At 36.3% G+C, this 72,089-nt stretch overlaps 4 protein-coding genes and 2 pseudogenes across 4 annotated transcripts; 2 read left to right on the forward strand and 4 right to left on the reverse strand.

Moving 5' to 3' along the window:
- Positions 1-16,940: 16,940 nt before the first annotated feature.
- Positions 16,941-22,562, reverse strand: LOC126582615 (uncharacterized; annotated as a pseudogene).
- Positions 22,563-23,019: 457 nt separating this feature from the next.
- LOC126634632 (uncharacterized) lies at positions 23,020-23,760 on the reverse strand. Its single transcript, XM_050305166.1, has 3 exons — positions 23,628-23,760; positions 23,372-23,538; positions 23,020-23,280 (listed from the first exon to the last, which is right to left on the reverse strand). Exons 2-3 carry the CDS (start codon positions 23,525-23,527, stop codon positions 23,059-23,061), a joined length of 378 nt encoding a protein of 125 aa, XP_050161123.1. The 5' UTR covers positions 23,528-23,538; positions 23,628-23,760; the 3' UTR covers positions 23,020-23,058.
- Positions 23,761-27,443: 3,683 nt separating this feature from the next.
- On the forward strand, positions 27,444-29,348 carry LOC126634629 (uncharacterized). The gene is made up of 2 exons (XM_050305164.1): positions 27,444-28,730; positions 28,904-29,348. Exons 1-2 carry the CDS (start codon positions 27,719-27,721, stop codon positions 28,942-28,944), a joined length of 1,053 nt encoding a protein of 350 aa, XP_050161121.1. The 5' UTR covers positions 27,444-27,718; the 3' UTR covers positions 28,945-29,348.
- A 2,932-nt stretch (positions 29,349-32,280) lies between these two features.
- On the forward strand, positions 32,281-33,284 carry LOC126634631 (uncharacterized). The gene has a single exon (XM_050305165.1). The coding sequence runs from the start codon at positions 32,314-32,316 to the stop codon at positions 32,998-33,000; it is 687 nt and encodes a 228-aa protein (XP_050161122.1). The 5' UTR covers positions 32,281-32,313; the 3' UTR covers positions 33,001-33,284.
- Positions 33,285-40,223: 6,939 nt separating this feature from the next.
- On the reverse strand, positions 40,224-44,745 carry LOC126582616 (uncharacterized; annotated as a pseudogene).
- Positions 44,746-47,841: 3,096 nt separating this feature from the next.
- On the reverse strand, positions 47,842-52,893 carry LOC126634633 (uncharacterized). Its single transcript, XM_050305167.1, has 6 exons — positions 52,751-52,893; positions 52,593-52,679; positions 52,138-52,177; positions 51,993-52,046; positions 51,857-51,913; positions 47,842-47,889 (listed from the first exon to the last, which is right to left on the reverse strand). Exons 1-6 carry the CDS (start codon positions 52,891-52,893, stop codon positions 47,842-47,844), a joined length of 429 nt encoding a protein of 142 aa, XP_050161124.1.
- Positions 52,894-72,089: the final 19,196 nt, after the last annotated feature.

Raw genomic sequence — 72,089 nt, forward strand, 5'->3', positions numbered from 1 at the left:
ACTATTCACTCTGAACAATAATAGTCTTTGTGCAAGTTCACCATTTTGAGAAGACGAACGGCAACGTCAGTGAAATTGCACTTACTATTCACTCTAAACAGTAATTGCCTTTGTGCAAGTCCACCTGTTTGAGAAGACGAAGGGCAAGGATAAAGGCGATTACCATTCACAAATATACATTTTTTTTTATGCCTTGTAAGTGTGTACTTAGTTTGTTTTTCTGAAAATAAAACTCTCTATTCAATTCTGATAATTTAATTTTAAATACAGAGACACATAGCATTACAAACAAGCATAATTAATTAAAAAATTGTTTATTTATTTAAGTATGTTTAATGTTAAGTGTGGTGGTAGTTTTTTCTATGTTTTTACCTTTGGATTAATCTTGACTGTTGAGTTCCAAACTATTTTAAATCAAATGCACAAGATTGTGCCCCGTGGTCCAACCTAAAATTTTCATTTTTTTAACGTAGAAAATCTAACGGTCGGGATGAAGGGGTCGTTGGAAGTCCAACAACATAGGGTTGTTGTTTTGTTCTCGGTGGGCTGCACGTGGTGGAGCCGAAGCTCTGCACTAATGTTAGCGAGCACAACCCACAAGCACTTGCCCGGGCATGAATAGGCAGGGTAGAGAAAGGGCACCAGCCCTTGGCGTAATTGCCTCCCCAATTTTGCACCGGTGGACCACTATTTTTGGACCAAAGACAATTTAATCCAATTGCCTTATCAATTGGGCATTGGGCGGAGAATATTGTATTTTTTTTTACTGTTATTGCTGATGTGAACTTTTTAGCATCTCCTTTCTAAAACTTAAAGTTGCCACATCAACTATCAATTATAGTTTGACTTTTATGTTTTGACATTTTCATTGGAGATGTTCTAATACTGCATTAAATTCCCACTTGATGTTCACTGTGCGTATTCAATAATGGGAGAGTTCTATCTCTAATTTCAACCATACAACAGTACTGTTTGTCTTCAATCATTAATACAATTAACACTCTTAGGCCTTGTTTGGTATTGTTTTTTTTTTTCCCACCAAAACTGCTTTAAAGTTAAGAAATAAAAGTGTTAGGTAAAAATATAATATCAAGCTTATTTTAAAATGAATAGCTTTCAAACAACAACTTTACTACTTTCATAAAAAGTAGAGCTTAGATTCTTTAATAAATATTTTCAAATCAGGTAATACCGTTATTAGTTTTTTAAAATGACGTTGTTTATCCTTTTGCACACACATTTTCTTTCTTAGAAAACAAAGTGAGCACGACCACCTAACATTGCAACCACCAACCTTACACCACCACTGCCATTACCACCGCAACCACAATCGTCGTTGTCTTTGTCCTACCACCATTGATACCTTTACACCTCCAACCACCATACCCCACATTGGCACCACCATCATACTCTCATCATTGTCGCTACCATCAACACTACCACCATCACTGCAACCACCACACCATACTATTGGTACCACCGCTATTCCTCCATTTTTGGCACCGTCACCAGCACTGCTATCCCCAGCGATGTCATCGCAACCACCCCCCAATACCAAGTCCATTTATGTCTTTATACATAATCATAACACTTTTAGATTAATATTTACCAAACACTTTTATACTCCCTTTCACACTCACAACACTTTTAAAATACAAAAATTCACCAAACAAGAAGAATCATAAATATGAAGTGAGGTTGGATTTTTTTTGTAAGATCGAAGCGCATACATTATTGAAAAAAAAACACACACACACACACAAACATACACTGGCTTTATAATATCTACAATCATGCTTTGTTTTCAAATCAAATGTTAGCTAAAAATACTATCACGTTATCTTATGAGCTTCCTATAAAAATCTACTCCAACCAATGCTCTTTAATTTAGGAAATCAAGTGACTATGAATTAACAGAAATGAATTTTTTATTTGTCGATGTAGAATATCACAAATAAAATAAAAGTAATTAAAGATAGAAGCCCCTCTCACTATCCAAATGTTGAAGCTCCTCCCACTCTACATACGTAGAAGCGATTTTGTTAATCAGAACAAGTGCATGATAAAGTTCACGCTGACGGGGAGTGATTAGAGAGAGATATTCCCAAATTCATTGGCCAAACCTAATTATTCCCACGTGAAAGATTAGAGAGAGATTTTCCCAATTCCATAGTCCAAACCTAAATAATATCCCACGTGAACTAGCTTGGTGGTATATTTTAGGTAAAAGCTTTGATCTGTACGAGAAACACTTAGCTCCCAGGTCCCACGGCTCCACCTTCTTGGTAAAACGCACTACGCAATACATGAACAGTCCACATCAGACACGATATTTTTTGACACACTCCCTCGTCTCCACTACTATAATTCTCCACAACAGAGATCCTTTGATCGACCGGAAGAAAAAAACACACGATTCTTTTGAACACGCTCTCTAGTCACCACTACTAGAAGTCTCTACCCTACTTAATAATGGTACGTTCTTTGATCCCCACAAAAGAACGGACGTCCGTTTCTGAAGGAATGAGTGGTATCTGGAGTGCATATAGCATGATTCACAATTCATATACCATTCAGAAATGCAGAGTATACTGTGCATATTTAGCGTCGAGAGTGATTGATGACTTTCTTTTAAACTGGGTATTAGGGCCTCTGTTGAAAATTTTATGCCGCTTGTTCTCATCCATAATTAAGTTAAATTTTGAAGATTGTAATTAAATGACGAACATAGATCATAGCTAGTAAGGTATTTTCAACGAGCTAGTGGCCAAGCAGCCGTAATTTGTTGGGGGCTCAGCTTCAATCCCGCACCCTAGCTAGGATTCCGAAACGAAAGCATATACAGCTCAGAGAAATGGAAGTAAAAAGGAAGCCTTTAGAGCATTTTCACCAATTTTGAAGGATTTGAGTCTAGGAATAGAGAACTGCTTTAGCCTCTCAAAAACCACTCTTCATGCACCCATTTTGAATAGTAAGCAGTTACTATTGACAATGTAATTTTTTTTTCAAGTATGATTCAATAATTTAACAATTATTCAACGAAAAAGATTATTGTAGAACAAGTTGATATGATTGTGTCACATGTTCATATTTTATTTTTGCTAAATAATATTCTTTGTGATGAATAGTGGTTTGGAGTATGTTTCAAGATTTAGTCTTTTTGGAAAGAGAACAATGAGATGGATCAACCTCATCATATTGCCACGACTGAAGATGAATATGGCTTTTTAACTTCGTTTAGAGGGTTGAAAACAATTTTTAATTTTATTTTATGCATATTTCGTGTACTTTTATTACTTACAACGTTGTTTTCTTATAAGATTGGAAAGTTGAAAACAAAGATACATAAAACCGTAATTTTGGCGTGAGGAGTGAAGAAGATCATTTACTACTTACAAAAAAAAAATCTTTTAAAATTAATTTTCTTCACCTTTTTATTTTAAAAGATTGTGAACGTCAAGATTTAAGCGTGAAGACTTTATGGGACAAAAATGTTCCTCACCCTTGCTGTCTAAATCATAAAATCTACATTTGTGGGACAAAACCTAAATGGTTTGTCGCTCAAAGGATGCCATATAACAAGCCAAGTTTTTTCCTTGGCATGAAAACTTTACCCGACAAAATTAGCCTGTAGAACTACTTTTGTCGGGCAAAATCCTTTGAAGAAACCAAAATGTTGACCCTTTTTGCCCGACCAACATTTGTATTCTGTTGGGTAAATGATTATTTGCCAAACGAAAGTCTGTTCGTCAGGCAAATAGTAATTTTTGGTAGTGTTAAATTTTCTGCATCTTTTCCTATTTCTTTGTGGTTTTCCGTAAATACTTTTCGTGATATCATATTATCTAATATTTATAGATTCACAATACTTGGGATTTGCAATGCTCTCAATCTCTTGCATTTGGCGACAAAAGATTTTTACGGATATCACTATGAAATCCTTATCTCTTCATTTTAAACCTTGAACATTTGGTCTTTTGAGACACCACATAACCCAAAATCATTAATTAAGCTACATAGGATGATATTATATTATAACCCTAAGTAGGAAATATGGAATAAAGAAAACATGTTAAAACTAAAGAAGGAGTCTTAGCATCAATCGCCATATCATTTTGTGCAATTAAATATGGAATAAAGAAAACATTTTATAACCCTAAATAGATGACATGCTCTGATGCAACTGACGCAGGAGGAACCAAGGAGTCTTAGGGAGGCAAGGATAGATGGTCTGGGAATCGCTCAATCAGGGACAACGGAATCGCTCGACGTCACTAATCGTGGATTCACTCGTACTACCAAGCCAAATGCTTGATTTTATAAGGAGGAAACAATCACACTCACTCACTTCAATTGCATAAAGCAAATATATGTTCAATTCATTCAAGTCTATCTAAACCTACATATGGGGCCCTTTAAATAGGGAAATACATTTAATTGATACAAGAGATAATTAAAACTAAAGAAAGTATATTATAGGTGTAATGCAATCTAATAAAAAGCATGGCTTTTATAAATAAGAATCCACCAACATGCACATTTGATATAGGAAATGGACTGCATCAAAATGGGATGCCTTTATTTCTCTTTTTGGTTTGAGAGAGGCCTTTGGTTTTCTTTTTTGTTTGAGAGATGCCTTTGGTCATTCAGATCACTTTCAGGTTTATGAACATTTACACGACTATCATTAATGGGAGGAAGAGGTTTTGTGCACTCGATCATTAATTCAAAGCAATATTCTTCTGAAACAAGATTTGTATATATATTTTTTTTAAATACTACCAATGAGCCCACACATTATGTGTGCGAGAAATTAACAGAGTGGGAAGTTAAAAATATAAATAAAAAAAAAGGTGAAATTAGGTTTTCATCATTCCTTTTACTACTTCATTGATTAAAATCCTATTACTTTTTAATTTTTGGTCAAGGTCTTTGGGTATTAGTAACATCATTAATTATTTCAATAATAAAATATTTTTTTTATTTCTAAATATATTCATTTAATGTTAAAAATGTTACAATTAGTATATTTATATTTATGACTAAATTTTTTATCATATATTTTTAGTTTAGTTTGTACCCATTTTTAATTTGTAATTCTTTTTTAATTTGTACCAATTTTCTTTTCAGTTTTAATTTGTACCCATATATTAATTTCTTTTTGCACCCATATTTTTTAAAGTTTATTTGTATTTGTACCCTTATATTTTTTTATTTGTACTTTTTATTTTGCTAAATATACCCATGATAATTATATGTACCCATTCATGTAAAACTTTTTAATCTTAAAATGTACTCATTCTTAAATATACCAATTTGTTATATGTAAATGTACCATTTTTTTTTTATATAAAATCTATTCAATTTTTTTCTAGTCCATTTTTAAACTTATATGGGTACATTCTTTTTTCTTTGATTTTAAATTGTATCCATGTCAAGTTTAATCGAAGAAATTTACTGATGTTATTAAGCCTAATATCTTTTTTTTTTTTGTGATTTTGAAGAATGTACCCATGTATTGATACAATAAATTTTTTGGTTAATTTTGATGAATGTACCCATGTTTATACACACACACACACACACACAATAGTATATTTATATTTTAATATTTTTAATCCCACAAATTAGGGTTTTTTTATTTAAAATCTCATTTATATAAACAACTAAAATTTCTAATTTTTAATTTAAAAAAATATAGTAACGTACATAGAAATAAATTATCACATTAATTTCAGGGACCTCGATCAAAAATAAAAAACCAACAAGATTTTAATCAAAGAATATTCATAAATAAGGACCGTATCCAAATTATTCCATAAAAAAAATGGTGGATGTTATAAACTTCTTATTTAAGTGTGATTGTTTAAATCCTAGATTAAATTTGATTCTAGTTATTCTTCCCTATTAGGACTTGTATTCATTGGAGAAGAAGGATTTCTTCTCTTTCTTATTACTATAAATAAAGGCACTGCGTAGGGGGAATAACACATCATCTACACAACCCTACAAACACATCTCTCTCTCTATATATATATTTTCTATGTGCCGCCAGCCCACTCTCCTATGTCAGTTAAATATAGGACACAACATGTTATCAACACGCTCCTATCACTGCGCTTAGGAATCTGACGTGGAAGTTTTCTGCATCAAACCGGTTCATCAATAAAATCACGCAATCAGGTTCTTTCAAAACAACGATTTTTATCTCGATATTTTTGCAGCCCTGATAGCATGAACATTCACCATAATGCATGACCCAACTTTACGTTTTTTGAATTTTAGATTCTACATAAATTGTGTATGCATTATATCCATAATTGTTGAATTATGTGAATTGATATTGCCATGAATTGCATCAAATATCTGATCATGCATTAAATTATATATTGAATATGCATTGAATTAATCTAGAAATTGAAAAAATTATTAAAATATGCATTAGGGTTTCGTTCTAAACCCTTCCACAGTGCGAGTAGTGGCTGGCGAGCCGCCAAGCCGTCGAGCCATTAGCACCAGGCATGTAGCCTGTGTGGTTAAGCCGAGCCACGAGACCACGAAGCCAGAGCCATAGGCTATTGGTCTGAAACCAAAAAAAAAAACTCGACGCATTCCATGGTTTCTTTTCCCTCACAAGTGGGTCTGCAGCCTAATCTTGAAGGGTTTTTTATCGAGATTCGTTCAAATCACATCAGTTTTTGTTTGAAATTATGAGTTAATTTTTCTAGGGTTTCTACAAACGTTAAGAGTCTTTACTCTCCGTTTACCTTTATGGGTCGCCGTAGAACACATGGTCTTTTTGCCGTGATTTTTGCACCACCACACGACCTCCTGAAGTGGTGGCGCCAGTCTCTGTCTCCGACAAGTTCACCCAGCTAGCGTTGAGGTGTCTGGTCCAAATTCTAAGCCCACTTGGGCTTGGCCCGTTCTCGGTGAACACCAACCCTTTGGGCTTTGGAGTTCTTCTCGGCCCAACATCGGCTCTCCTTGGCCACGGTGTTCCTGTGTTTTACACCACAGAGGATCACAGCCTGCGTGGCTGTTACAATTTCCATGCACCGCGTTGCACAGAATCCCAGCTTATGCGCTGGTGCATCTATGTCCACTAAACACCATATCAGAGCCCGTTTAGGCTTGCACATGCATCCCATTTTCTGTGATGCTAGGCCTGCTTGCATACTAGGCATGTGCCTACCCCAGCCCAGTTTTAGGCTTGGACCTCACGACATTAATTCACTCAGCCCACCCGTGGGCTTTGGTCCAAATTTTTGAGCCCCGAGTTTTAATTGCCTATTTTTTTAGGCACTTTTGGGTTTTATAATTTTTCACCCACACTTTAAATTTGGCCCGAAGTCCAAATAATTAATTCAATCATAATTGTAGACCTGAAGTTCTATTTGCATATTTTATTGTTGCATATTTTTGTAATTTGTGTTTGTCTGCAAGAACATATGAACCTGAAGTTCATAATTATTTTGAAACCTGAAGTTTCTAGAAACATGTCTTGTTTGAAAACCTAAAGTTTTCCTTAAAAACATCACCCATGAAAACCCGAAGTTTATTCATGAAAATTTAAACCAATACATGTCTATTAGAACCTGAATGTTCTACTTCTATGTGAATGGATTGATTTTTTCTCCATTACACTAACCACATCTTGTCCATTTATTTTGTGATAGGAACATGTTGAATTTGAACAAACTTGACTTTACCGCTATGGAGGTCTGTGGAAGAAACTACCTCAAGTGGGTCCAAGATGTGAAGCTTCACCTCACTGCAAAGAATTTGCGTCCCGCCATTGAAGATGAGACAGACAACCTAGTTGGTAAAGTTGAGAAATCCAATGCCATGATCTTCATCAGAAGACATATCCATGACGCACTGCAAATTGAGTACCTTGCTGAAGAGGATCCATGTGCATTTTGGGTCGTTTTGGCTGATCGTTTTGATCACCAAAAGGACATCTTATTGCCTGAAGCAAGACATGACTAGTAGCATTTGCACTTCCAAGACTTTAAGTCCGTGAATGAATATAATTCTGAAGTTTATCGAATCTGATCACTTTTCAAATTCTGTAACAAGACTTTGATCGAAAAGGATCTCTTGGAGAAGACTTATTCGAACTTCTTTGTTACTAATATTGTTCTGCAGCAACAATATAGGGCTCAAAAGTTCACTAAGTTTTTTAATTTGATCTTTGTTTTACTTCTAACTGAAAAACAAAATTAGCTGTTGATGAAAAATCAGCAAGCTTGACCTACTGGGGCGATTGCTGTGCCGGAAGCACATTATAGCACAAATAAAGGCCCAAAACGCCAAAATAGGCTTGGTAGGGGTGGCTTCTGGCCATCTAAAGGAGGAAACCAAGCCCATAAGCTCCCTAATCTTGCTCCTAAGGCCCTAAACTTCAAGAATAAGGGCAAAGAACCTGAAACCATTGATGCGGACATGTGCTATTGTTGTGGTTCAAATGCCCATTGGTCTCATGTTTGCCGAGTTCCCCAAAAGGTTGTAGCTGAATATCATTATCGTCGTAAAAAGTTTGAATCAAACTTTGTGCAAATGGATGAACTGGACAGTACCAAGATGGAGGTTTTTGATTTTCAGGAGGATACCACACCTATGGAAGATTAGAATCTTAGACATAAACTATTTTCTAGTTGAAATTTAGACAATAGGGCAGAATTCGACCTAGTGGCCGAACCCCCCCCCCTTGTTTTTTGGTTTAATTTTGAACAATTTTCCTTTATGTTTGGATTATTTGTTGGTGATTTGTTTTTGGATATTAAGTTTTTATTAATTACCATCCTTGAATACTTCAATTATTTTGAATAGATATTTGTTTTTAGAACTTTTATGCATGTGACCGATTCAAATTAATTTTTATTTCTAGGTATGACTAGTGGGAAAGTTAGTTGTCTGGCATATAGTGCAACCACGCACACCGTTTTGCATGAACGCATCTATTTCACTAACTTCATACATAAGAATACACATCTGACAACCTTCTCAGGCTCATCCTACCTGATCGAAGGATACGGTAAGGCACATATAATGTTGTCCAATGGTACAATTTTGACCATTGATGAGACACTCTATTCTCCGTGTCCCAGAAAAACGTTGTTGAATTTATGTGCATAACTTCCTACAAATATGGCCAGAAACTTATTTTAAAGAAGATGGAGCGTATCCTAAGTGGTCTATATACTACGACCATACGTCCTATTAAAAGCCACTATATGGCCGGCCTTACCTCTGGGACCGCACACGAAATTACACTTTGGCATGATCATTTGAGACACCCTAGACGAATAGCGAGACGTCGTATCTTCAAATCATTACACGAACATCCACTAACCTGAAGTTTAGGTTCAATTCAAAGAATCACATGTCAAACCTGCTCCATGAGAAAACTTATTATTAAGCCTTCTTATGACAAGATTCATTCGAATCCTCATATTTTTCTACAAAGGATTCAGGGGGATATTTATAGATCGATTCACCCTCCCTACAGACCATTTAGATATTTTATGGTTTTGGTTGATGCTTCCACATGTTGGTCACACGTGTGTTTATTATCCACAAGGAACACTATATTCTCCAAATTGTTGGCTTAGGTTATTAAGCTTAGGGCTCACCACCCTAATTATTTGATCAAATCTATTTGATTGGATAATGATGGAGAATTCACGTCTAAGACTTTTGATAACTATTATATGTCAGTTGGGGTTGAAGTTGAACATCTAGTACCCCATGTTCACACCCAGAACGGCCTGGCAGAAGCATTCATTAAGTGTTTACAAATGATTGCTCGATCGTTGGTCATACATACCAAGCTCCCAATCGCTGTTTGGGGCTATGCAATATTGGACACAGTTATGTTGGTCCGCATGAGGCCTGTTGTGACCCAACCATATAGCGCCCTTCAGTTGGTTACCGGATATGAACCCGACATATCGCATTTGCACATTTTTGGTTGTGCGGTCTATTTGCCGATTTTGCCGCCCTTACGTACAAAATAGAGCCTCATCAAAGGATGAAACTCTATGTCGGATATGATTCTCCTTCAATTATTCGTTAATTAGAACCTTTGACAGACGATCTATTTACTGCTCATTTCGCAGATTGTCACTTTTATGAGACAATCTTCCCGTTGTTAAGGGAGATAAGAACGTCAATGTTCCTGAAGAACGACGCATATTAGATCTTCAGAGCATGCCAGATGCTTTCATCGATATAACGCGAGTGACAAGATCACATATTCCAGCTGCAAATGTGCCTGCAAAGATGGATGTACCAAATGTACGATAAACTTCCCTCTTGGAGGCCTGGGGTGCCACTTTGGCTGATCCACGTACATTAGTAGCTAGCCAATCATCTGACCTTACACAAAAGCATGGCATACCACTTGGTTCAAAGGATTCACACCCCTGGAAGTGGAAACCCATGGCACATGCACTTGAAGAGCCTACCGTGAATCTGACTGTCGCTTATTCATTCTATCCAACTTATGAAGAAATTCTAAGTTACGGAAGCGTCATTGAAAAGACGAATTCACCTCCGAGAATCGTGAGATTTCGGTCTATTATGGTAGCTTGGATGATGTTTGGTGTAGAAATGAGATGATCGTCGAAGATGCATTAACATATGCAGTAGCTACTGAGATCATGTTGAGTGATGACATTGAACCCCATTCTATTGATGAATGTTGACATAAAACTGATTGATTAAATTGGAAACAAGCAATCCAAGTCGAACTCTATTCGTTTGCGAAACGTAAGGTGTTTGGACATGTAGCTCATACTCCTCCACATGTGAAGCTTGTTGGCTACAAGTCGATTTTCATTCAGAAACATAATGAGAAGAATGAAATTGTGCATTACAAAGTTCGTCTTGTTGCGCAAGGCTTCTCACAACGCCTCAGGATTGACTATGACAAAACTTGTTCCCTCGTTATGGATGTGATTGCTTTTTGCTATCTTATCAGTTTGGTAGTTTCCGAAAAATTGAGTATGCAGCTAATGGACGTAGTAACTGCTTATCTCTATGGGGATCTTGATACGGAAATTTATATGAAAGTTCCCAAATGACTTACATTGACTAAATCAAATATTTTCAAACCCCAGAACACGTTCTCTAGTCAGCTGAGGCATTCACTCTACGATTTGAAGCAATTCGGAAGAATGTGATATAACCATCTGAGTGAGTATTTCACTAGTTAGGGATATGTGAACAACGAACTATGCCCTTGTATGTTCATTAAGAAGTCACATTCCGGTTTTGCGATTGTTGCAGTTTATGTTGACGACATGAATCTCATCAGAACTCCTGAAGAGCTCGCAAGAACTATCACTCACCTGAAGTCGGAATTTGAAATGAAATATCTAGGAAAAACTCGATACTATCTCGGTCTCAAGATAGAGCACCGTTCGGATGTAATCTTAGTATATCAATCGAACTACACCTAGAAGGTCTTGCGCCACTTTAATGAAGATAAAGCGAAGCCTTCAAGTACTCCTATGGTCTTTCGATCGCTAGATGTAAAACGAGATCCTTTATGTTTGAAGAAGGATGATGAAGAGATTTTGGAGCTTGAAGTTCCTTATCTAATTGCGATAGGCGCTTTATTGTACTTAGCTTAATGCACTAGACCCGACATTTATTTCGCTGCTAATCTTTTGGCAAGATACAGTAATGCACCAACACGCAGACATTGGACTGGTGTTAAAGACATTTTTTGTTACCTTAAGAGTACTACAAATTTGGGCTTGTTCTATCCCTACGTATCCTTGAGTGATGCCACACCCCCTTATCTCGAGTCAGTTCTCGCCTTATTGGTTATGCCAACGCAAGATACTTATCTAATCTGCACAAGGCGCGCTCTTAAACGGTTTATGTCTTTATTATTCGAGGCATCGCGATCTCTTGGAGATTAACTAAACAGACCTTAGTTACCACTTCATCTAACCATGCTGAAATTCTCGCCCTACACGAAGCAACTCGGGAATGCTTTTGGCTGAGAGCAGTTGTGGGCCATATTCAAAGCTCCTGTAATCTTTACCCTGTCGTTGATGTCCTAACGACGATCTATGAAGACAACGCAGCATGCATCGAACAACTCAAGAAGGATTACATCAAAGGAGACAACACCAATCACATTGCGTCAAAGTTCTTCTTCTCACATCAACAACAAAAGTATCAGAAGATTGAAGTCACACAAATCTGTTCACAAGACAATCTAGCCGACCTTTTCTCCAAATCACTACCGAAGGCGATGTTTTAGAAGCTTGTTCAAGGAATTGGTGTGCGTAAACTTTTTGAGTTGTAACATTGCTAGTTCTCTTTGGAATTGTGTCAAACTCAGGGAAAGTATCCTGAATTATATTTGCTTGATTTTAATGTACTATTTTCCCTACGATTATGAGCATTTTTCCCACTGGATTTTTGCTACCTAACGAGGTTTTGACGAGGCACCCACCTTGGGTTGATCATATCCCTGATGACGTCCCCTAGACGTTTCATTTGACTTTGCATTACTCACACATTTTTCCTTAGACTATGAATTTTGTCCCTACTCGGGATTTTTACCATAGCCCTTGGAGGAAAAAGATTTCTTCTTTGGCTTATTACTATAAATAAAGGCACTCCGTAGGGGGAATAACACATCCTCTACACAACTCTACAAATACATCACTCTTTCTTTATCTTCTCTATGCCGACAACCCACTCGTCCCTATCAGTTAAATATAGGCCACAACAGTGGATAAGTTATCTATTTATCGTGGAAAGTGATGAATAAGTTATCTGTTTATTGTGGAAAGTGAAGAATAAGTTATCTGTCTATCATGGAAATAGTGGATAAGTTATCTGTTTATCGTGGAGATTAACATGGTGCAAAATTTGAGAGAACATAGTGTGAAGTTAAAAATAAAAATAAAAAGTGGTGGAGAAGTTATCTGCATATCGTGGAGATATTTTTTGTGTGTTTCTTTTTTAAAATACTAGTAATGGGCCCACACACGATATGCATGCGAGAAATTAACCTAGTGGAAAGTTAAAAATATTAAAAAAAATGGTGGAGAAGTTATCTGTATATTGTAGGGATATGCTTTTATTTTTTTGTGTGTGTTTCAGATTTGCTTTGATGACATGTGAGGAAGGGAAAAAAATCAACAAAATTTTGTTGTGCGAAATTGATTTTTTTTCTTGCAATTTTCACTACCTTGAAGAAAAGAAAAACTAACGAAAAGTCTAAAAAAACTTTAGTTTTAATGAAAAATGACAAATAAAGGTGTAGTGAATAGTACCAGGAAATGTAAAAATGTGGTTTTTCGTTAAAAGTGAATAGTACTGGGAGTGTTTCTTTAAAACTCATTTGAAGAAAAGGAAAACTAACGAAAAGTCCAAAAAAACTTTAGTTTTAATGAAAAATGACAAATAAAATTGTAGTAAATAGTACCAGAAAAATGTAAAAATGTGATTTTTCATTAAAAATAAATAGTATTGGGAGTGTTTCGTTAAACCTCCTTGAAGAAAAGCTTTTTATTTAGGTGACTCTTCAATCGTATAGTGTTTTGCTCGAACCACTAACAATTCTCTCATGGAAATGAAACTCTTAAATAAATGCACATATTTTTTTACTATATATTATTTTTATTACTCGAAAAATAAGAAGAAAAAAACAAATGAACATATTATACGTAGAGTTATTTTTACTTTACTATTTTAAGTTTCACAAAAGTCGCATTTTGTTACAGTTATGTATTTTCATCATACTTTCATACTTGAAATTTGATTTTTTGTCATTTTTATACTTTTGTTAGTCTATCCCTCAATTACTGTGGCAACTTTGGCCCACCAAAAATTTAAAATTATTAAAAAACAAAAACAAAAAAAAAATTAATAAAGAAGATCCATCTTTTTCCCATACAGCAACCAACCCCACGCCACCGCACACCCTCGTTCGCATTCCCCCACCACGCAATCTCGCCCTCGTTTCTGAGCAGCCGTTGGTCGAATCTGCGGTTGGCTTGAAACGAGGCGGTTGTCCGATGCACATTGGTTGACCACGAAATCAATTTGACCCACGACGCGACCCGCTTCATCTCTTGACCCAAAAAACAATCCAGGCCTACTCCGAATCTGCAATGTTTACAATAAGTTCGAATCTTTTGCGCTTGTTTTAGTAGGTGGCCTCTCTTTGCCTCTATAATTAATTTATCCTTTATGACAATAAAGTTAAAAAAATGAAATTTATTAACACATGTTCTTCAATTATGTTGGCAGTATGAGTTAACTCTCAACACGCCATCGAACGCGTGACTGATTTTCAAGCCTACACGTGGACAACAAGTGAATGATACGTGAGCCCGTGTGTCCTTTTGGATTTTCACATAATGGACAACCTGTTCTGATACTATAAGAGCAGTTCCACCGGAGGTGGAATAGCCCGGCACCCAGTGGAAAAAACAAGCTGGGACTCAGCCAATTCACTCCAGCCCGTGGAATAGACTGGCACCCAGCTCAAGCCAGTCCACAGGCCGGCCTAAAATCGACAGAGGAAGGAGACGGCTCATTTGACGCCATGTTGACGTCATGGTTACACCCGCATAACATATTCCTCCATCCTGGGGCTCTACGACTCAGGCGTCGCTGGGGCTCTGCAACTTCACAATCTTCGTTGTCTCTCTCTCCTCGCTCGGCTGCGATCCGGCTCACTCTTGGCACCGATCCGCTTCCAACTTCCATCTCCCTCCATTTTTTTCCCTCTCTCTCTCCTCATTTCTTTCTCTCTCTCATCACCTCTTTGATTCAAGCTGCTGACTGATTCTCTGCTCCCGCTATGATGCCAACGTCCACCAGGCCAACTTCCTCGTTGCCCGCCATGTCCGCCACCCTCTCTGCTCTAATTGCAAATCCGTTGCCGAAACCCCTGATCATCAATCTCTCTGCTTCTCCTGCTCGCCTGAAATTTTTTCCGAAGACTGCGACGGCGACACCATGTCGTCATCCTCGGATTGTTCCACCTGCATATCCATCACAGAAATGGGGACCACAAAGACCGGATATGAGAATCTGAAATCCGAGAGCTCCGTGACGGAGGTTTCCGGTTCAAATACTCCACACAGATTCCCCGACGTGAAGAGGAATATGCTATGGAAATTCTCACGGGAGTGAGCTGGAAAAGAGAGGGAGAAAAAATAGATAGAGAGAGAGAGAGAAAGAAAGGACCGGAGAGTGAAAGGAAGAAAGAAGGAAAAATAAATTAAGTGATAAAATATTAATTGTTATAAATAAAATAATATAATATTAAATGGGCTGGGTGCCAGCGTATTTTTAGGGGTGGAGATGCTTTGGCCTATTACTGTTTATTTAAGTGGATAAATGCGCTGGATGCTGGCACAAAGTCTTTAGGGATGGACTTGCTCTAAAGGAAATTGGACTTCTATCATAAAACGAATTAGCAAAATAGAGAGTGGTCCAACCTCTTATAAACATGTGCAAGGTTCTTCCTCTCATCAATGTAGGATTCATTCTTAACACGTCCCGTCACGTGCGGCGAATTTTCAAACCTAACACGTAAACAACACAACTCATGTGACGTGGAGCACATATAACTGTTAGGTTTCACACATAAAACAATTTACTCTAATATCATTAAAAAAGTTGATGTTCCATTGTAAAATTAATTAGCAATACGAGCCAATTCTCAACAAATTAGAGAAACCACAAAAAGAAGTTGATTTGAACTCGTTTACCATTCCCGTAACATTGGCTTTAGTGGCCAGGGCCCAGGGGTGGTGTGTTCTTTGTTTTATTCTTTTCATTTTTAGTGAATGTTTGAATTTGCCGTAGAAGTTGGGAGTAGTGGCTGGTGTGGTGGTTTTGGATGGGTGTTGTGGGTGCGATTAGGAGGGGTTGTGACGTCAGGCGCTTTGAAGATAAAGTGATTATACTCGTGTTTTTTTTTTCAATTTATTTCAGATAAAACTGAAAATTCAAGAAAATATTTTAAAACTTAGGTGTGAAAACAAATTTATTACCCATGAAATAAAATTTCTTATAAGTTTTCATGTTCCCCAATTTATTGTCTAATATGTGGAGTACCTGCTTAAATATCTGACACTTAAAAAATTCATCTTATAACACGATATATTACCATGATACTTTTGTATGCTAACATAATTAAAATATGTGTATTTTTATTCGAATATTTTTATTTTCTCGTCACAAAAATGCGTAGTGGTATACTCATACCATTTTGTTGTTATCTTTCTAGTCACACGGAAAAAATCTATGTCGGAATTAGTGGAAGATCTGATACCGTACACACTGAGAATGTGCAGCTTATCTGTCATGCACCACTAGAATTCTCCACGCCAGTGATCAGACACTGTTTTCGTACACACTCAGAAAAATGGTGCCTACTTTGTAACCCAAACACATGCAGATAATGTGGTTGATTAAGTAGGTGGTCGGTATAAAAAGCATAAAATTATATGGGGACCACGATGGCCCTTGCATAGTGCAAAGGCAATGTGATTTTGCTTATTGGAATGACATTTTAACTTGTTCACGCGGAAAAATAATTAGATAGATTGCATATATTGTCACGGAGGAGTTATGGTCAAACAATATAATGTCATTTGGAGTAAGATTAATGTGTGACATTGTGTTATTGGACCGAGACATTACTGTGGTGATGTACCCAATTCAGTTAAGTCATTCTTATTGATATGAAATCCCCTTTTAAACTCAACTACTTGAAGAGGAAGAATGTTATATTTGTGCCCCATATAATGATTCAGCAAAGAAACACCAACATATGCAGATTCTGCACTGTTTGCGCAGCCTTCGATCAATGTCCAAGAAGCACAACGAGAAGATGTTCCCTTATTGGCGTTATGCATTGTTCATTGCTGCCATTGTTGGTAACGTTTGTGCAAAAGTTTCTAATGTTCCACGAACTATTTAAGCTTTGAAGTACAGTAGAAGGGAATCATCTTCCCAAAGTCCAAAACTTATTGGCTAAAGAAAAAGCATAGACATGGCCTCTCTTTACAAGTTTCTTAACAAGAAGCAAATCCAACACAAACTAAAGATAACTTATGAATTAAAACAACTTTTCTTGGTTCCTATCAAATATCCCCGGTCCAAAAGTAGAAATTAATAACTCAGCAAGGAACGGAAATTGCATCTATATGAACGAGGCAATTGGAACATTGGCAAGCAAAATGCTTGGAATAACAATCACTTTTTTTCCGTCAAGCATCATGTAAAGTGCACAAGAAAAGGCAATCATCATGGTTGCAATAGATAAAAAGAGGGTGAAAAGGCCTATTATCATTTTTGTGGGCTACGATTTGAGGAAATCATCTTCAGAATAACGTGACGTGAGAATTCCCAGAAACATTATAACCGAGGTTGTGGAAGAAAAGAGTGAGATTGCATCCGAAACTATAAAAACTGTGAATACCTTTTGACTTAAGAATGTAAGAAGACCTGTATCTCCATTATTTCCTCCAGGAACTGTGAATGCTGCGGCAAACATCATGGTAACAATGAGAGCACCTACAACTGTACAAGAAGTTGATGTGTTTTTCATTGATTCTTCTGCCTCTTTCCCCAATTCTTTATGGCTCTTGGTAAATACTTCACGGGGTGTCATATGATCTTTATTTATAGATTCACGATCATTGCGATCTGCAACACTCTCCACCTCCTGCATTTCATCCAATCAAAGAACTATTTAGTGATGCGACTGTGAAGTACATCTCTTCATATCCTCGAACAATATTTTCCCTCTGAGACAACATTATGAAGTACTTATCTATATTGTTATATGACAATGCGAGTTTGTATGTAACAGCATATACTTAACATGATAATATATATGTATATATAAGAGCGCTCAAGCTCTAAGACCATCTCCAACCCTTGGGCCAAAAGCCAAAATTTTTAACCCGGAAAATTTAGCTTTTAGCCCAGAAACATCTTTTCTGCTCCAACCCTTCTACCCTAAAATTTTAGCCCGGAATTATTAAAGAATGAAATTAGCCTAAATTTTTTTCTTAAATCAATTTTAAAAAAAAAAAATAAATATGTAGATTATTGTAAATTAATTTTATGAACATTTTAATCTAAAAAAATTTAAATTCCGATAAACATTTCGCATTTAGCCCGGGAGGAAAGCTGGGGGGTATTTGGCCCAGAAATAGCATTTGGCATTTAGCCTAAAATTTTAGCATGGGTTGGAGAGTGTTTGGAGGGGTAATTTGGGGGGTAATTTGGGGGGTAATTTGGCTTTTAGCCCAGGGTTGGAGATAGTCTAACTAGTTAGTAAGTTAATATGACGCTAACCACTGGTTTAGGCTCACTCCACAACAAAACTTCATGATCCAAACTATTCATTTTGAAAATCATCATTCGAAGATCACTCGTACAAAATATTAGTCAAAAATTGGAAATATAAAAATAAACATATATAGATAGATAGATAGATAGATAGATAGATAGATAGTCACATTGAACCATTGTAGTTCTCTTTGCATTTGCAAAGTTGCACCTCGAATGTGATTAATTGTTGACAATGTCATTGAGGAAATACTTCCTACTGTATGTAGCATATTATTGCCAAACTTATCAACGAGGCCGACAACCTCACTTCTTTTCATTTTGGTCAATTTTACTACATCACTTTGATCAGAGTCATCGAAGGCATGTATAAGATTATAAACTTTGTGCTGACGGCATTCAGCGACAACTTGGAACAAGTTCTGTCCTTTTTCATTCCGAATTAAGTTTAAGGCGAATGAGGAAGCTCTGCGTAAATGAGTAATATACTCCACATATCCTTATTCTGCTGCTGCGAACAATACTTTGTTCAAGCATACGATTTGGTCAAAATTCCTAGCTTCTATCAAATTCTCAAACATGAGGGGTAGAAACTGGTTGACTCTCTCATGCATCAATTTCATCCGATATATACGATTGATTCCTAAGTTCATTGAAACAAATATAAATTACAAACATTTTAAAATATAATATTGACTCTTAATTTAACAATAATAATAATTCCTCAATTTAACGATAAGAATATGTGGCCTACCCAAAAGTTCTTGGACCTTCGTCACCAGTCCTCGGATATATAAACCCGGTACTGCAATGCAAGTCCCATATTATGGCCATAAACGTTGGTTAATACACACACACACGCTATAATAAAAGAAGGGGAAAAAAAAGAAGAAGGAATGCAGGATAGGTATAGGACAGTCAGGGGCGGCCCTGAGAATTTAGGGGTCCTAGGCTAGCCTTCGAAGTGGGGCCCTAAAATTCTCTGATCTCCGGTTCTTTGTATATTGATTTGTATAAAAAAGAATTCGTTAAATACATAAAAAGTTCTATTTTCATATCAAATATAATTAAAAATCAATATCAAAAGAAGATAAATATACAAACATTATTTAAACATTACACGATTCATGTTTTTAGACACAAATGTACTAAATGTTTGCAGTCAAGAGTCTAAGATTGAGAGTCAAGAACAATAAAACTTGATTGACGAGTATAATAAATTCAACACCAATTGTTTCTCTTGTGTTTTTTTTCTTCTAAAATCAACATCACACTAACGAATTGAATATTAAAATAATCCATTTACTAAAGAGTTATTGAAAAGAAAAATATAAATTCAAAGTTTTGATTATCTTAAAGTACAATCTTTAAGACTATATGATAGTTGGTTTACATTCAATAGAAATGGAGAGAATGAGAAGTTGGTTTAAACATTCGATAGAAATGGAAAGAATTAGAAGTTGAAAGAAAAAAGATTGCAAAGAGACTTGAGTTTTATAACTTTATATGCATTTGAACATATGGATTGGCAGTAAATCTGAAAAACAAGAAAAATCTAGTGACTGAAAGGCAGCTTCATGTTTCAAACTCAACATCCCAAAGAAAAATGAAGCCAACATTTCCACTGCACTAACAAATGAATTATGATATTTCTTACTTTTTTTTTATTTATATGTTAATTATAGGATATAAAATTTTTTTGGAGGCCCTTCTGAAGTAGGGTCCCTAGGTGGGCGCCTACTTGGGCTACCCTCAGGGCCGACCCTGAGGACAGTATATCAGCTAGAAACAACCTGAGCTTGTAGTGGGTTTGGCTTGTAGAAGAAGCAAGTCAACACTTAGCTTGAACTAGTTAGACAAACCAAGCTTGAGCAGCGTGATAGTTTGTTTGGCTCGACTCAGTTATAGCCATAAGTAGGAAGTGTAAATACGGATTAAGATGTTCATACATCTATATTTGTAGTAGCATTATAGAACAACTTCCCATGGCATTAACAAAAACCAAATCGCAATTCAAACACGTAATATACCTACGGAAATGAGACTCTGATTCTCTTTTTGGTCTGACACATGCCTTTGATCACTCTGACTATCGTTGTTGATGGGAGGAAGATGTTTTTTGCGTATACCTATCAACACAAGCCCAAACATATTAATCGAATCAAAAACTTCTGAAGCTAAGTTTTTTTATGTTTTGTACTCATTCAGTACTTCTAATTGGATAATTACTCTATCATAAGAATGGTAGTTGCTATAAATGTCACGAACCAAACATATATAAGCCTGGAAGTAAATGATATATATTACATGGCTATAAGTTTCGAGCATTTTTTAACATTCCGAAAGAACTTGGCCCTCAAACCAACATGGGACACTGCTATCAGTGTTATGATCGTTCATTTGTTCTTGCTCAATGTCTTGGTCTTTTTTGTTCTCTAATGGGCGCTCTTGAGGCCCATCTCATTTAGGCCCAAAGACAGCTCTATATTATTTTAATGGTCCAACAGAACCTTGTGCTAACACAGACATATATTGTTTTTTTTTTTTTAATTAGAGTCCGCTTAATCAGTTATTTGTTGCTGCAAAAACTGATTCGTTAGATAAAACATGGGGAAACAAAACACTAATTACAAAATCTGTTGATGTTAATCTTGTGAACATAGTAGAGCTAAAGGATATTTATTGTGGAGGGTAACTTTGAAAATTGCAATCACAGAATAACGGAATATATGAGGAGCAAATAAAAAGTGGTATTGTACTAACCATAATATATCAAATTTTCCCAGAAATTGAGCCGGCATCCACTTAAGAAAGCAGAATGGTTACTGGCCAATGTTATTAAGGAAAAATCTCCGTTGTAGTCTTTAGCCATGCCTAATTGTAGATAACGCTGAATCAAATCCCACGCAATATCTATATATAATAGAAGTGTGATTAAAAAAAAGAACATTGTGAGTTTGCAGAAAAAAATTTGCAACAAAAAAATTCACACGGGCAAAGAAGATACGAGGCAGTGACCTTAATAATTGGTCATGTTTGAAAGTCGATCGATTCTGTCTCTTACCAAATCTATGGAGGTGAAAACCGAGAGAAATTAGTTGAGCGGCATCGCTAACGTGTAGAGTGTCGTGTGGAGTGACCGAATACAGATAACGAGCCATTCTTTCCCCATTTGACAACCTCTGAGCCTCGACAACTAGAGGAGTCGTCCTGTTGCCGATGGTATTGGCAGGTAAAATACTAAGTAACTTGTCGTTCTTTTCAACCATGCTTTTAGCTACGTCCACCCTATCTTGACAAAATATTATTAAAAGAAAAAGAGCTGTCAAACCAAGATTGTCTTGTATTTCCAAGTCTTCCTTTGTCATTGAATCCACCAGCTGTTTTATGATGCGCACCCTACTTCTGAAATTCCAGAGGGCGTAGTGAAAAGCGGTACCGCCACCTTGAATTTTGTCATCTGAAATTCTTGCACTTCCGAGCTCGGGATGTTTGCGAAGTAACTTGATGGCATTATCCCAATCTCCCGACTTCACAGATTTGACGAAAGTTTCCCGGATATCATTTCCACTGCTCTCATCATGTCCTGCGTGCCATGCTTTATATACAAATTCTAACATTGTTAATAAAACTTCTCTTAGCAGTCGATGCAGATTTAATTAGTATTGATTAGAATTATATACAAGTCTTAGCATATATACCTCCAGTGCGCCCTTCTTCCTTTGCCAACTCTGGGATGGCATCATGTTGAATGGTTCGTGTTGGATATGCTTGAACAAGTATCCTCTCGTTTGAAAAAGGAAATCTTGGTGTTCAGATATTACCATGGTAAGAATATGAGCATTAGTATGAGTCTGTGAATTTAGTTATTGAATTCAAGATTGAATAGAAAGTCTTGTTGGGAATGGATTTGTAATCCATGTTGTTCTGAAACACTTGAGGAACAAAGATACTGAACTACTATTTGAATAGAATCAGATTTCTATATGGATTTTAATAGGGGAATCCTTATAGAACTTGGCTAGGATTATGTTGTCTATATAGTGGCATATGCTTTCACAGTTTGCACGCTCTATCATCGGACTAAAACCTATTATTAGTTAGAGCAAAAGTTAGAGTAAATTGATTACTGGAGAGAGGAGAAGGTGCACTGCTTGTTTGCTGTAGAACTTGGACATGTGCTTGTCACATCTCGGCTTAGGCCCCATCACATCCCAGGCTCGACTCTGCCGTAGCACGATATTATTCGTTTTGGGTCCCGACCACGTCCTCACGGTTTTGTTTCTGGGAACTCAGAAGTTCCCAATGGGTCACCCATCATGAGATTGCTTTCGCGCAAACTCGTTTAACTTCGGAGTTCCGATGGAACCCAAAGCCAGTGAGCTCTCAAAAAGACTTATGCTAGATAGAGATGAGAATATACATATAAGGTTTAAAGGATCCTCACCCCTAAACGATGTTGGATCTTACACTGCTTCTTCTAGTTCATCTACTGGTAAGTTTCTTCTCTGTGCTACAGGATTATGAATTGGGTTTTGTGTTTTGATCACTGTGATTCATATCACATGTTTCTGGTATATGTTTATGCTAACAACCATTCAATTCTCAATTTGCCTTTTCTGTTTCCTTCTTACAAATGCCTGTGTTTGTGAGAAGTTCAGCTGGTACTGGAGAATAATCGTGCACACATTTCTACTTATCAATTTATGTCGTACCTCTTCCGTCTGATGATTGATTACGACCTGGATTCAATTTTTCTAACAAAGTATCCCATGCTTCTTTGGCTGTGGTTGCGCTCTTGATAAATTGATAAGTATCATCCCCGCAAGAATTCGGGATTGCATATAAGGCCTTGACATTCTTCATCTTCCAAGCCTTAATTTCAGCTTCTTTTTCTTCTCCTGTTTTGATAATTGGTAAAGATCCCTAGAGAAAATAGGAAAATGAGAATATATGAAATAAGTATGAATTTAAATACAATCTAATTTCCAAACAATATGAAAATCATAGAACATACATCAATTGGAAAGGGGTCAATAAGAGGCGGTTTTTTATATGTGCCTTCGACAATATCCCAAAGATCTTCTGCCATCAAGTAAGTCTTCACCCGAGGACTCCAATCGTCATAGTTCTTAAGGTTAAGAACTATAGGAACAATTGTAGCTGCTGCCATGTTCAATCTGCCTACTTATTCAATGAGATTTTACGTCAATCGAGCATACGTGAAACCAAAAAAAGGAAAAAAAATTGAAACAAAGGAAGTCTAAGCATACCTTAAACGATGAACATATAAAAAAGTCAGTGACCAGACGGCCCAAATGTGATGACAAACTTGAACAACCACCAAGGCATGTAAGGATAAGGGCTCTGAGAAACCATATACCCCCGGAGCTTTGGCGCTTTATATAATATAAACTGACCAAGCATCCTGCTGTACTCCAAAAAGGTTGGTGGAGTCCTCGACTTTGTTGAGATTGATCCTTCTTGTTCTGCAAGACAGAGAAAACCTGATCCGACCCGGATAATACAAGTTTACTATATTTTTAGATATTCCTACAATCTAAGGATTAGGGCGTGACTCAAGTAATCACTCCTAAATGAAACAATATCTAATCCTAGATATTTTCTTAGATTCTCTTAGTTTAATAGGTATTGTATATTCTAAAAGGTTTCTCCCGACCAGTATAAATACCCTCATGTAGAGTAGATTTCTAGTAGCAATTATGTAATGCATACATTATTCTCTTTTTTCTGCTTGAGTCTTAATATTGCTTACTAACTTGACTGCTCGCACCGTTGCCAAGGTCTGACTTCAATTGTAACGTCGAAGCATTTCGCTAGTATCCCATCATTGCCAAGGTCTGACTTCAATTGTTTGCTTTCTCACAGGTAGCTAGACTTGCTCACCACCTTTGTCTACGACGCTACACAAATTTAATTTCGATGGATCATCTTGTACTTACTTGGTTTATTGCAAGGAAGAAGGAGGTGAAACTTGCACCATCAGATACACAAATATTATCCTTACAAGAAAGTATAATCAAGCTTGTAGAGCAAAAAATAATCAAGAAAATTATGAAGACAACACGTGGAATTTTAGGTAAAAATGACAAAAATTACCCTCAAGACACACCGGAATTCCCACACTTGTGCAAAGGACAACAACAGTGATCAAAATGATATTTATTCAAATCCCTCTCATCACTCTTCATCAAATCCCCACTTAAATTAAAAGGTAACTTCCAATTATCCTATTTAAATTAGGATTGATTGCCTAGATTAATTGCAATATATTATTTCACATAATATTACATAATTGCAAGATATTATTTCACATAATATCTAGCAATTGAATCCCTAATTCCACCAAAAATGGCCAGACCCTATTCTCCAAATAGGGCCAACCACATCCCTATAAATAGTCCAATTTTTTCCACTAAAATGCTAATTCATTCTCTCTTTAAAAATTCCTAAATACTTTCTCTCTCAAATTCTAACTTTGGTATCGGAGGTTCTTCAGTCAAAACCCTCCTCATTCATCGTGGACGAATAAGATTCTCGACCTTAATTTTAGGTGTTATTATTTTACAGGTATATTTTCTTCAAAAATAAGGAAATTTGCATCCACAAAACTCGTTCCTCTTTTGGTCCACTTGTTCTCAAGAAAGTGTAATCAAACTCTTTCCTTTTTTTTTTTTGGTCAAAACTCTTTCCTCTTTTGATCCACTTGTTCTCTTATCTCATCCCTTAACAAGATCTAGAAACTCCAAAAACTAATTGATTGCGGGGCCTTCTTTGTATGCCCACCTCCAAGCGTAGACACGGTTTCGTCTCTTCTTTTTAGCAAGACTAAGACAACCCTTTCAATTTGACCCAAAAAGAAAAAAAAAAAGACACTTTCAACTATGCATGATTCATAACAATCGAATCAGGATTTTTTCGGACTCTCTGTATGAAGAGTCTAGGGATCAACTTATCTTAATTGTTCATTGAATATTGTGCAGTCAGTTTTAAGTTAAGATTGTTTGTGTTCAATTTAAATAAAAAATTTAAAATAATTTCTGACCGCATGATGACTGATAACCAGATAGAATTAATTGAACCCTAATATCCTCACAAAGAGGATCCGAATACAATCATGTTCCTTAACAATCATAAATTAGTCTGGAAACAAGAAGTGATGTTCTTTTGCCACAAGTATGAAAATCAAATATTGATATTTTAATTTTACTAAGACGCCTTATCTCACTGAGAGGTATCAGTTGTATAAATCCTTCATTATCATAAGAATTTGATTAAAAACAAAATGTCAGTTGTTGACTGCTTGACACCTTTCGTCCTATTTTATTCAGGCTTGAGAATAGCAAAGTTAATCTTATTCCAACACTATTTTAAAATAATAATCTCATTACAAAAAAGACAGGTGTAAGCTCACTATGGAGTGTTGTCTTTCTTTTTCCAAAATATATCTTTGTTTCAATTGGACAAATAGAACTTTAAGCTAAAAAATCCACAGTACGAATATGGTCCTCTTCATCGAATTTGAAATTTTTTAAATTAATCCCACGTCAGTGAAATTGATGGGAGATTTTTATATACGAGATACCAAATTCACGTGATTTATTATTTTCTTTGTTGTATTATGGGTGGATGCATAATTTGATGTCTCATTAGTAAACTATTTTGATAAAAATGAGGAGAAATTACATTTTACCGGCTAAAATTTGAGTGTAATTGTAACATTATACAACATGTTTAAAATATTTAAATTTCATAAATTTACTTGATATTTAATTTGAATTTCATACATTCATTAAAAATTCAGTTAAGTTTATTATTTATGAGTGACGCATAGATAAAAGATTATAAAAAAATTAATTTAAAAATAAAATAACTTGTTATGCCAAGTGGCCCCACCCCCTTCAATCATAGAGTGGAGTCTGAATGAAATGGGAAACGCCTTCAAATTCAGTCAACCAATCCAAAATTCCATTAACGTGAAGCATTCAAAGATTCAAAATAAACCAAAAATGGAAAATGGAAATCGAAGGGTCGTACCATGTTTGAACACCTGATGATATCTGCAAATAATACTTGTCTGAGAATCTCAACAGGAATTTGGGGCCAATTCGGAATTTTAGCTCTGAGAGAGATTGGTGATGATGAGGCGATGCAAACGAAGGAGGCAAAAAGGTTGAAGGAGAAGACGAACTGAAATCGTCTCGATCTGCACATACAAATCACGATCAAACCCCAACTTCAAAACCCGGCAATGAATTTCCCCTCTCCTTCCATCTGCTTCATTACTTTGGCGCAAGCCTTAAGCGCAAAATTTAAGGTTAAATGATCCGACCCAACCTAAGCTTCGAAGTTTCTTTTAGAAGACAGTTCATAATGCTTTGGCTACGTAGGTGGGCCTTTTTAGGAGACTGGTGGCGCCATCACCTCTCTGTCCAATATGTCAAACTCACGAGGAGACCATTGAGCATCTCTTTCTTCTTGTAAGAAGGATGAAGTTCAAAAGTGTGATCCAAGTGAAGAGACTATCAATGGTTAAAACAAAAGCCATGTGTCAAAAGATTAAATCAGCTAAAATACATATAGTTAGTTAGTTGGAATCTGGAGAGGATAGATAACTTGGTTAGAAGAAGTTAGTTGAGATAAGGAGGTTATGAATGACTTGCTTCACAAGTCTTATAGCTGAACACATATATAAGTGAGCGTTGTAAATCATATTGCATTAAGAAAGAAAGCTTTTATCTGATATACATCTCTATCTCTTTTCTCTCTCTGTTCAACCTTTTCTATTTCTCTCTGTGAAACTATCTTAACATGGTATCATCGCCGGACGATCCGGTGCTTCCGCTTCCTACACATTTTCTTCTCTTCTCTACCCTCTAGTTTGCTTCTTTCTGTGATATTTGGCGTTGGAAACATACCAGTCGCTTCGAAGGTTGGTTTCTTCTCGTCTGCCCACCAACTGTTTGATCAAAAGTCTCAATCAAAGTTCGTCACGCAAATCTACAAAATGGTCACTGCTGCTCAATTGCAAATTGTTCAGTTTCCTATTACTGGTCTTCTCTCCATCGTCTCCACTTCTGTTACAGTAAAACTCGATGATTCAAACTATCTTACATGGAGCTTCCAAGTTCGATTGCTTCTGAAAAGTCATGGCATTATGGGGTTTATCGATGGTTCACGAAAGTGTCCACCAAGATTCAATGAAGATTCTAACACTGAAGGGATTGAAACTGATGACTATTTAGTCTGGAAAATGCACGATCGTGCACTAATGCAATTGCTCATAGCCACATTATCCACAACTGCCATTTCCTGCATCATTGGGTGCTAGAGTTCTGCAGAAATGTGGTTGAATCTTACTGAGCGTTTTTCTGCGGTGACAAAAGCTACAATCTTTCAGATGAAGACAGAGCTTCAGAATATCAAGAAAGGGTCTGAATCAGTTTCTGTTTATCTTCAAAAGATTAAGGATGGAAGGGATCATCTTGCTGCAGCTGGAGTATTATTTGATGATGAAGATATCATTATTCTTGCATTGAAAGGATTACCTTCAGATTTCAACACGTTCCGATGTGTGATCAGAGGACGGGAAAATGGAATATCTCTCAAAGATTTCAGGTCTCAACTTTTGGCAGAAGAAGCAATCATCAATCAATCGTTTGATAGTTCTCCTGGTTTGTCTTTTGGTAGTGCTATGGTTGCTGGCATTCAATCTGACAAAGGGAAGGCTCTTGCTCTTGATCAAGATCAATCCAAATCTTCTTCTGATCATTCCTTCAAGTACAATGGAGGACCAAGTTCTGCCAGTCATAGTCAAGGGTCTACTCCCGGTAGTGGGTCGTATAACACTTTCAATGGTGGTTATCACACTTATGGTAAATGGAGTTTTTTCAGAGGCAGAGGGAAAGGTCGTCTTCAGTACAATTTCACTCCAAGATTTTCTAATGGTAATCCAGGTATTCTTGGTACTCCAAAACCATACCAGTCTTACTGTCCGGATCACCCATCAGAAATTCCCACCTGTCAAATATGCAACAAAAAGGGTCATGTTGCTGCAGATTGCTTCCAAAGACATAACACCACTGCTTCAAACTCTCCTATTCAATGCCAGATATGCTGGAAATATGGACACTCAGCCCTTCAATGCTACCACATGAGTAATTTTGCCTATCAAGGGCGGCCCCTAACTCTTAATCTCACAGCTATGCATGCAAATCATCAACCTTCAGCACCAACTGAGCAATTTTGGATTGCAGATACTGGGGCTACATCACACATGACCTCTGAATTGGCAAACCTGGATCTATCTACTCCATATCAAGGGTCCGATACAATCACTACTGCTAGTGGTGCAGGTTTGCAAATTTCAAATATTAGCACTTCTACATTGGTTGCCCCACAACATTCTCTCACTCTTAAGAATGTTTTACATGTTCCAAAGCTTTCCTAGCATTTGTTATCAATTTATCAACTCTGCAAGGACAATAAGTGTCGATTTATTTGTGATGATGTTTCTTTTTGGGTTCAGGACAAATCCACAGGGAAAATACTCATCCAGGGGCTGTGTAAAGCTGGTTACTATCCTATACCTTTCATCACATCCCACAAGCAGTCATCCTCATCATCTGCATCTCATTCATGTTTCCTTGCAAAACCGGTTCATTCAAGTATATGGCACAAAAGGCTAGGGCACACATCCAACGCAATTACTTCTGCAATCCTTCATCAATCTCAAGTTCCTGCATCATTAGATACATGTTCATCACCTTGTACACCATGTTTAGAGGGCAAATTTACCAAATTACCTTTTAGTTTTCCTGTTTCTAAATCTGTACACCCTTTAGAAAAAATCCACAGTGATGTATGGGGCCCTGCTCCATTACTATCTTATGAAGGATTTAGATATTATGTAACCTTCATAGATGATTGTACTCGTTATACATGGATTTTTCCATTACGAAATAAAATAGAAGTCTTTGCAACCTTTGTTCAGTTTCATGCTTATTTGAGTACCCAATTTTCTGCTGTAGTAAAAATATTCCAAAGTGATAGTGGTGGTGAATATACAAGTCATAAGTTTCAACAGTTTTGGGCACATCATGGCATTTTACATCACAAATCATGTCCTTATACACCTGAACAGAATGGTTTAGCAGAACGTAAACATAGGCACATTGTCGAAACTGCAATCACCCTTCTTCAAACTGCAAAACTGCCTAACCAATTTTAGGTTCATGCTTGTGCTACTGCTTCTTATCTGATCAATCGAATGTCATGTGCTTTATTACATATGAAATCCCCTTTTCAAATGCTATACACACTGTTCCTGACATTAAACATCTTCGAGTCTTTGGTTGTGCGTGTTTTCCTCTGCTAAAACCATACAATACCTCTAAATTTCAGCCTAAAACAGCCACTTGTGTGTTTTTGGGATATGCTAGTCAATACAAGGGCTACATATGTCTTGATTTTCTTACTGGCAAATTATATGTCTCTAGACATGTGTTGTTTGATGAAGCTAGTTTTCCATACTCAAGTACCATATTTTCTTCTTCTTCTCACATGTTTCCTGCATCCTCTCAGTTACATTCATCACCAAGTCCAATGCATCCACCACAGTTCACACCAATCATTACATTATCAAATCAAGTATCATCACCCTCATCTCATTCATCATCATCTCAGACCACAGAATCTTTGCCTATGCATTCATCTAGTGCTTCAGAATCTCTTTCTGCATCTCGAGCCTCAGAATCATTGGATACAGTTGCATCTCGAGCCTCAGAGTCCATTTCTTTACCTTCCCATGAACACACTGCAGTACATGCACCCAGGGACTTATCACCACATCCCATGCCCGTCTCTAGTGTTGGTACACAGCACCCTATCCCTGTGGATCCTGATTTTCACCCTGAGAGTCTAAGTGTGGTTTTACCTATACCACTGAATGTTCATCCTATGCAGACAAGGTCGAAGAATGGGGTGTTCAAACTGAAAGTGTTTTTAGCCACAGTTACTTCTGAACCTAAAACATTTAAAAGTGCAGCACTGATTCCTGAATGGCAGCATGCAATGAAAGAGGAAATATCAGCTCTTCATTCTCAAAAGACTTGGACTTTGGTACCTTTACCACCTGCTAAGAACTTAGTCGGGTGTAAATGGATTTACAAAATCAAGAAACATGCAGATGGCTCTGTGGCAAGGTATAAGGCACGGCTTGTAGCACAGGGATATAGTTAAGAAGAGGGGGTGGATTACTTGGAGACTTTTAGTCCGGTAGTGAAACCTACGACTATACGACTGATATTTGCCTTAGCTGCTCAATTCAAATGGACTCTTCGGCAGTTAGATGTTAAAAATGCCTTTCTCCATGGCATCCTTCAAGAGGAAGTGTATATGGCGCAGCCTCCGGGGTTTGAAATTACATCACATCCCTCCGACTATGTTTGCAAACTTCACAAATCATTATATGGCCTCAAGTAGGCTCATCGAGCCTGGAATGAACGATTTACCAGTTTCTTACCCAGTTTGGGATTTCAAGTATCATCGGCTGATCCGTCTTTGTTTATACAACAGTCTACCAAGGGCACTGTGCTATTGCTTTTGTATGTTGATGATGTCATTGTCACAGGCAGTAGTTCACATTTGATCAACCAAGTCATCATTGCCCTTACTGCCGAATTTGAAATGAAGGATTTGGGGTTATTGCACTATTTTTTGGGCTTGCAGATTAGTTATACTTCCGAAGGCTTATTTGTGTCACAGACCAAGTATATTCATGAGCTCGTTGATAAAGTTGATCTCCAGGCCTCCAAACCTTGTGCTACACCATGTCTACCATATCATAGGCTCCTCAAAGATGATGGGAAGCCTTATCATCGGCCTAAGCAATATCGGAGTGTTGTTGGTGCTCTCCAATATCTTACTTTTACACGTCCCGACATAGCATTTTCGGTCAACCAAGCTTGTCAATTTATGCATAATCCCATGATTTCTCATGTCATTGCCGTTAAGAGGATCATTCGGTATCTCAAAGGGACGTCTACATATGGTATCCATTTTAAGCCAGGTCCGATACATTTGCAGTCTTATAGTGATGCAGATGGGGCAGGTGACCCAAATGATCGCACATCTACTTCAGGTTTTGTGGTTTTTCTTGGTTCCAATCCTATCTCATGGGCATCCAAGAAGCAACATATCGTCTCTCGTTCATCCACCGAAGCTGAGTACCGAGCCCTAGCTATCACAGTTGCTGAACTTGCCTGGATTCGTCAACTTTTATGTGATATGCATGTCCTTGTATATTCCTTTCCTATGATCTTTTGTGACAACGTTTCAGCTATTGCCCTTTCGTCCAATCCTGTCTTTCATGCTAAATCCAAGCACATTGAGATCGATTACCATTTTGTCCGAGAGAAAGTCACTCGGGGTGATCTTTAGGTTCAACATGTGTCTTCCTCCGATCAGTATGCTGATATCCTCACAAAGGGTTTGTCTGCTCCTTTGTTTCAGCACCATTGCAGCAATCTGATGCTTAGTGCACTAGAGCATCAGCTTGAGGGGGAATGTAAGAAGGATGAAGTTCAAAAGTGTGATCCAAGTGAAGAGACTATCAATGGTTAAAACAAAAGCCATGTGTCAAAAGATTAAATCAGCTAAAATACATATAGTTAGTTAGTTGGAATCTGGAGAGGGTAGATAACTTGGTTAGAAGAAGTTAGTTGAGATAAGAAGGTTATGAATTACTTGCTTCACAAGTCTTGTAGCTGAACACATATATAAGTGAGGGTTGTAAATCATATTGCATTAAGAAAGAAAGCTTTTATCTGATATACATCTTTATCTCTTTTCTCTCTCTGTTCAACCTTTTCTATTTCTCTCTGTGAAACTATCTTAACACTTCTATGCCCGTGGGTGGAATTGATATGGTTTGGTGGTATGTTGAATCTTAGAATTAATCGCAATACTATTACTATTTGGGTGAATTGGCTTATCACCCTCACTAACTCCTCTTTGAATTCGAAGGTTGAGGTGGATAGAGTGTTCTCTGCCCGTGCATTCCATGAAGCCTCCAGGGCCACGGTGCTGAATTCTTCACTGGCCAAACTTGCTGCTCAGGTGCCAGCCCCTTGGAGTCTTCCACCTCCTCTATTTGTCAAACTCAATGTCGATGCTAGTTGGGAGCAAGATACAAAATTGGGTTTCTCGGGGGTTGTTGTTAGGGACTCTTCTGGTACCTTTATTACTGCTAAGAGGAGTAGTATTGTTGCTCAATCTGCGGCAGTGGCAGATGTGATTGCGATCTGTCATGGCTGTGAGATGGGTGTTGCTATGGGGTTTAATTTTGTTGTGATTGAATCTGATTCCCAGGATTCTATTTCTTGCCTTAAGGGTAAGATTTCAAATGGCAGGTGGGAGGCTTTTCCAGTGCTAACGAAGTGTAAACTACTTGGAGATTCCTTTCAAGACTGTCGCTGGTCTTGGACTCCAAGATTAGCCAATATGGCGGCGGATTCTTTAGCGTCGCGAAGAAATAAGGAGATGTGTGATTTTACTTGGGTCGATAGGCCGCCATCTTCTTTGGTTCATGTATTATGTAATGATGGACTTCCTTGTCCTCCTTGAGTTAGCTTTGGTAATGGGAGGGGTGACGCTTGTTGCTTGTTTGTTGCGTCTGCTTCCTTCAACCCCTTGCATTACCCGGGTTCCTCTGTTGTTTGCCTCTGGGTAGGCTTCTTTTGTTCCTCTGGCATCTTTGCCCTGGTTATTGATCGGATCCAGTTTCTCAAAATAAAAAAAATGATCCGACCCAACACCCATATCCTGCATATTGTCGTAAATGTGTATAGCATGGACAGGCAGACATTGTTTTTTATTTTTTATTTATTTTTTACACTCTACTAGAAATCTGCAGAACATGTGATTCGTTGGTCGCACATAATCATGATTCCTTTTTTCTCACCCCAAACACAAACAACTTGATGATTGAGTAGGTGTCGGTTTAAACATCATAAATTCATTGCTTGTGGATTGACTATGTCAGGACTACAAGTAAGAAAATGTGCTATGAGCTTTGGCGATTTCATGAGTGTAATCCATATACTGTAACAAAAGAAAGAGAGGAAACAATATAAGGAAAACTAATGAAAATGATTTGAAAATTTTGAGTTTTAATGATTAGGACAAAATAAAAGATAAAGTGAATAATACCAGATTTTTCGTTAAATAAACAGTACTGGAAGTTTTTCGTTAAAATTCCTAAAAATAAAGAGAAAGTGTAATCTTGCCGTTGATGTGATGGATGTCCTTCTTTTTTCTGGTCCACTTATGTTCTTTTTATTTTCTTCTCTTCACAAGATCTAGAACTCCAAAAACACATAAAAATACAAAAAAATCTCACATTCACCGAACTTTAATAAATTAAAGAGAGGGATTGAGAAGAGTTCCTCCTCAATTCCGCTTATCCACATAACTTTATGTTTATAATTAAAATTGTTCATATTATAAATTGATCTAAAAAGATTATCTTTACAAAAATCAATTAAAACTAAGGATGTTTAATCAGTCAACTATAGCAAATAAATAGACGGTCCGTAACTCATTTACGAATCCATCCATGTTAGTTCGATAACCAAACAATCTCATTTTTAAATGAATTTTTTTTAGAGATGATCTTTATACAATGATCTATAATATAAAACTTCATGTCTATGATACACCGTTTATAATTTAAACTGACCAAAGATCCTGATGTACTCCAAAAAGGTAGGCGAAGTCTACCGACTTTGCTAAGATTGATCGTTCTTGTTCTACAAGACAAGGAAAACCTGATTTGATCCAGATCATATGAGTTTACAATATTTTTGGATATTCCTACAATCTAAGGATTATGGCGTGACTCAAGTAATCACACTCCTAAATGAAACAATCTCTAATCCTAGATATCTTTTTAGATTCTCTCAGTTTAATAGGGATTCTATATTCTAAAAGGTTTCTCCCGACTCTTATAAATACTCTCATGTAGAGTAGATTTCTAGTAGCAATTCTGTAACGCATAAATTATTCTCTTTTTCCGTGCTTGAGTTTCAATATTACTTACTAACTTGATCGTCAAAGCTTTTTGTCAGTATCCCACCGTTGCCAAGGCCTCACTTCAATTGTAACGTCGAAGAAGTTTGCCAGTGTCCCATCGTTGCCAAGGTCTAACTTCAATTGTTTGCTTTCTCACAGGTAGCTAGACTCGCTCACCACCTTTGTCTACGACGCTGCACAAATTTAATTTCAACAGATCATCTTGTACTGACCTGGTTTATTGCAAGGAAGAAGGAGGGGAAACTTGCGCCATCAGATACACAAATATTATCCTTACAAGACAGTGTAATCAAACTCTTTCCTCTTCTGGTCCACTTCTTCTCTTATCTTATCCCTTAACAAGTCTAGAACTCCAAAAACATAGAAAAAGTTGAAAGTAATTCTGATATGTACAACCTACTTACCATGTGAAAGTTCTAGGATGGTACTAGTTTAACCTAGAGGGGGGTGAATAGGTTCCAATTTAAAAATCCAATTCAAATTTCAATTTAATTTTCTGTTCTCAAATTAAATCCACATTCACATCACATATCAAACTATCATACTCATATGCAATTAAAACGATAAATAAAACGTGCACACATGATGTAGGATTTAACGAGGCAAAACCCACCACTGGGAAAATTCTCGGGCTCCCAAGCCAGGACAAACACTAAGAGAAATGAGTACAGAAAGACTTACAAAACTCATCAACTAGACACACATACTAGTAGGCAGTTCTGTCTCCGCGCTTTGCTACTCGATCTCTCTTCAGCCTTCTAGTTGAAGTGGCACGATACTAACGTGGCCGTCAATCACTGTCGCCTCGAAGTTTGCAGGATACTAACGCAATCGTGTAGAATGTATGTAATGAAATGATTTTTGGAAATCAACCAATTATGAAAATCACAAGGCACATTTTCATAATTGATTTCTAATTAAAGCGCATGAAAAATCAGTGAACAAAAACTAATATTTTCTTTGAAAAACACTTGGCAATAAAACTGATTTTTCTTAAACGAAGATAACTCTCGGTGCACTTAGGGCCGCTAACAAACGTTTGCATTCAAATGATATATCATGTGGTAAAAGCAAAACTAAAAACCTACTCTGATTCATCAAGATGAAAATATAAACTGACTTAACCCTAGACATGTGGCACATGAATTTTTCTCTCTGTTTAATGCATTGCTGCTCGTGTTTATACCATCGGGAAAACCTAAATGCATATGCAGCCAATTTTAAAGGGCTAAATACAATCCTATATATAATATCCAATCAATGCAATTAAACCAAACGTGAATCAGATAATGCATTCAAAATAGATATGCATGTGATAGTATTAAAACAAAACAAAAACTCTTGTAATTATCAACTTGATAAACATGCAAAATAGATATGCATGTGATTGGATTGTAACAAAACAAAAAAACTCTCGTAATTATCAACTTGATAAACATGCAAAATTATCAAGTTAATTAGATGTTAACTAACATCCTATGCAAACATGGCAACAAAAGTGAACTGATTCATTACAGACCTAAAGTTTAGTCCATAACATATAACCAAATCAGTCGATTCGTTAAGTTCAAGAACATGCAGCCAAAACTAAATGTATTTGTATTTGAACCAAGATAAACCTAACTACATGAAATCCTTATGCATGACAAACTTACTTGAGTGGATGTCTCTGAAACGCTTGCCATTTTGTGATCGAGAGCACGTGAGACAAACTTAGACTAAAATAATTACAACTGAAAACAAGCACTAGTCTAAGATTACAGACTCATACGTTTTGTTTAGGAATAGCTAATTTTACCCTAACACCATGTCCCCACTTCTTAGTCAATCCCTACTAGAGTTCTCCACAACAGACGCATTAGACATTTAAAATTGATTGCGGAGCCTTCTGTGTCTGCCCACCCCCAATCATAGACACGGTTTCTTCTCTTCTTTTTAGCAAGACTAAGACAATCCTTTCAATTTGACCTAAAAAAAAAAAAAACTAATGAAAATGGTTTAAAAAATTTGAGTTTTAACGATAAGAATAAAATAAAGGGTAAAGTAAATAATACCATGATTGACTTTTTAGTGTAAAAATGTGATTTTTTGTTAAAGTAAACAGTACTAGGAATTTTTCGTTAATGTTTCCAAAAAAATAAAGACACTTTCAACTGTACCTGATTCATAACAATCGGATCAGGGATTTTTTCGAATTCTCTTTATGAGGATTCTAAAGATCAATTCATCTTAGTCATGCATCGAATATCATGCGGTCAGTTTTAAGTTAGGATTGTTTGTGTTCAATTTTAAATAAAATTTTTAAAATAATTTATGATCACAAGATGACTAATAACTAGATATAATTAATTGATCCTTATTATCCCTACAAAGAGGATCTGAATACGATCATGTTCCATAACAATTATAAACTAGTCTTGAAACAAGAAGTGTTGTTCTTTTGTCACAAGTATGAAAATCAAATATTGATATTTTGATTTTACCTTATATCGTGAGTCTGATTTTATTTTTAAGTATTTTAGTTATTAACTTAGAGAATTAGCTACTGATTTTGTATGTTTGTGAAACAATTCACAATTCATAATTCATTTTAATTTCATATATTTGCTTAATATTTAATTTAAATTTCATACATCTATTAAAAATTCAGTTAAATTTATTATTTATGAGTGACACATAGATAAAAGATTATAAAAAATCAATTTAAAAAGAAAATAACGTTTTATGCCAAGTGGCCCAACCCCCTTCAATCATACCTCTGTATGATGTATCAGAATAACAGAGTGCAATCTGAAATGAAATGGGAAAAGCCTTCAAATTCAGTCAACCAATCCAAAATTCCATTAACGTGAAGCATTCAAATATTCAAAATAAACAAAAAATGGAAAATAGAAATCGAAGGGTCGTACCATGTTTGAACACCGGATGATATCTGCAAATAACACTCGTCTGAGAATCTCATCAGGAATATGGGGCCAATTCGGGATGTTAGCTCTGACAGAGATTGGTGATGATGAGGCTATGCAAACGAAGGAGGCAAAGAGGTTGAAGGAGACGAAGAACTGAAATCGTCTCGATCTGCACATACAAATCACGATCAAACCCCAACTTCAAAACCCGGCAATGAATTCCCTTCCCCTTCGATCTGCTTCATTACTCTGGCGCAAGCCTTGAGCGCGAAATTTAAGGTGAAATGATCCGGCCCAACACCCATCTCCTGCATATGATTGTAAATGTGTGTAGCACTGACGGGGAAGACACCGTTTACGCTCCTCCGGAAATGTCCAGAGCAGACACGATTTTTTTTGAGGAAAACTAATGAAAAGAGCTTGAAAACTTTGAGTTTTAATGATAAGGACAAAATAAAGGGTAAAGTGAATAGTATCATGATTGACTTTTTAGTGTAAAAATGTGATTTTTCGTTAAAGTGAACAATACCAGGTGCTTTTCGTTAAAGTTCCCTTTTTTTTGACACTCTCTCTACTAGAATTCTGCAGAACAGGTGCTCTGTTGGTCACACATAATTATGGTTCCTTTTTTTCTCCATCAAGTCGCAAACAATTTTGATTGATTGAGTTGGTGTCGATTTAAAAGTCAGACATTCATTACAATGAAATTTCCTCTCTTACAAAATTTTGTTTTTATTTTTTTATTTTTTATGAACTAGAACTCGAAAAACATATAAAAACACAAAAAATCCCACTCTCACCGAACTTCAATAAATTAAAGAGAGGAGTTTGGCTCTTTAGATTGAAAGGAGTTCCTCCTTAATCTCTGAGTGCTGATTCATAGAAGACATGCTTATGATTATAATAGTTTGTATTATAAATCATTTTGAAAATATCATTTCTACAAAAAAATAATTAAAATTATGATTATTTAGTCAATCCATTGTAACAAAACACTCAGGTAACCAATATTTTTTTTTTAACACTCTCTATTCCTCCTATGCGCATAACCATCTCCTAATCCCACCGCCACGATCTCCCAAGTTCGCCAGCCCCGGGATCCATTTTTTGAATCTTTTGTTCTTGAAATCCCAGGAATACCAAATCCATGACAAGTTGACAACCCAATAGAATTTGTTCTGATCACTTATCAGCACCAAAAATAAACAGAATGGAACCCAACAATAAAATGGAAACCCACTTCAAATTCCAAAAACAATTCCAAATTGAAATCCATACCTTAAATTTACAAAATTTGTAGGTAGTGAACTTGTGGTTGCGATTAAAGAGAGCCTAAAGGGTTGACGAAGTAGGGCTAGATCGTCAAGTTTAGGATCCGGAGTAAGGTGGATCGAAATATGAGTGTCTTAGAAGTCAGGTTATGGACTCAACAATTTCGATTGAATTGAGCTACTCAAACGGACTAACGATGCCTTCACATCCTGCTATACTCCAGAAAGATAGGTAAAGTCCACAAACTTCGCTGATAATATTAACCATTCTTGTTCCGCAAGACACGGAAACCTGATCAAACCGGGGATCGGAAGAGTTTCCTATATTCTTGGAGATATTGATGTCTGCCGCAAGTAATCACACACTTAAGAGGCACAATATATATATATATATATATATATATATATATATATATATATATCTAATATATCCTCTTGGACTCTCAGTTTAATAGAGTTTTGTGTCCTAAAAAGTCTCTCTCGATTAGTATAAATACTCTCAAATCTCTGGTAGCACTTCCATAATGGATATATTATTCACTTGCCCCTGGCTAGTCTCAATATTGCTTACTAACTTGACAGTCGGTGAACCTTTGGCTAGTACACCACTGTTGCTAAGGTCTGACTTCAGTTGTTTACTTTGTAGTGGGACTTCTCACCACCTCCTTCTACTGTGTTGCGCTTTAGTTCTAACAAGTTAATCTTGTAATGACGTGGTTTATTTGCAAGGAAGAAAGAGGCGTATTATGTCTGGACCCAACGAAAACATGTACACACTATCATAATCCTCTTGGTCTTATGTTCACAAGGGCGTATTATGTCTGGACCCAACGAAAACATGTACAGCACAGGAACGGAAATCATCAAACTATTGTCATAGTTATTGAAAACGTTCACTCGAAAATGGTTCGCTTATAACCCTGACTGTTTTCAGAAAGTGCCGACAATACATTTTTAATCCCTCATGAAAGCAATGTCTTTGTCCCATAAGCGTTATATGTACTCATGTTCTCCTTTTTATGTGAATGTTGGCTAGCTAATGAGCTACATTAAATGTGGTCTAATAACAAAATGCCTTCCCTAAGCAGTCATGCGAGTCCGACTAGACCTGGCCGTTCACTAGTACCAAAAACACTTTGCGTGACGTAGGTCATTCGTCGCGCAAAGTCAAAAAAACGTCGCGGAAAAATTTGCGCAACGAATCTTCGTCACGCGCCAAGCCTGTGAAAGCAGGGTTTGCGCGACGTAGGATTTTGCGTCACGCAAAGACACTTTGCGTGACCTATGCAACTTCTTCGTCACGCAAACTATTTTATTTTTGGGACAAAAAAATTGCGCGACGTAGGATTGTGCGTCACGCAAGGTGAGTTTGCGTGACCCATGTAACTTCTTCGTCACGCAAACTTTTTTTTTTTTGGGACAAAAATTGCGCGACGTAGGATTGTGCGTCACGCAAAGACACTTTGCGTGACATATGCAACTTCTTTGTCACGCAAACTTTTTTTTTTTTTGGGACAAAAAAATTTTTGATTTAATTTTTAATAAATATTGTAATTCAATTCTAAAAAATAAATAATAAACCAATAAAAAGTATTTAATTATAAACCATATGAAAATGTACATACAAGATGTCCGAACAAAAAAAGAAAAAACTACAATAAGTAGTCTTCTAGGTTTGATACATCAAACTACTAGGTATCAGCTGGACGAAGTGGCTGGGAGGTTGAAGGTGGAGCAAGATCAAGTGATGGCAGCTGGATTTGAAGACCGGACATCGCTAAGGCCTATAGAATCATACTCACATGGTCGCCCTGGGTCCTAACCTGGGCCTTCATCCACTCGTTCTCAGCCCTCAGCTGCTCGTTCTGGACCCTCATCTGCTCATTCTGGAGTTACTTTGCTATTTGGACAATTACAAATAAACAGATGCACAAAAACCTATTTTGTAGTACCTAAGTCATGACTGAGAGATAGCGAAAAGATGACCAAAACGTAAAATAACACTAATCTGGAAGACCATCAAAGTTAGAGCAGCGAATTTAAAGTCATATTTCATAGTGTAATGATGCCATAGATGTACAACTATGAAGTCTATTCCATAAGTCCTTTACTTCATGACCACAGAAAGCAATGTACATTAATCTCTCTCACAATTTGAGCACTTCCCTAAAATTATATTCGACAATACTTTCAGCTAGCTATGAGCCTATGACCCATTATTCCTTTTTCAAACAATACTACATAACATATTCTTCTAATTTGTATTAGTGAAACATATTATGAGTCAAATATCCAAGAATCAAAACCATACAACGAGCTGAAATCTAGAATACATTAAACAACATGTGTCATCATGGTCACAAAGAGAGTACACACCTAAAAATTGATTTGCATCCTCAAATTGCAAAATTTTGTCATCTTGGAGATTTTGACAAGCAGAACAGTTCTTCCTCTGGAATTGACTTTCACAGAGGACGAGATGCTTCTTAGAGAAATGTCTTATGTCACAAAGATGGTGACAATCACTACTGGCAAGTGAAACGCTTGCTTCATCCCTGCTGAATGTAGCTGCCTATTAGAACAAAAGCTACACAGCTACACAATATATGCATAGTTTTTCATTGTTCTAGATTTTTTAAGTTCCTATGTATCTTCTCCTACATCTATGAATTCTAAATAAATACAAATCATACAATGGTTGAATTGAATTCATTATGACTTAACGCTATTTATCAAATTGGAAACATCATAACATGCTCTACCTAACAGATTATATCAACAAACAGATGGAAGAAGAAAAAAAATCACAATATATGTCTTGACAGAGAGACGTTTATTTGTAAGGAACTACAGAACCTCAAGGTAAATTGCAAGACTGCTCACTACATGTGCTCTAGTCATCCCAGAGATGACAGCAGGAGACACAATGAGTTTAACAAACATATAACACAACCTTCCACCTGATTCCAGGCAGAAGAATAACAAAATTATGTTAACAACCAACTAGGTAGTAATCACCGAAAACATATCCAAATACACTAGTACTCTCTGTTCATTCTTCCATTTAACAGCATGCCATTTCAGCAGTTTAAACAAAACTTGACATATGCCCGATCAGTAATTTAGCACTTGTCAAGCAACTTTCGTAATAAACTTAGCTGAGTTACGCTTATATACAAAATAACAAGCTATGAACCCCTCCCCCAAACCACAAACAAATAAATCCTATGTCTTATGCTTCTCTTTACAGAAAAACGAAAAACAGTTAAGCTCAACCTAGGTGAAATTCTGTGTTCCACCGATAGAAACAAAATACAACAAGGCAATGCAAAACCTGTATGAAATGAAGATAAAAATTAGTTACATGCTTTCCTACCTATTTTCTGCCATTTCATACGGCACCAAACGGGCGGTGAACAATTACCCAAACTGAAAATCCTACCCATACCTAATTAAAAACAAAACCCCCAAATTTCTATCAAAAATTTTTAATTTTCAAGTCACTAACTTCAATACCGCAAAATTATAAGCTTCTAAAATAAAATTGAACAAAAATTAAAGCTAACCCAATCAAATCACATACATATACAATATTTTACATATCAGATATACAAGCATATACAAACAACAAATACATACACAAAAATAAAAAAATTTAACATTCTAGGCTAGATCACTCACCTAACCGTTAGATCTTCAGAAATCTACACCGATCTTTGAGAAATATGAAACCAAAAACCCTAACCCTAAAGTCAATCTAAGCGAAACAGGAATTGAAAAAAGGGAAATTTGAAAACCCTGTACCCTAATTATACTATAAACAGATCACAAGAGAGAGGTAGAGAGAGGGGGTCCGTACCTGATTCAGAGGAGAAATCGAGAAATTTCGATGAAAGTTTCGAGCGTCGGCGACTCGGCTTTTTGGGGTCTTCGTTGAAAATGTGAGGTTGCTGAGAAGCTGCTGTTTACAAGTAGGTGAGGGACAGTGATAGGCTCACCCTCAAGCTAATTCATACGGAGCAGCAAAGAACGTCAAGCCGGAACCGTCAAGCCTTGAAGATTTTGCATCAGACCAACTAAATTCAGTAACCAGACCAACATTTACATCAGCTAAATTCAGTAACCAGACCAACATTTACATCAGAAATCCTTACCTTGATTTTGAGACTTGATTCGCGTAAGAGAGAGGGAGAGATGAGCGACGGGGAAGATTGTTAAAAGTTAAAACCTAGCAAATCCAGAAATAAATCAAAAGATTACATAGGAGTTCAAATTTCAGACATTTCTATTCTCCACGACATTCTTGGTCCAAGTAACGTATAAAAGACTATGTCAACAAGTAACGGAAATTGCATCCAGATGAAGGAGGTAACTGGAACACAAGCAAGCAAAATGCTTGGAACAACAATCGATGCTTGCCCATTAAAGGGTACAAGAAAAGACAATCATCATGGCGGCGATAGATAAAAAGAGGGCGAAAAGGCCTATTAACATTTTTGTGGGCAAAGATTTGTGGAAATCATCTTTAGAAGTATAACGTGAAGTGAGAACTCCCAGAAACATAATAACCGAAGTTGTGGAAGGAAAGAGTGAGATTGCATCTGAAACTACAACAGTTGTGAATACCTTTTTAGTTAAGAATGTAGGAAGACTTGTATCTCCATTATTTCCACCAGGTACTGTGAAAGCTGCAACAAACATGATGGTAACAATGAGAGCACCTACAACCGTACAAGAAGTTGTTATTTCTTTCATTAACTTTTCTGCCTCCTTCGCCAATTTCTTATGGTTGTTCATTAATACTTCATGTGGTGTCTTACAATCTTTGTTTTCATCTTCATGATCCTTGCACTTTGTTACTCTTTTCACCTAGTGCATTTCATCCAGCTAAAGTTTTATGATAGGTTTACTACTCATCCTTAGAACATTGCCCTTTCAGACATCGCAGAACCAAAAATCCGTAATTTCTTGAACTACATAGAATGTTAAGTAATAGTAGTTAATTAAAACCAATATTTTTCTTTTTATATTCAACTTTTTCTCCTTTTTGATTTGAACATAGTAGAGGTCGGTTCGAAAATTGAAAATAAAAAAAAATCGAACTGAATACTGAACGTTAACTAAAAAAACCAAAGCAAATTAGAAAAAAACAAACTAAATCAAAATCTATTGATTCGGTTTTAGTTTTAGTGGTTCAGAAACCGAACCGAATGAAATAATTCTTAAAACGGTGTCATTTTACTTCCATCCATCTAAACGTTGTCGTTTTACTTTTATTCTATTACCTAATTAAGGCTGTTGATGCACAAAACCAGAGGTCTTAGAACAACGTAAATCCGACCGTGAATCTGCAAGAAATGTAAATAACACAAGAGGTATCGTGGTTCACCCCAAGGTTTGGGCTACGTCCACACTGATATGTATTTATTTGAGGGAGAGAGAGCACTTATATGTATTTATTTGAGGGAGAGAGAGCTCTGAGAGTGAGAGCTTCGAGAGGGTGAGGAGCCTTAGGAATTAACCTCTCCTAATTGTGAGGGTGAGGGGTCCTTTATAGAATAAGGACTCCTCACTTATTACATATTTGTCCATTCCTTTATCACATAATTACATTTAAGTCCCTCGAGTATTTGTACGATATCTAAATACGAGGCCCTAAATATGGTATAAACAAAGGCTATTAGTTTTTTTTTTAAAATAAATTAAGTAGATTTATTGGAATGAGAATATGCCTGAATTTAGAAAGATTTTAATTTATCTCTAATATTAAAAAAAAAATGCAAATCGAGTATAAAAAAAAAGTGGATAAAAGATAATAATGAACTTAACCTAATAATCATGTTAATTTTTTGGACCTAGATCTAAATGCTCAAAAAAAAATTTATCAACCCTAAACTCTAGTATGCTAATAGTGATTTATATATGTACACAAAACATAAGGGGCATACCTTGAACGATTGTACTTCTCTTTGCATTTGCAAAGCTGCACCACGGATGTTATTAATATTTAACAATGAGAATGAGGAAATACTTGCTACTGTATGCAGCATATTATTGCCAGAGTTATCGATGAGATGTTCAGATTGTTGTGCTAGCATAGCACCAAGCCTTATGGAACCAACTCAAGCTAATCCACAAAAAATATATCAAATGGAATGCAAGAACAAAATATAAAGGACACCAAAATTTTAACGAGATTCCTCAATAGTCAGTGTAACTGGAGTACGTTTTCGGAGTAGTAGGAGCTCACCCAATAATCCAATATCAACCAAATGGGAGTTTACAAAGTGTTGGCAAGCTCACAACCCCAAAAAACCCCAATACAACCAATAACTCTCACACACCAAAGAAACAAATAGAGAAAGAAATATAGTGATTAATTTATTCTCTATACAAAGCTCAAAGCTATTACAACAACAACTACTTTGGTGGACGATTACTAACCAAAGAGATGAGCACTTTCTTCTTCTCTTCAAAGAGGGGCTTCATCACCCCTATTTCTTATTCTCTGTTTTTCTGGTGCACACCTCTCTGCTCTCTCAAATTGCTCCAAAGGCAACAACTCTTTGTTAAGAACCAAAACCCACGGGTGTTAATGGCCAAAACAACTAACTTTAGACAATGTGCCTTTTTCTTTTTCCCAAAACAAGGAAGGGACACAATGATGTTGTCCACCTTTTCTTTTCTTTTATTTAATCAAAAGGTATTTGCAAGTTAGCCACTAATTTTGGCCACTATCCAACAATCTCCACATTAGCCAAATTCTGAAAACATCATGATAAGCCAACCAACACAATCAACAATCAACACAAAACATCACTCCCAATCACTAATCCAAATGAAACATCTATATTCCATTCAAGTTTTGCTCTTTTGTTTCGATAACATGGGTGCTCACTGGAGTGACCACTACGTACAACACTGGTATTTCCACCATCTTTGTTGGGTTGTCAATGGCCGAGATTTGCTCTTCGTACCTAGATGAAGACGACTTTTAACATTTTTCTCTTAAGTTGTAGCTTTTAGTTTGATCAGTTTTAGTTTTATATCTTAAGAAAATAATTTTGTTAGTTAATCCATGTGGTGCTACCCTAGCATAAAATTTAAAGGAAATATAATCAACACATGGACCATATTAACGTGCTTTTTGTTTTTTTAATGAATGCTAGCTATATTTTTCTCTTGACTTTTTCTTTATACCTTTCTCACTCGTTATATCCCTTTAGAACCTGATAATACTTGGGTACTGACTAGTCAGTACCCATTTTACTCACTAACTTACATGGCCCAGTAAAAACAAGACATGTGTTAAATGTTTAAGTTTTATAACCAAGTAACCGAAACCCTTAACCAACAGACCACCTCTCGTCTTTCTCTTCCAGCATCTGGGAATCTTACATGCCATGCCATGGCCGGCATGGCTTCTCTTCTCCGGCGACCCTAACAGGCCACCCCCACCACCCATCCTTCTTTTCTCCAGCGACCCACCTCCAATCCCTCTCTTCTGCAGCAACTGCAACTAGTCCTCCACCGTCGTGGACGACGGCGATTGCTAAGGACGGTCTCCTGCGATGGCTAAGGCCCACAGCTTGGATCTTTCAGACGATGGCGGAGTCGACGAGGTAGCCGTGGTCGCGGACTTGTTGTGGAGGACGCAAGATGGGTTGGACGAGGGAATGGAGTTGGGGTTGACGGGCAGAAGTGAATTGGTTGCTGAGATCTGCCATGGAAGAAGGGAGGGGAAGAAGATGATGCTGTTTGGTTAGGGACATAGGGTGACGGATGGGTGTTTGGGTGTTACGATAGCAATTGTTGGGATAGGTTTCAAATGACAGATGTTTACATTCGATTGCTCCACGTGGTCGGTAATATTGTGTGTCCTGACTGATCAGCATCCAAGTATTGTCCATTAAACCTGTCGGTTTTTATTCCAATTGTACCCCTATTAAATCCAAGCTAACCGATTGTTTAATATTATTTTAAGTTTAGTAGTATAAATAAAAAAGAAAGCTAACTACCTTTCCCTCTTTATAGTATTTTAATAGTTTTTAAGTTTAACTTCTGTTTTTTTCTCTCTTTTTATGGGCTAAATTTATTTAGTAACTATTGATTTTATTAATTTGGCTTACAATATAGTTAGGCCGTTGGAAGCAATCATGTAGAATATGAGATATGATGCAAATTAGACAAGGGTTAACATGGAGAGAGAATAAAACATAAAATAAAAATAAGACTAACCGTTATAAATCCATTTTTCCCAAAATATGAGCCAGCTTCTATTTAAGTAGGCAGAAGGCAAACTACCCAACATTGCTAAGGGAGTCCTTCCTTCGATATCTTTAGCCATGGCTAACTTTGGATAACGTTGAATTAAATCCCACGCAATATCTATATATAGTAAAAGAGTAAAATAGGAATATTGTGAGTATACTGAAAAAAGTTTGTAACCAAAAATATCTTACAGGAAAAGAAGATTCAGGGTGCTGATAATAACAAGGGAGTTTTTGCTACTCCTAACTCATGGTTTACAAGAAAACACTACTATGAAGGGCCATATTTTTTTTATTGGATTAAACAATTTAAAGAGTTCAATAATCTAAAACTCGGGTGCATATCACATTCCGGTGGAAAATAGAAAAAATTCGGTTGACAACCGCTTGACTTTTAAACGCTAAATTAATTAATTTGTACATTACACATTTAAATATTAAGCATTTTCAGAATAAAATCACATAACGTGGCCCATCACCAAATCAATAATTGGTCTTATATATATACTAGCCTCTCTGCACGCACTACGTGCGTGCGAGAGGCTTTTTTTGCATCACGGGCGCTACGCGCCCCAAAGATGTGTTATTTTAGATATTCTGATATTTCTTAAGTGATTATTTTATAAATTGAGCAACATATATTCCATCCAATTTGCACATGTGTGAGTAATCTCCCATACAATTTTTACTATTTTTCCTTTAAAACAACAACAAAGATAAAATGGGAAAACATAAACTATTAAAAAAATCTGAAAATATGACATGTAATTTCATTTCTAGATACATGCTGATAACATTTAATGTCCTTAAATCAAAATTTTCAAATTCATAAGTTTTCAGTCAAAGTTATAGGCTAGCAAAGCAAAATATAGACAACATGTACATATGTAAACATAACGTCTACATGTAAAATCAAAGCCATGCTTACCACCCATTTGCTTGCACTTGATGCTTTAGATTTTCATGGTTAATCTGCAAGCAATGATGACACACCCCATCCCGAAGGAGGGCATGTTGGCCGTCACGTGAAAGTGACGTAACCATTTACACAGTTCGGAAGCTTTAAAAATACAATTACTAAGATGAAACACCCGAGGGTGAGTCCTACTTTTGTGAATTCTGTCAGAACACCGTTGGATTCCTCGTGGCCACCAAAGCTCTGCTATCTAGAACTTGAAGGGGCGCAAAACAAAATTGAGTGGGTCAGTAAAACAAAGTTTTTCGAAAACTTTTCATTTAAAACATTTCTAACCCCTCGCTGTAAAACCTGTATATTTTCCCAGAAAATAACATAATAGCATATAACTTTTCATAAATCTCAAATCATCAATCTTTCTTAAAAACCAGAAAGTATGTCATGTTATAAATGTCAAAACAGAATAAATGATGCATCAATGTAACAGGTGACATAATGAATTAACCGGAGACCCTGCAGTTGGTCCTGTACGGTTAATTCTATAGCTCAATATCCAATCTAAACCAGAGTCACCTCGGTGACCTGTACGGCACTACACTGCACATGAATCGGAACTACCTGAAGTAGTCTGTACGATAGGAATGGTGTAATAATACGCTCTAGTGCTTCTCTCATCAATCATCTGTGCACATAATCTAAAGTCACCTACTAGTCGGAACCACCTCTAATGGTCTATACAACTAGTATGTCGGAACCCTCTCATGGTCTGTACGACACGTCGGAACCCTCTCATGGTCTGTACGACATGCACCTACTTGGATCCAAGGTGAGCGTGTGGTGCGGGTGAATAATATAAGCACTAACACCATGATTGCAGGTTATGAGCTATCCACATAATATACATCATCAATGATTTACATGAATAACATAAAACTCACCTGATACTCACCTGTGCGTCCACAGCACCAATTCACATATATATATGCATCAATTATCAATTCATATATCTCATAATATGCATGCATGGCATTTTAAAACGTACTTTCATTTAAACTCAATTTCTGGGAAAAAATATCAATAGTATATAGGTATAAACAGAAATACTGCCCACTCACCTGGAGTTCGCCCAACAACTCCCTAGCACCACACATCAAAGCGTCATGACGATCGGCGCCTAGAATAATAATAAAATCCAACCTCAGAAATCATATCAATAGAATATATAACTTATATAAAACACGTCACTACGTAGTTCGATCCGGAAGATCTGCCACTCAGATTTCCAATCCATAACTACCAGAGGTCCACAATATACCTCTAGGACAACATCCTAAAATTTCATTACCATCCAACGGTCGGATCTCCGTCAATTTCCAAAACCAAGTGACGGTTAACATTTTATTTTATGAACTTACAACTCCAATTCCGGAAGATCCGTAATTTTGATTCCCAATCTGTAAGTTCCTATAATCCTCAAATATTACGTATTACAACGTATCAAAGTTTGGTGACAATCCGACAGTTGGATCGTAAATTCACATTTTCACTTAATCACGAATCGAAACGAACTTAGGTTCAATTACTCAATTTACGTCCATCAATTATCAAAACTGAACCTAGAACCTTAAACACATGCTAAGAATGACATTGGCGGGCCATTGGCCACGCGCCGCCATACGGGCCGCCGCGGGTGGCGGTTGGCCGCCCCGGCTCGCCGGAAAATCCAACTATTTCCAAAAATTCTCAAAAAATACAGAATTGAAGATCTCAATGAGTAGAGAAAACTTTATACCTGTGGACAAGGCCAATTTGGCCTGGAAGAGCTCCAATTTCACCAAAATCCGTGCGGAACCCTAGAATTGGGTGAGTTCCAATTCGTCTTCAAATCAACTCCGATGCTCCAACTAATGCTTGGTCTTTATTCTAGGCCTCAAGAGAAGTGTATGGGTGGTGGCAATTGAAAGAAATTGCTTCGAAATTGGGTGATTCGAAGCCAAAGCCGTTGCACCCCTTCTTGCGGTTTTCTCCATTTTCAAAGCCAAATCTCTCCAAATTTGAGATGGAATGGATAGAGGCAGGCTCCTAGAGTGTTTCCCATGAAGTTTCTTGAAGCAATTCGCCGGAAAAAATGGGCATGGGTGCCGACCGGGTCAAAAATGGGCCAAGGGGATCCAGCCTATCCCCCGCGTCTCTCTCTCCCTCCTTTCCTCCTTTCCTCTTTCCTGGTTGGCCAGATTCTCCCTCTCTCTTCTCCTGATTCGTCCCCTTCTTCTTCTTTCAGATTGGGTAGTTTTGCCCAATCCCATTTTTCCTTTCTTCTTCCCCGATGCCCAATCCTCATTCTTCTTCTTCTTCTTACGCACACACACGCACAAACCTTCTTTCTCTCATCCCAACTATCCATTTCAAATTCCTTTAATCTGGGCCATTCAAATTTTAATAATAAAATTTATAAAATGCCCAAACTTTAAACTTTAAAATCTTTTTCGTTATAACTCCAAATAACGAACCGTCAGCGCCCACACGTCCGTAGCGACGAGTACTACGAGGATATGTCAAGAAAACAAATCTTAGATGGCACGACACGATGATTAACCCCGAATAATGCGCGTGCCTCAAAGGGCATTTTTGTAAAATCCTTTATTAAAACTTTAAAACTCTTAAAATCAGGGACGGGCTGTCACAATCTACCCACCTTAAAAAATTTCGTCCTCGAAATTTACACAATCTTTACAATCCATCGATATCCTCATTCGATCTTTTGTCTCCCAAGTAGTTTCTTCTGCTGAATGATTCCTCCATAAAACTTTTACCAAGTACACTGTTTTATTTCTCAGGACTTCCTCTTTCTATTCCAAAATAATCATGGGTTCCTCATTATAAGTCAAATCCGGATTAATCTCTAAGGGCTGAACCAGAATCATTCAGCAGAAGAAACTACTTGGGAGACAAAAGATCGAATGAGGATATCGATGGATTGTAAAGATTGTGTAAATTTCGAGGACGAAATTTTTTAAGGTGGGTAGATTGTGACAGCCCGTCCCTGATTTTAAGAGTTTTAATAAAGGATTTTACAAAAATGCCCTTTGAGGCACGCGCATTATTCGGGGTTAATCGTCGTTTCGTGCCATCTAAGATTTGTTTTCTTGACATATCCTCGTAGTACTCGTCGCTACAGACGTGTGGGCGCTGACGGTTCATTATTAGGAGTTATAATGAAAAAGATTTTAAAGTTTGAAGTTTGGGCATTTTATAAATTTTATTATTAAAATTTGGATGGCCCAGATTAAAGGAATTTGAAATGGATGGTTGTGATGAGAGAAAGAAGGTTTGTGCGTGTGTGTGCGTAAGAAGAAGAAGAAGAATGAGGATTGGGCATCGGGGAAGAAGAAAGGAAAAATGGGATTGGGCAAAACTGCCCAATCTGAAAGAAGAAGAAGGGGACGAATCAGAAGAAGAGAGAGGGAGAATCTGGCGAACCAGGAAAGAGGAAAGGAGGAAAGGAGGGAGAGAGAGACGCGGGGGATCGGCCGGATCCCCTTGGCCCATTTTTGACCCGATCGGCACCCATGCCGATTTTCGGTGATTTTCACCCGTTTTTCCAACGAATTGCTTCAAGAAACTTCATGGGAAACACTCTAGGAGCCTTCCTCCATCCATTCCATCTCAAATTCCTTTAATCTGGGCCATCCAAATTTTAATAATAAAATTTATAAAATGCCCAAACTTCAAACTTTAAAATCTTTTTCGTTATAACTCCAAATAATGAACCGTCAGCGCCCACACGTCCGTAGCGACGAGTACTACGAGGATATGTCAAGAAAACAAATCTTAGATGGCACAACACGACGATTAACCCCGAATAATGCGCGTGCCTCAAAGGGCATTTTTGTAAAATCCTTTATTAAAACTTTAAAACTCTTAAAATCAGGGACGGGCTGTCACAAATGATGATAAAATAAGAAGTCTAACTATAATGCACAATCCCAAATATAAAGATTGTAAGCAATTTAACCAAAATACCTTTAACTTTGACAATTTTCTCATGGCAATACTTTTACTCCAGTTACTTTTAGAATACTGAAAGATAAATAATTTGTCAAGTTTTAGGTAACAAATTGTAATCATGTTTACAAAATTAAATAGTAAGAAATGTTACCTTGGTCTTGTACTTCAACCTTTGAACTTTGAGACAGGTGTGATGCTTGTAAAACTGACAAAAAATGCAATTTTATTTCTATTTGAAAATTGAATGCAATTTGAATTTATAGTATACTTCCGTATGAAAATAAGAGAAGACTTACCGTATTTAGAAAAGTTGTTTGATCACTATTAATCTTTTTCCTGCATCCAAAAAATGTTTTTTTAATTTTATAATTTGAGATAATTAAGTTGTAGATTTTTTTTTTTAATTTTATAATTTGAGATAATTAACATGAACGTATCTCCTCCAATTTAGGAGGAGATATTAATATAGAAGAAACAAAAGAACAATAGGAGGTGACATTATCTCAAAGCTGCAGTAGAAAATGATAATGGCATCAGAGGCCATAAGAAGATTGAAGCAAGCGATAATTCTTAATTGAGATTGAAGCCAATCAACCTTTAATGATAATGTAGTGATGACCTGGTGGAAGATATACGTTCGGTTTTCAAACGTGTATACTGTCAAGACCGTGGACATCTTCGCATGCATTTTCACATGAAACTCATATAGAGAATGCCATTAAAAATAAATAGGTAAGAAATGGTGTTGTACCTAATTTGTTGGACTTTATTCCAAATACGTATGATGTGAGGAGTTGTTGAAGGTTTTAATTCTTCTACAACCATTTTCATGCGCCACCTATATATTGAAGGTATATATAAAGTTAGAATTTCTTATAACAAATTTAATAAAGAATTTAGAATACATACTGCTCATGCTTCTTCTTTTTCCACTCTTTGAGAATCAGTTGGCTTAGATCGGTAGGTTTTACTCCGACAGATATCTCCCACCCAGGTGTAAAAATAGAGACACGTATGTTTGGGATCTTATCAATAGGTAGTTCCTTCTTCATTTTTTGTGGGTATTCTTGTAGATATCCTGAGAATGAAAACAAAAAGGAGAAGAAAGAATAAGAAAATTGAAATAAAAAGCACCAAGATTTCACAGAAGATGGATACGAATGGTTGACAAAAGCCTTTTGAGTCAAGAATCTCACCAAATTAATTCAAATAGCATCATATGTGAAGAAGGCAGAGCAAAACAAAAAAAAGAGGGGGTATAAGATTTGGCCACATAATCGGAAGAGATCGGGAGTACATATAATAATATTGTAGCCACAACGGAAAAAATGGAAATATACGTACTGGGAAGTTACTGCTTAGTAGTGGGAGGACTTCACGGTTTTTTTTTTAAACTGACAACAACCTCTCCCCATTTTCTCCCACGTTGGTTCTTAATTTTTTTTAATATAATTTTGTTAGATATTAATATCTCCTCCTAAAATGGAGGAGATACGTTCATGTTATTTTCTTTTCTTTTTTTCTTTTTTTTCTTTTTTTTCCCTTTTTTCGAATAAAACAAATTTTAATTCTCTGTTTAATATATCTCTCCTAAAATGGAGAGCAATTACGTTGTTTTTGTTTAATATAAATTTCTTAGATATTTTTTTAATATAATTTTGTTAGATTAATATTTTCTCTTAAAAATGGAGGAGAAGTTATTCCGTTTCTGTTGTTTTATTTGTTTTTTTTTCCTTTTTTCAATATAAAGTGAGAGCCTCAGTTTGGTGAAGCATTTTAAACCCCTAAAATGCCCTTACTTCAGAATAGAAAAAAGAACCAAATTATCCTAATAGAAAAAAGTATAATCGTGATATACGCAAATATGATGGGGTTAAATCATAATACACAATTTGTAGATGTTTGGCTGTGGACAATGTATGTGTGCATGCATATGAAGAATGATAGTTTACAACCATTAGATAAATGGGACCTACACTTTCTAAACAATTGTGACCCTTCGATAATTTATACTATTGTTTACATTCTTTCTTTCCGCAAAAAAAAAAATAAAAAAAATAAAAAAGCACAATTGAAACTACCCTAGACCCCATTCCAGAGTTTGCATGATGGAAACTACTAGACCTGGCATTCGTGTCGTGTTTTTCGTGTTCGTGTCGTTTTCGTGTCATACCCGATATTTTAACAGGTCGTGTCGTGTAACACCCGTTAAAATAAACGGGTAAAATGACTAGACCCGAAATTGACCCGATAATATTAACATGTAATATGACCCGACCCATTACCCATTAAGGAAAATATATTTTAAACCAATAAATAATCAAATGAAAAACATAATACTAAATAAGTATATACATACCATATTATCACATTCAAAACATAAAAGCGCATTTGTCTTTGAAGAATTACATATTTACATACCCAAAATAAGAGCATAATAAAAATAAAATAAAACATTAGAACATTACAAAATATCAAATGTTCAAAAGATTTGCAAAATTAAGGGAGTTATGTTTCAAGGTTTGGAACCTTGCACATTTTCTTACAATCAAACTCTTCAATTTTCATCAATCACCATGAGAAATGGTATTGGAACTTTGGCTTGATATATTGTCTTCAAGAGTTATATTGATGATATTTTCAATGAGGCTTTCTACATTAGCATTCTCTTCTCATTTATCCTATGACTATTGTTTAAGTAAAGTCTTTAATAGTTTTATAATTAATGTAGAAGTGTGAAAAATATAGAAAAAATATATATTGTCTTCTATTTTAAGGACATTAAATGTTATCAGCATGTATCTAGAAATGAAATTACATGTCAAATTTTCAGATTTTTTTAATAGTTTATGTTTTCCCATTTTATCTTCATTGTTGTTTTAAAGGAAAAATAGTAAAAATGGGAGATTACTCACACATGTGCAAATTGGATGGAATATATGTTGCTCATTTTCTGGATTTGGATTGTGAAGAAAACAAAGGGGCTTTCTTGGCATTTCTGAATGCTTCACCAAACTGGCCTTCTCCCTTTATATATATAGATAAATAAAAAATAAATAAAAATTAACGATTGGTCTTATATATATATAAAAATAAAAAAAATAAAAAATTAACGATTCGTGATGTTTGAACATCTTACCGAATCTCCCGTTTTCAAAACCGCAGGAAATAAGTGAGGCAGCGTCAGTAACGCTGAGAGAATCGTGTGGTGTAACAGAATAGAGATAGAGAGCCATTGTTTCCCCTTTTTCTTCTTCTGTGCCGCTAGGACTGGAAGCCCATTTATAAGAGTGCTAGTAAGAACTCCCAAAGGATGTGATCCCATGATATTGCGAGGTAAAATAGTAGGTAATTTCGGGTTCTTATCAACCATCGATTGAGCTACTTCCACCATTTCTGGATGTTTTTCTACAAGGACATAAAAAGCTGTGCGGTCAAATCCGCCTGATACTTTTACTCCTTCCAAGTCCTCCTTTTCCATTGAGTCCAGCATCTCTCCAAACGACATCGGCACCCTGTAATCCTTAGAGATAACGAAGTGAAGAAAATCGATTTTTGCCTTGCGATCGTTAAGATACGTCTTGGCATCATCCCAATGCTTAGACTTCACACAATTGACGAAAGATTTCTGCTTATCATCGGCATCGCTCTCATGTTCTGCCATGTTTTATTGTAACTGGTTAGCTGCCCTTTTTCTCATATTATACTGGGCATAAAATTAAGGATAATACTATTTGGAAAGAAAATAACTGAAACAATATAAATGTATTAAAAGAGTACGTAGTTTTTTTCTTGACAAAAAAAAAAAAAAGAGTACGTAGTTTTTTTCTCTGTTTTTTTTTTAACTCGCCATCTAAGAATAGTACTAAACTGTAGTTTTAAGTAATATAGAGATCATTTGGATGTGCTTTTAAAATGACTGAAATCAATTTTGGTGGAAATGTTTTTGGAACCAAAAACCATTTTCTCTAAAAACGCTTTCAGTTATTTTAAAAGCACATTCAAACGAATCCATAGTATGCACATTTAATAGACTGGTATGTACTAATAGAAATAGGCATTCATGTAACTAATTGACAACTCCTTGTGGTCATTTGGTAATCATTTAGTTTTTTATTTTTATTTTGTTTGAAAACGTGTTTGGTAATGTTTCTATAAAACCAAAACTTGAAAACTATTTCTTTGATTTTTCAAAATTTATATGTATTAGTTTTGGTTTTTAGTTTTCATACGAAAAACTGTTACGAAATAGTTTTAAAACTAGATACTGAAAATTGAAATGATTATTAAATAGATCTTAAATATTCATTTTTTATGTAATGAATACAAAAATCAGAGAGTAAGGAGAGACTACCATTTGAATAGATTTATAACATGTGAGGATCGAAGCATATAGACTATATACCTCTACTGCCCCGCCCTTCTTCAAGTTTCACCGCATCCTTTGGCCCAGCTTCACAATCAGTAGGGGTATATGCATTAAGAACTGATCTCAAATCTGAGAATGGAGATCTTTATGGTTAGATATTATCACGTTAGCAATCGATTCTACACTAACTATAGATGGTACTCCCCTTATCATATTTTTTATATTTTAAAATAAATCAATACGAATTCAGACTCTGTGTTGTAGTTTCGGATTTATTATCGTCAAACTAGGGAAATCTAATATTCGAATGGTATATAATAAAATTTTAATATTAGATGTGACTAGTCAAACATACAATGTAGTGCACTATCTGAATCACAGAAAAATAAAACCACAAAACAAGCACTGTAATGTAGTGTCTGAATCAACATCAAAACCAAGTTAACCTAACCCCTCTTATCAATGAGCTCATAGCTTAGCAACTATCTCGCATTCATTCCTCCAAAGTGGAGAGAAAAAGAGAAAATGATAGAAGAGTTAGGTTCTAACTATTTATAAATGCATAAAACTCATTTCACATTCATCATTGACCAATGCTTAATTAATAAAAATTTATCATGAGTTAATCCAAAATAAAAATGGCCATTGATATATGGCTAATAATAAAATATTTATTAATTTTTTACTTAAATAACCTAAAAAGATTTCTTTAATGCATATAAATGTGGGAGTTCGAACACACCCCTCAACAATTGAATCAGTAAAGGCAAAATATTCCTTTACAACTAAATTAATGAAGAGAAATGATAACTACACACTTTTTTCTCTTCATATGCATCACTCTTTATTTATGGTTATCAAATTAAATACATCAAACGAAAAGAACGTACATAAATGATTAAATAGGAGTATGGGGAGGAAAAAAAAGAGTATGATTATCATTTAATCAAACAATCATATGGTTTTCCCAATCTTTACCCTATGTGTGTGTAATATACACATATATTTGTACATATACATACCGAATCTTCCATATTTTTGGAAAAAGCTTTTCGGACCCAACTTCTGTTTCAAAGTATCCCAAGCTTCTTCGGCCGTGGTTTCGCTCCATTTGACCAACTGATAAGTGTCATCCCCGCAAGAACTCTGGATTGTACATAAGGCCTTGGCATTCTTCTTTCTCCAAGCACTGGATTCAGTTTTACCATCTTTCTTTTTAGGAGGTTTATTGTTGCCTTCGACAACGCCCAAAAGATTAGGAAGATTATTGGTGCCTTCGACAACCTCACAAAGATCTTCGGCCAACAAATAGTTCTTGACCCAACAACTCCAATCTTCATAGTTATTAAGGTTAAGAATTTTAGGATTAGAAGTTTCACTAAATGTAGTTGTTTCCATGTTCGATCTGCCCATTTATCCAACGGTCCAGATGATGTCAATTGAGCATGTGTGAAAAACTAAGCCAAGGAAAAACAAAAGGAACTTGAACAAACTAGCTGGCATACCTCATATAATTTTGAACAACCAACCACCAAGATAAGTAAGAAATAAAGGCTGTGGGAAACCATATACCCAAGCTCTGAGCTTTGGTTTCTTTTATAATCTCATTCCAACCAAGAGAAAAAAAAACAACACAAAGGTGTAATCTCACCCTCGCAACCTTGTACTTTAGCCTCGAGACGGTCTTTCAAATGAGGAACCATTTTGCTTTTGTTCTTCCCTGCAAATGTAGGTAAGCCCAAGTACTTTTCATGATAAGGCACCACTAACACAATTAGCAGCATCCTTATTTCTTCCCGAAACTCACTAGGGGCGCGTTTAGTAACTCGTAATTAAATTGAGAAGAATTGAATTGAAGAGGAATTGGATTGAGAAAGAATTGAAATGAGGTAGAATCAAAATCATATTCCTGTTGAAGATGTTTACTAAACTGTCTGGAATCAAATTGAGAATGATGCAGATTCCATAACATTTGTTTACTAATTTACCTAAATCGGAATCAAAAGCAATTTGATTACTAAAATACCCTTGTACATAAACAAAATTTTAATTTTATTCAATTATTTTGTATATATAAAACTAATACAATTATTTACCCTAAAAAATTAAGAAATATTTATTAATTAGACTACTCAAACTTGTGTGCCTCACACCGCATACTATTTACCATAAAGAAAATCAATATAAATTGTTCTCCAGCAAAACGAAGAACACGACAGGGCTCGGGGCTTTTGCTTCATAGATCCTGCGATTTCTGTGATTTCATCATGAATCTTTGCTTCCTTTTCAATATTTTAGGTATTCTCTCTCAAATTCCATGCGGAATCTGCATCTCATTCATCTTCTCCGGTGCGGCCTGAAGTTTATGCTCCAAATTCATTTCTGTCAAACCCTAACTCTGCTTCAATAAACATTGGCAACATGGTTTAGATCAAACTGAAGTGCGATAATTACCTAGCGTGGAAGTCTTGCCAATCGGAGTCTGGTTCGACAACGATCCCAGTCTGTGATGGCGGTGGCATTGGGGAAGTTTTGCTGGTCCAAGATCAGAAATAGAGGGACAGAAGCAAGTTGAAGGGAGGAGAAGATAAGGGTGTTTTGGGTATAAAAACCTGATTCCGGATGAAGGTTTTTGTCCCAGAATCCAAATACTAGCTATTGTTCGGTAGTCTAATTCCGAGAATATCAGGAATTGGATTGCTGATTTTGAGTGGGCCCGCATAAATTTTTATTCCCAAATAGATAGTAAACGTCGGAGTCTCTTGGAAGGAGTGCAACTCCCATTCCCCTTGTTCCCTCCCCAACGAACATGCTGTCAAACCGGTCTCCGGCTTCCAAATCCCACCGCATCAGTCAACAATATGTTACCATACATCCCAAAAAAGATTAATATATAAAACCAAATCTTAGCGGCCTAATTGTGCTTTCCTAGCAAGTGGCCAAAGGCAATGAAGGTGGAGGAGCAGGAGGAACAGTTTCAGTTGCTGGGCCCTGGTAATTAGGGTTATGATTCTTAGGAAGGATGGGTGTGACTCAGTCTGCCATTACTCATTCACTCTTTTGACTCCAAGCTCCCCTGATTCTCAAAGACACAGAAAGAGTGGGCGCGTGCGTGACGACGGACGAGACTCGTGAGAGTGTATTCTCCAGTCCTCTTCCGCTGCGTCTGTGTGTATCAAGTGTGTTTGAGTTTGCGTAGTTGCATTTAGGCGGAAATGCAGATGCCCATTCAGACTTAAAAGAAAAAAATTCAATTGAAAGGTGTTTTGTTTTGGCCCAAAGAAAAGAAAGGAAGGCATTTTTTTGTATTTATTTTTCAATGCTACCCAATGAATCATCTGTGTTCAGTTTCAGAACTATTGTAGTACTTATATTCAGTTTTACAAATAGTTGATGTTCAATTTAAGAAATAGTGATATTACTAGTGCTTATTTTAAGCAATAGCAATAATACTTTTGTTTAGTTTTCAGAAATAATCACTATTTAATTTAAGAAATAGTGTAGCACCCATATTTAATTTTAGAAATAATGAAGGAGTAAGAGAGAGTGTGTAATAGATGCACAAGACCGCTCACGTCAGTTTTTATTATTTTTTTAAATATATTTTTTCTTGTATTAAACTTTTGTCTATTTTGTCAAAGTTTAGATCATTTTCATTAAGGTTTAAATTCTTTTCATTAAATAATAATTTAAGGTGATTTGTTATTAAATTAAAATTAAGAATGTTGTAAAATCGACAGTGTGCAGTGGAATAAATAAATAAGACACAAAATTTACGAGGTTCCTCTACAGTCAGTGTGACTGGAGTACGTCCTCGGGGCAGCAGTGGTGCTTTCATTATAATTTGGAATCATAAGAGTACAAAGATAACTCTCTCTATTATCTCCTCTCATCTTCCTCTCTTTTCTCTCTTCCTCTCTTCCTTCCTATCTCTCCGTGAGTCTCTCAACCTTCTTCACCTCTCATTCATTTTATAAACAAAAGAGAATACTATTCACTTTAAAAATTTTCTACAAATGAATAGTGAAAATATTGTGCATAAATAGTAACAAACTATTCATGTGGGCCATCCACATATTATTCACAACACTCCCCCTTGGATAACCACAAGTCTTCGATTAACTCTTTAAAATCTTGATCTGTTTTGAATGCTCCCCCTGATGAGTATATCCCCCCGATTTCAAATCATTTAGGCTGATTGTTGATCATTCTGCTTCAGTCTCTTAGCGAGAAAAGTTGCCGAAAGAGATGTTTTACTTGTTGTTAACTTTCCACATACTTGTTCTTGTACTGGGTTGGAGGGTCTTCTGCTAGACTTACCCCAAAGGTCTGAATTTACTCCTTTTATCTAGAGTGGAATTTTGATTCAAGGGTGGTGGACACTTGATCTTGAATCGGACTTGTGATTTCTTCAAGGGCTTCGAGGTTTGATCTTGAATGAAATTAGACCATAAGGAGCTTCACGTGGCAAGTGATCTTTGGTTTTGTCGGGGATGAATTAGCACATGTTTGTTACGCTTGTCTCCACATGCTTCAATGTATCATTTTCACTTGCCTTACTTGCTCCCCTTGCTTAAGTAGTATTTTCCCTGGTTTTCCCCCATGCATGTGTGGCATCTTCTCTTGCAGTATTTGCCTTCTGATTGCATTTGGATGGTTCATCACTTCTTGGTAACTGGAGACCCAGCTCCAACAACAGTTGAAGATGGCTACTCGAGAGCAATACTAGGTAAGCAATTAGGAAAGGTTCCAGGCAGTCAGTTCCTTACCGGGAGTTTGAGTGGAGGTTCCAACATATTTCTTTCTTTATCCTTGTCTTTGCAGGTAAGAACAAGAACAAAGGAAAAGACAGGGAGATTGCATGATATGAGATACTCTTGCTCTCATCCCTGAAGATATGAGATACTTTTGCTCTGGTGTGACTTGTTTTGAAGACGTATTCTCGGAGAGGAAGAAAATTGAGTATTTTGAGATGCTTTGTTGAAGATGCATTCTCGGAGATGAGGAAGAGTTAGGTATTCTTGCAGGTCTGCCTTGTTATGAAGAACGAAGATCGACATATATAGAGATTTTTCAATAGCAGGTAGTAGTGTTGTGCCTTTACTCTTGTCAGCAATTGTGGTGTAATTAGAATAGTAAGATTTACGCGTTTTCAATTTTGTCAGAGATCTTTGACAAAGTTGCACGCGATATCCAAAAAGGCTAAGATTGCGTCTAAAAAATGCCAACGAACTTTATTCAGGAAAATCTGGCTTTTGAAATTCGGAGAGTGGTGTCTCTTCGATCTCTGAACGAGTGGCTCTGTTGCCTCTTCTTTTATAGAGACATCAATTGTGTTCAAGAGTATGCTCAAAAAGTTGCTGCCTATAGAAATTTTCCCTTTCTTGCACTTCTGAGATTTTATTTGACCTTTTTTTCTTCTTCATCATTTCAGAAAATGACTTGCACATTTAACATTTGCTTAAATTTGAGTCTTAGGAGTGATACAGACGAGCAACGTGAGGATAACATATGGTGCCCGTCCTTCTTATCTTCTAATGGTTCTCTTACAGTTGGGGACTCTGTGATGAAGAATAACATAACCTTTACTATGGTAGCTAGAAATCTTCTCACTCCAAAGGATAACAAAATCCTTTCAAAACGATCTGACGAGTTGGCCGTTCAAGACTCCGTAGCTCTCAGTATTCAGTGTGCAGGCTCAGTATCCAATATGGGTCAACGCTTACTTGCTCAAACTCGCCAAGTTGAATAATTGATGACTGAGGTAGCAAGTCTTAAACAAGAGATCAGAGGGCTCAAGCACGAGAATAGAGTGTTACACGTGCTTGCAAATAATTACTCGACGAGCATGAAAAGAAAGCTCGACCAGTTGCAAGAATCCGAAAGTCGGATTCAAAGTGATCACCAGAGGTTCGTTGTTAGATTCTGAAAGCAACTGATGACTTCCCCTTCTGGTGTTTTACTAAGTACTGGGGTGCCACATGATCAATCTCCAGTGCCTCCCCCTTCTGGGGTACTTCCAAGTACTGAGGCCTCACATGAGCAACCCTTGTAAAGGCTTCATCCTGTTTGTTTGTTTTAACTCATGTGTATGTACATATATGTATTTTCTCGGAGATATTAATAGATAAGCTTTATTTCATTCAATGTATTGTACTAAATACAATAAAGCATATACTTCACTAAGATGTGATACTTCTAGACCAAATATCAATTTATCTTTACCTTCACGAAGATAAATGATCTTTCTTAGTGTCTACATCATTTGAGTATTCAACTCATAATCTTCAATCCATATGGTTCTTTAACATTATGGATAAGATTCGTGTTGGTAGATTGTTCGATTTGCAGCTCAAGATAATATTTCTCTCAACACTTTATAATTTTTTCTAAACTCTTCGGGAGTTTCAATTCAACTCTTCAGGAGTTCTAATTTAATATCATCAACTTCTTGCAAGAGATTTTAGTATGTTGCAACAATATCATAATGATAGTACTCACTAAGGCAATTTATACCAACCATTGGTATTGAGTACATATTTTATGCTTTACCCTTCCGAGGTTTACTTCAAGCAATTTGAATTCTTCAAGGATTTTCTACACTTCATGATACATTTTCCTTTAGAATTTATATAGAGCAATTTGCTCCCATGTATACTTGAGTGATTTACTTATGGAGATATGATGTGGGCGACTCACAACCCTTTATATATAATTCTCCATTCATATGAACTCGTTTACAAGAGTATAATTAGTAACCTTGTGTCATATCATGTGAGTGTATTTCACTATATTACAAATGCCCAATATAACCTCCTTGGTTCAACATCTTTTGGCTATTTGTATTACATTCAAATATATAGGTTCATTTTCTCACGTTCTAACAAAATTGTAATGGAATTGCCTTTCTCCATTTTGGCCAATAATTTTGTTGACGAAAAAGAACGAGACTTAATATCAACACAGCTCATTGATGAATTTAGTAGCTACTTAAAAAAACCAAAATTACCATTAGTTATCATCAATCCGTGATCCCATATTCTCATGTGCATGTGCATGCATAAAAACTTTTTATTTCTTTTGGATATCCATTGCCTCTTCAAGGGCATTATACTATCTCTTCCAGGATAGTCATAGTTTAAAGAATGCATATCATAACCTCCTATTGAGCGTTATAGAGCTTGAATTTTAATCTCCACTTCCGGGAGTTGAGTCATTGGCACCTATATGTTTATCATGCTCCATGCATGAGACATCAACATTCCCATGTCCGTGAATTGTCCTTTCTGGGACGTATATCCATTCGGCGACTATCATGCTTCAGGCATGCAACAATTATGCTTCGGGAATGCAATAGTTTAGTAGTGCCATATTCTTCTTCTTTCGAATGAATGAACCTTTTGAGTCTAAAGGTTTGCCACGCTTCAGGCGTGCAACAGATAAATCATTAACTGCCTCATTATATTTTGTCCAACAGGGACATCAATTCTTGTAGGCACATTTGCAGCAAGTGTATATGATTTCATCACTTTCGTTGTATCATTCAATTATTCTTACTTCATTTTCTCATTGATTGCTTCGTGAATCAAAATAAGACAAATTCTCTTCGTTCTTCTGGAACAGTTTTTTCTTATCATTCTTCTGGAATGATATTTTCTCATCGTTCTTATGGAACAATGTTATTTTCTCCCCCTAATGGTGGGAAAACTGTCTTATCATAGTCCGCAAATCATGCGGTAAATATATTCCCAGTCAAGGGTTCCAAATGTTGAATGATAGATGGTGGATCGAATTCAACATAAATTCCCAGTTTGTATTAATGCCTTATTTTAGTGCGTTGTGGCAGTCTTACAAGCACATAGATAACACAACCAAAAACTCGTAAATGTTAATGTTTGGCTGGTGCCCAAACACGAGCTGCACTAAGAAATATTGATGGTTGACAACTGGTCTTAACCAAACTTAATAATGAATTATGTAAAATGACATGTCCTCGTGTCAAAACCGGCAATTTCGTTTTCATGAGCAGAGCATAGGTAATCAATTTCATCATCTTAATAAATGCTTCTGCTAAACCATTTTGAGTAAGGACATAAGAAACTTCTGTTCCTTATTAAATAGTCTGTAGGCTGAGACTCTTATGGCTTTTATTACAATTAAGTTGAGGCACTGCGACACTTCAAACTTACGATACTCATCAAGGAATTTCATGTCCTGATCTTCAGGATCAAGGGATTTCATACCTGATCTTTTTGCGTGATGGAACTTCCAATCATTTTATATGATGAGAATCAAGAAACTTCAGGTTTTGATCTGATCAAGGAAGTTTGAGCCCTATATATACTTATCGTAACAAAAGGTAAGTACAATAAATAAATTAAAGCAATAGACGGTAAATCCAACCATAGTAAATAAATAGCATTTAAGTAAATAAAGCTTGTGATAAGGGCTTTAATTCAGCACCATTCACATAAATCAAAACTTAAAGCAGTAGGCGGTAAAACCGTCCATGGTAAATAAATTGCTTTAAAGTAAATAGAACTTGTGAAGGGATTTTAAACCAACACCATTCACATAAATCAAAACTTAAAGCAATAGGCGGTAAAATCGTCCATGATAAATAAATTGCTTAAAAGTAAATAGAACTTGTGAAAGTGTTTTAAGCCAACACCATTCACATAAATAAATATATTTTTTTTTCTTTCTTTCTTTTCTGATGGTACAACACCATCCAAAAGCTTTTATCTTTTTTGTTTTTATTATTATTATTTTTCTTATTCATTCACATGCTGCAACATTCCAAGAAGCCTTTGTTCTTTTTTTCTTTTTTTCACATGGTGCAACGCACCTTTCCAAGAGCTTTGGCCACATTTCCCCCTTTTTTTTTAATTATTATTTCTCCTTCAAATGGTGCAGATGCATTATTGTCTTTTTCAGATGGTGCCATGCATATTCCATAAACTTCCCATTTTTTTTCTTTCTTTGTCTGTCTTTACCAGTCTCGAACCCAGGGCCGTTTGGGTTGTTGTGGAGGTCACACATAGCCAATTCAATCCAATAAGGCTACCAGATACTAACGTTGTTCTTGCATGGCCCAGAGAACATAGCTTCGCAAAGCAAGAACTTCCCTATAGGGACATAGATGACAGCGGAGTTGATGGAGGTACGAGAGAAGGAGGCTTAAGTGGAGTCAGTCTTGCCATCACCATCTCAGACAACCGAGTATTCATGGGAATTCTCGAGATTCGTCGAAAACGACGCGATCTAGGTTTCCAAGTCTGATAAGATTCTTCTGGATCTCTGGAAACCAGTTGTCAGGTACGAGTTTTCTTATCTCGTGACGACTACAGGTCATTGTAAATTTCAATTCTCACTGGAATTCGACGAGGCGCTTCTGGCGCGATGGAAGATACAAAAAATGGACATACCTTTTATTCTGTGAAATTTTTTGGCTAGTAGAGGTGGGAGGTAGGTAATGTTTCACCGAATTTATGGCGTTATACTTTCCATGGACATAAGAGCTTTTTGTGCTAATAACGTGTTGTAAAATCGACAGTGTGTGTAGTGGAATAAATAAACAAGACACAAAATTTACGAGGTTCCTCTACAGTTAGTGTGACTGTAGTACGTCCTCGGGGCAGCAGTGGTGCTTTCATTATAATTTGGAATTATAGGAGTACAAAGATAACTCTCTTTATTATCTCTTCTCCTCTTCCTCTCTTTTCTCTCTTCCTCTCTTCCTTCCTATCTCTATGTGCGTCTCTCAACCTGCTTCACCTCTCATTCATTTTATAAACAAAAGAGAATACTATTCACTTTACAAATTTTCCACAAATGAATAGTAAAAATTAAATAGTAACAAACTATTCATGTGGGCCATCCACATATTATTCACAACATTCAAACCTTTTTCATTAAAACTTTTTTTTTGTACTAATGCTAATTTGGTATTTTCATCTTAGTTGGCAACTAGGGGCATATTTTTTAAAAGAATTTTAACGAAATACTTCCAATACTGTTCACTTTTAACGAAAAATCATATTTTTACCTTTCCCTAGTACTATTCACTATATCTTTATTTGTTATTTTTCATTAAAACTAAAGTTTTTTCTTTTTTTTTGACTTTTCGTTAGTTTTCTTTATTTTTAAAGATGACGTGGCAATAAACGATACCCGAACAAAGTAGGCTGGTGGGGGAAAATGATCCTTTCTCCTAATCCATAAAATCAGGGAATCTGGGCCATTGAAATTTGATCTAACAGCTAAAGTTATTATAACTTTTAAAGTGAGCCCTTATTTGTAGCTATTGGATCAAATTTCAATGGTTTGAATTTCCTGATTTGGTGAATTAGGAAGAAGGGATCCAGAGAGGATCCCTTTCTGGTTGGTGGGGATCGTGGGGTTACACGATTGTTGTCGTCAGATGGGGAAACAATTTAGTAGGGGTGGGCAAACGGGTATGGGAACCACGGGTGCAGCCGGTAATCACAGTTCGGGGCAGGTACGGGCCAGTTCCTAATATTTTAGAGAACAAACAGGGCGGGCCGAACCGGGTCCTTTTCATTTACAGGGCTGGCCAAGTCCAAATACATAGAAAAAGGGGTACCGGACCAACCCGTTTCTAATTATAATGAACGGGTGAGATTGAATGATAACCTATCATCCAATCTCAATCGTTAGTTTCTACCCTAGATTTTACACGAGTCCAAGCCAAGATTCCAGAATCACAGCTGTGTGTCTATCCCTCTCTTTCGCTCCTCTTTTTCCCTCTCGCTCCATCTCTTTCCCTCTCCTTCATCTCTCATGCATCAGTGCCTTCAACCTTTACTGATCGTTGTTGCAGCCTCTTTGTAGTGGTTAGCTTATCTTATTTTTTATTTGTAGTGGGTTTTCTTGTTTTAGTCAATTTTGATGATTTTAGTTTCATTTTTTGAATAATTTTTTGGATTTAGAATAATAATTTAGGGTGCTTAGATGAAATAGTTTTGGATTTGAACCCTAAGATCTGATCACCAATGAACAATTTGATCCATATCAATTTTGGTTCATGATTTGTCAAAGTTATATGTGAACGTATTACACATACTAGCACTCTTCTGAGTATATTTGTATTGTTGATATTCAACCATTCACCCCCACCACGGGAAAGATCTTATTCCTGAGAACTAGCAAGATTATGCAGCAGCCTCTTTGAAGCTTAAGTTATGGAAACATGCTCCATAAATCTGTTAGTATTGGAATTCAATGCCACTGGGTTGGCTTGCTACTGTAGTTATGTGGTATGTCATATATTTTTTGTGAGATTGAGATGGGTCAAATTGTTCATTGGTTTTCATTGTGTTGATTGGTTGAATATGAATTAAGATTTTAGATGTTAGTGCAAGTAGGAATAGAATCATAATATCTTGATATCTTGAACTCTTAAATGTAAGCTGTTACCATTGTAATATATTGAACTCTTGATATCTTGAATATAGAAATGATAATGTGGTGGGTCTGATTCTTGATATATAGATAGAAATGATTATATGCTTACTGCTCTATTTAATTAATCCGTTCAAGGATATAGGAATAAGCTAGGTGATCTATGTGTTCAATCTATGCAATATGTGCAGCTGTTGTGTGATATAGCTGATGTGCAATCTGTGCAACTACACAGAAATGATGTGCAATATGTGCAGTTGCGGTGCAATTGTCTTGCACTCTTGAAGATGGAGTGATGTTGGACGTGTAATGTTATTGTAGATGTTAATGTGGATGTTATTTCGATTTTAATGTGTATGTTTTTTTTTTGGATTTGGAATAGCATGCAAAAGTTTGAAGCTTGAGGCAGCTCTTGTAATTTTTGAAAACGTCTGTGTTGCTGCAATGCTGCTATGCACTGCAGTGCAATTTTATAAAAACGTATTTTTGAAAAAAAAAAAAAAAAAAAAAATAGAGTTGGACCCATGGACTGCCATTTGAAAAGGTCCGGGTTAGGTCCGGTTCCAAAACTCAAAATCTCTTTACCCAGCCTAGCCGGTTACAGTTTATAATAGGTAGGGCCAAGTTCCTCCAAATTTGGGCTCGGCCCGGTTCGTGCCCACCCCTACAATTTAAGGGTGGGCACAGGCGGGGCTAGGCCCAATTTTGAAGGGATCATTTGTGATAAAACAAAAAAAACCAAAAAAAAAAAAAATCTGGGATTTGGATCCTCTCTGGATCCCCTCCCTGGGGATCCCAGGAATCAAGACACAAGGACCGTTCATCAAAGATCGTGCGGCCACAATTAAATGTTTTTTATATTTTTAAAATTAAAGCATTCTCGTTTTGCGTAAAAAGTATTTAATTGTGGCTGTACGATCTTTGATGAACGGTCCTTGTGTCTTGATCCCCGGGATCCCAGGGAGGGGATCCGAAGAGGATCCAAATCCTAGATTTTTTTCGTTTTTGGTTTTTTTGAAGTTTTAACCGTGCCTTTTCAATTAAAAAAAATATTCTTTTCAAAATAACTAATTAAAATACTTGTTTACTTTTTAATTGTTAAATAAAAAATCTTAATTAATTTTTTTTATTCTAGTTGGCTAATGAGTGGGCCCCGTTCCTGCTACATCATCATTTAACAGCCAAATTAACAAAGAATTTAATGAAGGTGTAACATTACAACGAATTCATAAGTTGAGGTATGACATTACAATGTTTAAAATACCAGGTATGAGATTGTAATTTGACCCATAATTAAGGTAAGTTTATGTAATTTGCTCAATAAACAAAATGAGTCCATTCCCACCCAATGCACAACCGCCCAATTACAAGTATCATTTTAGGCCAAATAATTTCATCCAACTTGTCTACTTCCAACACTACTACAAAATTAGCAACCATTTCTTGTCGGATTATACAAATATCCGACTGGAATTTGTGTCTCTTGTCATTTTTAAGAATGCCAAAAATGGCTTGCTATGTAGTAGTGCAATATCTAGTAGTGGCTGGCTCCACAATCAATCATCTAACATACTTCCAAGTCTAAGGCGATTTTGGTGGTAAACAAATAAATATTTTTTTTATATAACTGAAGCTTGTTAAATATAGTTAACAATGTACAATATTAATTATTCAATTATATATACAAGCAATGGTGGGGAGGGAGGAATGAAGCACAAGAGTCAATGATATTAACCGTTCTATTTAAACAAAAGATCTACAGGGCAATCAAAAGAATTTGAGACCTAGCTACTAATCTATTTAAGCTGGGAGAATTCATCAAGTTTCTTGTAATTCCTCTAAATGAAGATAAACAGAGCAACAGTAATATGTGCATTTTCACATTCCATATGCATCTGTAAAAAAAAATAAATAAAAAAAAAAAAGAAAAAAAAAGCAGACGTGATAAGCCAAATTGGAATAATGTGCCAAACTGTTGGGCAAATGATATATTTAGTGACTATCACAACATGCAGAAAGCCAATCAGAAATGCCAAGTATGCAGGAACTTCCAGATCTAGCCAATCAGAAATACCATGAGATCGTACCAGGTAAGGTATTTGGCAATAATCAAACCTAAGACATCTAACTTATAAATGAAAAAGAATATCACTAAACCGTAGTTTTAAGTTCTACATTTAGACTAATATCAAAACGTAGCAATCTTTTTATTTTAATAATGAAATAGGCACATGTTAAAGTTATATTTGTTAGTGTTTAAGTGTTTTTAGCTGAAATAAAACATTTCAGTTTTACTTGTTTTAATTAGGGCCTTTGGATTACATTCCAAATGGATGCTCTAGATTAAGTGAGAGTTAATGATATAGAGTGACAACTGTAGCTATCTCATAGGATAGATGAAATGAATGGTTGTGATGTATTTTTTCTGAATATGAGAGAGAAATGAGTTAATGCTCTGTAATGTGTGTGCTTTCGGAAAAGGTTCATTCCATTGCCAGAAAGAAGAGAAATGAAACTTCTTGTTCACTCATCTTTGTGAATACTCTCTGCAACTCCTTGTTTTCTTTTATACAAGAAAGCTCCCAAAACAGCATCAAATCTATAAACTAACATGGCCTCAGAGCCAAGTTGCATCCTCTGCAACTGGGCGTGAATCTTTGAAGCTCACAGTGAAGAGCTCGAACTGACCGTTGAGTTCTCACTGAAGAAAACGCGGAGAAGAAAGTGTAGTGATCTTAGATCTCGTCTCACATGGCTGGATCGAGTGGAGCTGATCTTCGTGCACCGGTTTTCAATGGTGAAAACTTTGATTTCTGGCAGATTCGGATGAAGACAATATTCCGATCGCACGAGCTATGGGATATCGTCGAAAATGGTGTCGAAACTTCGACGAAGAAGGATGAAGAACTTACTGTAGCTGAAAGCAAGTTATTGAAGGAGAATATAGTCAGAGATGCGAAGGCACTTGGAATCATTCAAGGCGCGGTTTCGGATCAGATCTTTCCGAGAATCGCAATCCAAGAGACTGCAAATGCTGCTTGGAATGTGCTGAAACAAGAATTTGTGGGAGATAAACAGGTACGGGCTGTGAAACTCCAAGGCTTACGCCGGGATTTTGAATATACTAGAATGGGTGAAAATGAAGCTTTCTCTGCATATCTAGTTAGGTTATTTGATTTGATTAGTCAAATGAGAAGCTATGGTGAGGAGATAAGTAATCAGAGAATCGTTCAAAAGTTGCTAATAAGTTTACCTAGGTCCTATGATAGTATTGCTTCTGTGATTGAAAATACTAAGGATCTAGATATTGTTGATGTTCAAGATGTGGTAGCTATTCTCAAAGGTTATGAGCAAAGAATTGATCGGCATGATGAATCTCATACTGAGAAAGCATTTGTTAGTCTCAGTATTGCTCCAAAACAGAATAAGTACAATGGGAATCAAGGGTTCAAACCACAGAAGAATTGGAAGTCTAAATGGAAGAAAGGAGATCATAGACCTGCAAATCAAACTGGAAAAGTTGCAGGTACTTCTGAAGGAGCTAAGAATCCCTGTATTCATTGTGATAAATTGCATTTTGGTGAATGTTGGTTCAAAGATAAACCAAGGTGTCATAGTTGTCATAAGTTGGGGCATATTGCAAGAGATTGCCGAGTCAAGAAGGAGAAGACTAATCAACATGTGAATTTTGTTAATCAAGTCAATGATACTCCTACCATGTTCTATGTCTGCAATAATGTTAATGTGAAGAAAAATGAAGATATATGGTATGTAGACAGTGGTTGTAGTAACCATATGACTGGAAGGGAGGAGTTACTGATTGACATTGATAGAAATATGACTGCTAAGGTAGAGATGGGTACAGGACAACTCATTGAAGTCACAGGGAAAGGAAGTTTAGTAGTTGATACCAAAATGGGAAGGAGATATATCAAAGAAGTGATGTTAATTCCAGGGTTAAAAGAAAATTTGCTCAGTGTAGGGCAAATGATGGAACACGGTTACTTTCTTGTGTTTGGAGGTACAACTGCAGAGATATATGATGATAGTTCAATGTCTAATCTGATAGCTAGAATACCAATGAAGGGAAATAGAAGTTTTCCTTTGAGACTTATACCTGAGATGCAGGTTGCCCTAAAGACTAGTGTGTTTCAGTCTTCTAAAATCTGGCATAGGAGGTTAGGACATTTGAATTTGAGCAGTTTGAAACAACTCAAAGAGCATGATATGGTGTTGGGTTTGCCGGATCTTGAAATGACAAATGAGATATGTGAAGGGTGTGCTCTTGGGAAGCATTGCAGAGATGCATTTCCAAAGGAAGCATCATGGAGGGCCACACAACCTCTTGAACTCATTCACTCTGACATTTGTGGACCCATGCAGATTTCTACAAAGGCTGGAAATAAGTATTTTCTCACCTTCATAGATGACTGCACTCGGATGTGTTGGGTTTAC

The sequence above is a fragment of the Malus sylvestris genome, chromosome 9, assembly GCF_916048215.2.
Source record: "Malus sylvestris chromosome 9, drMalSylv7.2, whole genome shotgun sequence".
Lineage (NCBI taxonomy): Eukaryota > Viridiplantae > Streptophyta > Magnoliopsida > Rosales > Rosaceae > Malus > Malus sylvestris.

Bases quoted from the DNA above. Each gene is read 5' to 3' on its own strand.
- LOC126634632 (XM_050305166.1), bottom strand. From the start codon at position 23,527: ATGGCAGCAGCTACAATTGTTCCTATAGTTCTTAACCTTAAGAACTAT. The intron at 23,281-23,371 runs GTATGTTCTATG...TATTTTCTCTAG, and splicing joins TTGACCCCTTTCCAATTGAT to GGATCTTTACCAATTATCAA.
- LOC126634629 (XM_050305164.1), top strand. From the start codon at position 27,719: ATGTGGTTGAATCTTACTGAGCGTTTTTCTGCGGTGACAAAAGCTACA. The intron at 28,731-28,903 runs GTTTGCAAATTT...TTTTGGGTTCAG, and splicing joins CACTACTGCTAGTGGTGCAG to GACAAATCCACAGGGAAAAT.
- LOC126634631 (XM_050305165.1), top strand. From the start codon at position 32,314: ATGTTGAATCTTAGAATTAATCGCAATACTATTACTATTTGGGTGAAT.
- LOC126634633 (XM_050305167.1), bottom strand. From the start codon at position 52,893: ATGAAGAAGGAACTACCTATTGATAAGATCCCAAACATACGTGTCTCT. The intron at 52,178-52,592 runs GTACAACACCAT...TTTTGGATGCAG, and splicing joins AATAAAGTCCAACAAATTAG to GAAAAAGATTAATAGTGATC. The intron at 52,047-52,137 runs GTAAGTCTTCTC...ATTTTTTGTCAG, and splicing joins AAACAACTTTTCTAAATACG to TTTTACAAGCATCACACCTG.